A 60,763-nucleotide genomic window follows, 5' to 3' on the forward strand; every position below is an offset into this window, starting at 1 on the left:
GTGAGCGGCTGCAGCCACCCTGGCTCCTCCTCTTTATTAGCAGATGATGAGTAGTCAACACCTTCCTCCTCCTGCAGCTCCATTCATCACTGCAGTGCCATGTTGCACAAGGCACAGTAGTCCACTACCTTCTCGACATACTGAAAGGCACCTCCAAATCTGTCCTTCGTTATGATCCCCAACTGAGGTTACCAATGGACAAGCCGGATCCCAGGGTGGAACCCAGCTTGATAGGTCCTAACTTTTATTTGTTTGTTTAGGTACATGGAGAGTAACTGCTGAACAGAGTCACAGGAGTCAGCTGATGAACATTTAACAAAAAAAACATTTATCAAACAAGAAAAGATGAACTATATTACGACATTCCTTCAACCACAACTATACCTTTACAGATATATACTGTAGGATAACACAAGTTACAAAAGCTATCTTATACTGTAATGTTCACAGTAAGTACACAGCCCCTGTAAACCAATAGGCACCCTGTGGTCAGATACACCACACTTTGAAACCAAGTGACAGATGCCACCTCAATCAGATGCTGTGGATCTCTCATCAACTCCCCCCAGATGCTTGTCCCGCCATGAGCCAAACAGTCTCACTGAACTCCGTTTTCACACAAGGGTTTCTAATCTCCACTCTCCAAGAACTCATTTTGGAATCTTCTCCCAAACCAACGCTTTCTCTGAGATGCCTTCCACAAGGGTTTTCCTTCAGCGTTTCGAACTCTCCTTCCAATGTTCCTCTTCCCTGAGTCACCACATGCATTCAAGTTGTCTTCCACGCACTCTTTCTTACTGACTCAGCTGTCAACAGTACACCACTGCTTCACATGCCCATAGCAAAGAGTTACAGACCTTCACTTGTCTCCTTGGACCTTCTCGCCTCTTGCAAACTGTTCTCACTTTAAATCTGCTTTCTGCAACTTTTGTCTCTTTAAATCTGAGGCTTGGAGCCTTTCTCTCTGCCCCTCACTCTTAACTTCACTTAACAGGACCTTTTACAGGTTCCTGTCCTTCCTTTGACTAGAAGGTCTGCTTGGAACTTTCCCCTGTTTCTGTCCCATTCCTTTGGCCTTAGGACCTTTTGGTTCTTTTGGGAAATCTGCTCTCACTCTGCAGTTCTCTCTCCCAGTATCCCACCTCTCTGGAGTCCTGGCTTCAAATTGAACTTAAAACTGTGGTTTCTTTAGTTTTTCTGTGCGTGTCTACGGGAGGGACCTGCCTCTCTGGACTCCTGTTGCTAGGCAACAGCCCATTTTCTCTACTTTTGTTTGTTTAATTTAATTGCCACAGTCATAAAACTCTCATTAGAAATGCGAGCATTTTTTAAAGTGAAACTAAAACTCAATGTGACCTTTCTTAACACACATATACAGAAATACAAAATCAAACTTAAACCTTAAAGCTAAAACTCATTCCTAACACTTACTTAAACTATCTCTATTTCCTAACACCAGGCACTTAATCACATCTTTGGTAACCCAGTGACTTACTCAAAGAGCGGTCTTGTGATCATAAACACAGTTTATGTTTACTTAAAGGGATTAGGGTTGGAAATGCAGATTCTTGATAGAGGCAAGATGTCTACAATTGTCTTCATAAGGGGTTTAAATTATTTATGTGGGTCCCACATCAAAGAAAGATTTGGGAGCAATGGGTAAATAAGGGAAGATCTTAAAGTATCCATATATTTTCAGATCAAAGGACTAGTTTGAAATTGAAGTTAACTAGTTGAACTCTATCTGAGACATTCCAGGTTAGCCATGTTGCACTGGGGAAAGATTGCAAGGAGGTTTGTGTTTTTCTGTGTGTTTTCTCACAGAAACTGTTGGTCAGCTTAGAAGACTTTGAGAAGGCAGTTGTGTGTCCAGCAACCAAAACGAGGAGGATAGAGGCCATTAGGTACCGGGGTATTCCTGAGTTTAAGTTACTACGCAGAATTTGCGATTGGGGCCGATGCTCAGAATGAAAAGTCCAAATTCATGAGAAATTAAAATTCTCAGATCTCCCTGGGAAAGCTAGTGGAAGAGATCGGCAGTGGAATGCTTACAGTGAAAAATAGAGCTCTGGAAGTCTAAGTGCCAGACTGGGAAACTGAGGAAAATCAAAATGAATTCCTGAGAGCTGTGGCACATCTTCGTTTGAAGTGAAGTGAAGCGAAGAAACCATCAATATCCTGGAAAGTATAGGGTAACTCTTGGGTAGAATTAAAAACAGAATGGGAAGTGGTCTGGTGAGATTTTCAGGTTTAAATCTAAGTGTTTACAAAATATATAGTGTTAAGTTAGTGATTGCTTTGTTTAACTCTTGTACAATAATGATTCTTGTTTAAAACATGAAATATTGTAGCATGATTCTTTCAGTTAATAACTGGGAGTTCAAATTTATTTTTGAAAGTTAATGGTCTCTCTTGGATCATAACACGAGGGTGCCTTGATTGTCATGTGTGCAGCCAATGACTGTGGGGACCCAACTGCTGCAGCAAATGCAAGAGCTTTCTATGTCTGACTGGCCTCATTAGTGTCAAAGTGGACAAAAGCGGCAGCCTTGGCTAACATGGCACCAATCACCTGAGAGACACTCCTGGTTGCAGCAGATTGTGAAATTCTGCAGATGTCATCAGAAGACCCGGGAAGATATGCAGGCAAAAACATGTTCTCCATCATGTTGAGGAAGCTGCTCCTCTGCTTGTATACCTTGTGCTGAGGGTATCATCTTCTTTGAGTTGAAGTTCTGTATCTATTCCTTCTGTCCTGTGAAGCGGCATATGATTGTGGAGAAGGCGGCTGCTGTTGCTGTTAGGTCAATGGTATAGTTGTATAAACTGCTCCAAAGCTGCAGTAAAGTCTGAAAGCAGAGAAGTATAGATTAAAGTAGAAAAAGTTGAAGGCAGGTGAAACATCTTCCAAAAAAGTTAGAAATCACCTGCAAAGCAGTGAAAGCATACTCTCTGAATAAGTCCTGTGTGCAAAAATAGAAAATGCTGGAAAAAATCAGCAGGTCTGACAGCATCTGTGGAGAGAGAAACAGAGTTAAGTTGTTGAACTCAATGTTAAGTCCAGAACATTAAGACTGGAACATTAAGTCCGGATTTAGCATTAAGTTCAACAACTTAACTCTGTTTCTCTCTCTCCACAGATGCTGTCAAACCTGCTAAGTTTTTCCATCATTTTCTGTTTTAGTTTCAGATTTCCAGCATCTGTAGTATTTTGCTTTTATCTAAGTCCTGTGAGCACAAGCCTTTCACATAGGCAGATCAGTAGCTATGTTGTTCTATTACTAAAGTATTTCCAACCTGTCAATTTCATTGAACAATGGTTCCCCACTGTGCCCTCACCTTGTTGGCCCTGGCAAGTTTGGCAACGTTCAGGTGGCCAATGCACTGGCTGTTAAAATGGGAATTCTGGATTAAAGACACAATTAATTTTGTATTTAAATATTTAAATGACTGGCCTGACAACTCCACAGGGGTTTCCTGCATGCCTCCGAATGTGCCCTGATAAAAGCCGGAAGTGAGTGAGATCATGTCAGGTTTCCAAGATGCTGGTATTATTCAGGGATTTAACATCCCCCAGCACTGCCACCTCTGCATCCAAACCTTCCCTTGGAAGTTAAAATTCTGCTCTTTGAATTTGAACAATTTTATGATTCTGTCTTATGCTGTTTATCTTCGAGAATTTACAATAAAAATTATTTATTTGTTCCTGTTATATTTTTGAGTTATTTATGGCTTTTATTCAATATATTTTTGGCTTGTGTTTCATTGTACTTTCATATTTAATCCCTAGCTCACACATTATCAAGACTGATTCCACTTAATCTGATCTCTAGTAAAATTCCTAGTATGCCTGAGATAAGAAAAGAGGACTATTTTTTGCTGATTCTTCAGATACTGATTCTACCTTGCGCCTCCCTGTGATCTACCTTGTGGCACGGGGGATAACATGATACTAGATATTACTTTGTCAAATAACTTCATTAAGCAGTATTAGAACAAACAACTACAATCTCAATGAGATCATGGTTAATCTAATAATCCACAACTCCACTTTCCTGCCTTTTCCCCATAATCCTTGATTCCCTTACTGATTAAAATTCTATCTATCTCCGTCTTGGATATACTTAATGACCCAGCCTCTACAGCCCCCTGCGATAAAGAATTCCACAATTTCACTACCCTCTGAGAGAAGAAATTCCTTCTCATACCTGTAAATGGGTGTCCTCTTACTCTGAGATTATGCCCTCTGGTTCTAGGCTCTCCCACAAAGGGAAACAATTGCTCAGCATCTACCCTGTCAAGCCCCCTAAGAATCTTATATGTTTGAATAAGGTCGCCTCTCATTCTCTACGCATTTCAGTACGTCTTGGCCAGCCAGCGTGAAATTGCGGTCCAAATGCTTTTTTTACCATACCCCTAAGAATAGATGTTCAGTCAACTTCATATCCATGGGGCATCCAGCAATACATGCAGCCCCTGGTTCTCTTGGCCTGACTGACGTCATTAGTGGCAAAAGAGATAAAGTCAATCGTTCATGTGAACATTGCGTCCCTGACTACCTTTATGCAATGGTGAGCTGCAGCTCGAGAAATGCCATAAAGATCTCTGGCTGATGCCTAGAATCACCCTGATGCATAAAGTTTCAAGGCCACAGCCATCTTGAGAATGAACGACATTAGGTGGCCACCAAGCAATTCGAACTCATCTCCCCAACCAGTATTTCACAAAGGGAGGTCACTGTCTTCCTGGAGAGACACAGACTGTGAAAACACTAGCGCTCTAAGACCAGAAGACAATTCAGCCTTCGCCTGTAGACTCTTTGCACAGGATAGCACTTACTCCTACAACATCATAAGACCATAAGACATAGGAGCAGAAGTAGGCCAGTCAGCCCATCGAGTCTGCTCCGCCATTCAATGAGATCACGACTGATCTGATAATCCTCAAATCCACTTTCTTGCCTTTTCCCCATAATCCTTGATTCCTTTACTGATTAAAAATCTGTCTTTCTCAGTCTTGAATATAGTTAACGACCCAGCCTCCACAGCCCTCTGTGGTAAAGAATTCGACAGATTGACTAATCTCTGAGACAAGAAATTCCTCCTCATCTCTATTTTAAATGGAAAACCCCTTACTCTGAGATTATACCCTCTGGTCTTAGACTGTCCCACAAGGAGGAACAACCTCTCAGAATCTACCCTTGTCAAGCCCACTGAAAATCTTATATTTTTCAATAAAGTCGCCTCTCATTCTTCTAAACTCCAATGAGTTCAGGCCCAACTGACTCAACCTCTCCTCATAAGAAAATCCCTCTATACCCAGAATCAACCTAGTGAACCTTCTCTGGACTGCTTCCAATGCCAGCATATCTTTCCTTTGATAAGAAAATAAACTGTTCACAGTATTCTGGGTGTTGTCTAACTAGTGCCTTGTATAGATTTAACAAGACCTCCCTACTTTTATACTCCATTCCCTTTGATATAAAGGCCAACATTCCATTTGCCTTCCATATTACCCATTGAACTAGTATGCTAGCTTTTTGGGATTCATGCACAAGGACCTCCAAATCCCTCTGTGCTGCAGCTTTCTTCAGTCTTTCTCCATTTAAATAATATTCAGCTCCTCTATTCTTCCTGCAAAAATGCATAACCACACATTTTCCCACATTATATTCCATCCTGCCACTTTTATGCCCACTCACTTAGCCTGCCTATATTCTTCTGTAGACTCTTTGTGTCATCCTCACCACTTACCTTCCTGTTACTTTTGTGTCATCCACAAACTTGTTGATAGTACATTCACTTCCTTCATCAAAGTCATTAAGATATATTGTAAATAATTGTGGCCCCAGCACTGATCGCTGTGGCACTCCACTAGTTACAGGTTGCCATCCTGAAAATGCCTCCCTTATCCCAACTCTCTGGCTTCTATTAGTCAGCCAATCCACTATCCATGCTAATATACTACCCCCAACACCATGGGCTCTTATCTTATTAAGTAGCCTTATGTGCGGTACCTTATTGAACACTTTTTGGAAACTCAAATATATTCCGTCTACTGGTTCCCTTTATCTATCCTGCTTTTACCTCCTCAAAGAATTCTAATAAATTTGTCAGGCATGATTTCCCCTTCATGAAGCCATGCTGACTCTGCTTGATTATATTATGTATTTCTAAATGCTCTGCTATTATGTCCTTTATAATAGACTCTAAGATTTTCCCAAATGACAGAAGATAAGCTAACTGGCCTATAGTTACCTGTTTTTTGTCTCCCTCCCTTTTTGAATAAGGATGTTACATTGGCAGTTTTCCAATCCTCTGGGACTTTTCCAGAGTCTAAGAATTCTTAGAAGGTTACTACCAGTGCTTCCACTATCTGTGTAGCTACTTCCTTTAATATCCTAGAATGCAACCCATCATGTCCAGGGGACTTATCGGCCTTTAGCTCCATTAGTTTCCCTAGTACTTTTTTTCCAGTGATAGATATTGTATTTATTTCCTCCCCCTCTTTTTCCTCTTGATTATTTAGTATTTTTGGAATGCTATTAGTGTCTTCTACCATGAAGACTGATGCAAAGTATTTATTCAACTCCTCTACCATTTCCTGGTTCCCCATTATTATTTCCCCAGCCTCATTCTCTAAGGTGCCTCTATTCACTATGGTCTCTCCCATCCTTTTTATATATTTAAAGAAGCTCTTACTGTCTGTTTTTATATTACTTGCTAGTTTACCCTCAAAGTTTATTTTCTTCCTCTTTATTTTTTTGGTCATCTTTTGTTGGTTTTTAAAACTTTTCCAATCCTCTGGCTTACCACTAATCTTTGCTACATTGAATGTATTTTTTTCAATTTGATATTATCCTTAACTTCCTTGGTTAACCATGGTTGGTTTATCTCCTTCCTACAAACCTTCTTCCTCACTGGGATATATCTTTGTTGTGAATCATGAACCATTTTCTTAAACGTCTGCTATTGTTCATCAACTGTCTTTTCTGCTAAACTGCTTTCCCAGTCCACTCCAGCCAACTCTGCCCCCATTGCTTTGTAATTACCCCTATTTAAGTTTAGCACAGTTGTTTCCAATCCACATTTCTCACTCTCAAACTGAATGTTAAATTCTACCATATTATGGTCTCTGTATCCTAGGCGATCTTTTACTCTGAGATTGTTTATTAAACCTGCCTCATTACACATTACCAGATCCAAAATAGCCTAATCCTTGGTTGGATCCACAACATACTGTTCTAGGAAACTGTCCCGAATACACTCTATGAATTCTTGCTCATGACTATCTCTGCCAATTTGATTTTCCCAATCTACATGAAGATTAAAGTCATCTATGATTAATGTGCTGCCTTTTTTACATGGCCTCATTATCTCCTGATTTATTCTCTCTCCTACAGCATAGCTACTGATAGGGGGCCTATAGACTACTCCCACCAGTGTCTTTTTCTCCTTGTTATTTCTTACCTCCACCCATATGGATGCTACATCTTCTAATACAAGGTCCTTTCTTGCTATCGCACTTATTCCATCTCATACTAACAAAGCAACCTCACCACTCTTTCCTTCCTGCCTGTCCTTTTGAAAAATCACACACCTCTGAATATTTAGTTCCCAGCTTTGATCTCCTTGCAACCATATCTCTGTAATGGCTATAAGATCATACCCATTAACCTTTATTTGTGTAGTTAATTCATTTATTTTGTTCTGAATACTGTGTGCATTTAAGTAAAAAGCCATTAATTTTGCCTTTTTACCATTTTTTCCCCCTTCGATCCTATTTACTGTTGTGTTTTTAATGTTTGTACACTCTGTCCCTTCCTGTCACACTCTGGGTATCATTAACTAAGTAGTTGCCCTGCAATGCTACCATATCCTTTTCCTTTGTAAGCCTACGCACCCCTCTCCAGAACCCTCCTCCCCTCTATTTAGTTTAAAGCCCTCCCTACAGCCCTAGTTATTCGATTCGCCAGGGACACTAGTCCCAGCACGGTTCAAGTGAAGCCCGTCCCACCAGAACAGCTCCCTGCTACCCCAGTACTGGTGCCAGTGCCCCATGAACTGAAACCCGTTCCTCCCACACCAATCTTTTTGCCACGCATTTAAATCCTTGACTTTATTTACGCTATGCCATTTTTCCCGTGACTCAGGTAGTAATCTCAAGATTACCACCTTGGAGGTTCTGCTTTTTAATTTAGCTCCTAACTGTTCAAATTCTTTCAGCAGACCCTCCTTTCTAGTCCTATCAATGTTGTTGGTACCAACATGGACGGCGACAACTGGATCCCTCCCCTCCCGCTCCAAGTTCCAAGCTCCTCTCCAGCCCTGAGGAGATGTCCTTAACCCTGGGCAGGCAACACAGCCTTTGGGACTCAGGCTCACAGCGGCAGAGAACAGTATCTATCCCCCTAATTATACTGTCCCCTACCACTACTACGTTCCTATTTCCTCTTGTACCATGGTGCCATGGTCAGTTCGCTCATCTTCCCTGCAGCCCCAGCTCTCATCCACACAGCTTGCAAGAACCTCATACTATTTAGCATTCTTCATTCCTCTATCTTTATTTAGCAGACATGCACTCTTTTTGTCTTTAGTTAGTACTCCTCATTCCTAAATATTTAGTTCACTTCATTCCTTCATCTCCATGCTCTCCGTTGTCTATTTAGCATTCTTCCTTCCTTTGCATTTGCATTTTTATCTCCCTTGACTTTATAGGTTGTTGAGGTTGTGTGTTGAGAGGTGCTGTCGAAGAAAGATTAGCGAGATGCAGCAGTACTTCTTGCAGTTGGCAAACACTACAGGCATATTGAATTGGTGGTGGAGAGAGTGAATGTTTAAAGTGATGAAGAGGGTGCTAATCAAGCCGACTACTTTTTCCTATGTGATGTCAAGCTGGTGTTGGAGCTGCACTCAGCCACATGATTGGACTATACTCTTGACGTGTGCCTTGTAGATTGTGGATAGGCTTTGGGCAGTCAGGAGATGAGTCACTCACTGCAGAATACCTAGCCTCTGACCTATTATTATAACCACTGTATTTATGTGGTTTGTCCAATTAAGTTTCTGGTTAATGGTGACCACCAGGGTGTTGAATGGTGGGGGAATTTGATGGTGCTAATGTCATTGAATGTCAACATTAGGTGGTTAAGCTCTCTCTTGTTGGAGATGATTGCCTGCCACTCATGCAGTTTGTGTCTTACTTGTCACTTCTCTGTCCAAGCGTGAATGTTGTCTAAGTCTTGCTGCATGCAGGCACGGACTGCTTCATTATCTGAGAAATTGCAAATGGAACTGAACCCAGTATAATAATTGGTGAACGTGTACACTTCTGGAACAGCTTGGCTAGCAGTGCTATTAGTTCTGGAGCACATATCTTCAATACTACAATAAAAAAGCAAAATCTGTGGATTTCTGGAAATCTGAAATAAAAACAGAAAATGCTGGAAAAACTCAGCAGGTCTGGCAGCATCTGTGGAGAGAGAAACAGAGTTAACGTTTCGAGTCCATATGACTCTTCTTCAGAAGAAAAGTTAGATGGACTTGAAACGTTAACTCTGTTTCTCTCCCCACAAATGCTGCCAGACCTGCTGAGTTTTTCCAGCATTTTCTGTTTTTATTTACCTTCAATACTACAGCCAGGATGTTATCAGGGCCAATAGCTTTTGCTGTATTCACTGTCCTCAGCTGTGTCTTAATAATATGTGGAGTGAATTCAGTTGATGACTGGCTTCTGTGATGGAGTGGACTCAGGAAGAAGCCAAGATGGATCATCCATTCCTCATTTCTAGCTTATTGTAAACACTTTACCCTGTCTTTTGCACTCACTTGCTTGGCTCTGCTATCAATGAGGATGGGGCTATTCATTGAACCTTCTCCTGTTAGTTGCTTAATTGTCCACTACCAGTCACAACTGAATATGGCAGGACTGCAGAGCTTTGGTATAATTTTTTTATTCATTTACAGGATGCGGGCATCACTGGCTGGGCCAGCATTTATTGCCCATCCCTTGCTGCCTTTGAGAAGGTGGAGGTGAGCTGCCTTCTTGACCCACTGCAGTCCATGTGGTGTAGGTACACCCACAGTGCTGTTGTTGTGAATTGCTTAGTTCTGTCTATAGCATGCTGCTTCAGCTGTTTAGTACGTATCATGTGTCGTAGCTTCACCAGGCTGGTGCCTCATTGTTAGGCATGCGTGGTGCTGTTCCTGGCATGCACTCCTAAACTCTTCTTTCAACTAGGATTGGTCCCCTCGCTTGATGGTAATAGTAATGTGAGGGATATGCTGGGCCAAGAGCTTAGAGATTGTGGTGTTCAATTCAGCTGCTTATGGAAGCTCCTTTGACAGCACCTTCCAAACCCATGACCACCTAGAAAATCAAAGCAAGCAGATGCATAGGCACACCATCTCCCACAAGTTCTGTTCCAGGTCACACACCATCCTACTTGGAAATGGATCGCTGTTTCTTCATCAAAATTGTGGCTATAGGTTCAAAATAGTGCCTGGGAGATTCATTCTTCGTTCTGTGAAACATAAGGGCAATCTTGGATAGTTTGCAACCCTAGTTTATTTACATAATGGTAGATTGCTTCAAATAGGGTTGGATGACTTAGAGTGTAGTTCAGAATAATGCCAACAGCATGGGTTCAATCCCTATAATGGCTGAGGTAGCTCTGAGGGCAGCCTGGTCTAGTTCCAGATTAAGTAACTCCAGGAAACTAATCGATTGCGAAGCAGTTGGAGAGCGGCTTAAAAGCACTGTATAAATGCAAGTCAAAAACAGAAATACCTGGAAAAACTCAGCAGGTCTGGCAGCATCGGTGGAGAAGAGCAAAGTTGACGTTTCGAGTCCTCATGACCCTTCAACAGAACTAAGTAGAAATAGGAAAGGGGTGAACTATAAGCTGGCTTAAGGGGGAGGGGGCGAAGAAGGGGGTGGGGGTTGTTGGGACAAGCAAGCAGTGATAGGAGGAGATAAACAAAAGATGTCACAGACAAAAGGACAAAGAGGTGTTGAAGGTGGTGATATTATCTAAAAGAATGTGCTAATTAAGAGTGGAGAGCAGGACAAGCAAGGTAGCTCTAGTGGGGGTGGGGTGAAATAAGCGATGCGTGGAATACATTTAAAAATAATGGAAGTAGGTGGGAAAAGAAAAATCTATATAAATTATTGGAAAAAACAAAAGGGAGGGGGAAGAAATGGAAAGGGGGTGGGGATGGAGGAGGGAGTTCAAGATCTAAAGTTATTGAACTCAATATTCAGTCCAGAAAGCTGTAAAGTGCCTAGTCGGAAGATGAGGTGCTGTTCCTCCAGTTTGCGTTGAGCTTCACTGGAACAATGCAGAAAACCAAGGACAGACATGTGGGCAAGAGAGCAGGGTGGAGTGTTAAAATGACAAGTGACAGGGAGGTTTGGGTCTTTCTTGCGGACAGACCGAAGGTGTTCTGCAAAGTGGTCGCCCAGTTTGCGTTTGGTCTCTCCAATGTAGAGGAGACCGCATTGGGAGCAACGAATGCAGTAGACTAAGTTGGGGGAAATGCAAGTGAAATGCTGCTTCACTTGAAAGGAGTGTTTGGGCCCTTGGACGGTGAGGAGAGAGGAAGTGAAGGACCAGGTGTTGCATATTTTGTGTTTGCATGGGGAGGTGCCATAGGTGGGGGTTGAGGAGTAGGGGGTGATGGAGGTGTGGACCAGGGTGTCACGGAGGGAACGATCCCTACGGAATACCGCCAGGGGAGGTGAAGGGAAGATGTGTTTGGTGGTGGCATCATGCTGGAGTTGGCGGAAATGGCGGAGGATGATCCTTTGAATGCGGAGGCTGGTGGGGTGATAAGTGAGGACAAGGGGGACCATATCATGTTTTTGGGAGGGAAGAGAAGGTGTGAGGGCGGATGCACGGGAGATGGGCCGGACACGGTTGAGGGCCCTGTCAACTACCATGGGTGGAAAACCTCGGTTAAGGAAGAAGGAGGACATGTCAGAGGAACTGTTTTTGAAGGTAGCATCATCAGAACAGATGCAACGGAGGAAAAGGAACTGAGAGAATGGGATGGAGTCCTTACAGGAAGCGGGGTGTGAGGAGCTGTAGTCGAGGTAGCTGTGGGAGTCAGTAGGCTTGTAATGGATATTGGTGGACAGTCTATCACCAGAAATTGAGACAGAGAGGTCAAGGAAGAGAAGGGAAGTGTCAGAGATGGAACATGTGAAAATGATGTAGGGAAGCAAAATTAATAAATTTTTCCAGGTCCCGACGAGAGCATGAAGCAGCACCGAAGTAATCATCGATGTACCGGACAAAGAGTTGTGGGAGGGGGCCGGAGTAGGACTGGAACAAGGAATGTTCCACATACCCCATAAAGAGACAGGCATAGCTGGGGCCCATGCGGATACCCATAGCCACACCTTTTATTTGGAGGAAGTGAGAGGAGAAATTGTTCAGTGTGAGAACAAGTTCAGCCAGACGGAGGAGAGTAGTGGTGGATGGGGTTGGTGAGAGCCCTCAGACCATCCTGATGGGGGATGGAGGTGTAGAGGGATTGGACGTTCATGGTGAAGAGGAGGCGGTTGGGGCCAGGGAACTGGAAATTGTGGATGTGACGTAAGGTGTCAGAGGAATCACGGATGTAGGTGGGAAGGGACTGGACAAGGGGAGAGAGAATGGAGTCAAGATAGCAAGAAATGAGTTCCGTGGGGCAGGAACAGGCTGACACGATCAGTCTGCCGGGACAGTCCTGTTTGTGGATTTTGGGTAGTAGGTAGAAGCGGGCCGTCCGAGGTTGGGCGACTATCAGGTTGGAAGCTGTGGAAGGAAGATCTCCAGACGAGATGAGGTCAGTGACAGTCCTGGAAACAATGGCTTGATGTTCTGTGGTGGGGTCATGGTCCAGGGAGAGGTAGGAGGAAGTGTCTGTGAGTTGACGCTCAGCCTCCATGAGGCAGAGGTCAGTGCGCCAGACAACAACAGCACCACCCTTGTCAGCGGGTTTGATGACAATGTTGGGGTTGGACCTGAGAGAACGGAGTGCAGTAAGTTCAGAGAGAGACAGGTTAGAATGGGTGAGAGGAGCAGAGAAATTGAGATGACTAATGTACGCCGACAGTTCTCAATGAAAAGATCAAGAGATGGTAAGAATCCAGAGGGAGGGGTCCAGGTGGAGGGAGAATATTGGAGGTGGGTAAAAGGATCCGTTGAATGGGGAGAGGACTCCTGCCCAAAGAAGTGAGCACGGAGACGAAGGAGGCGGAAGAAGAGTTCAGCATCGTGCCGAGCCCGAAATTAATTGCGATGAGGGCGTAAGGGTATGAAACTAAGCCCTTTGCTGAGCACTGAACGTTCAGCGTCGGAGAGGGGAAGGTCAGGGGGTATAGTGAATACACGGCCGGGGCTGGGATTGGAAGATGGGGTGGGGACGGAGGGACAGGCAGAGGTGGAGGATCCTGGATGGGTGTTGGTGTCGATGAGTTGTTGGAGCATCTTTTGGTTATCTCCTCCTATCATTGCTTGCTTGTCCCAACAAGCACCCCCCCCCCACCCCCTTCTTCCCCCCCCCCCTTAAACCAGCTTATATTTCACCCCTTTCCTATTTCTACTTAGTTCTGTTGACGGGTCATGAGGACTCGAAACGTCGACTCTTTTCTTCTCCGCCGATGCTGCCAGACCTGCTGAGTTTTTCCAGGTATTTCTGTTTTCGTTTTGGATTTCCAGCATCCGCAGTTTTTTGTTTTTATCTCTATATAAATGCAAGTTCTGTGTTCCGTTCAATGATTCACCTTTCGCTATATTTAGTGTAATCTTTTTAGCCCTCTTCAGACCCCTATCTCTCACTTCCCTTAATGTTTTTCATGCTGCACAATTTGTCACTCGTCATTTAATGCTGTTTATATGTCTGTCATGCTCTCTTGTTTGGTTAGTCTCTTTTAAGTGTTATTTTATTATGTCCTCTTTATATTACTTTGACACAGCGTTTCCAAAGTGCTGAGCGCTGCTGGCGCCTGGAGAAATGCCCGACAAATTAATGAGCCGTAATGGCTGGTCGGAACCGAGGGGTCGGAGATGACATGTCTGAACAACCTGCTATAAAAAGCTCGGCTGCCGGGTACCGGAGCTCCAAGTGAAGGTTTGGCCACAGGCAACAGAGGCTGATAACAAGTGTCGCAGTGACTAACCGGGGAAACATGCGGGCTTTGGCACTGGCAGCGTTACTCGCTCTGATTGTGGTCCTTGCGGTACCTCGGGTCAGAGCACAGGCGGTGGTCAGGCTGTGTGGCCACGAATTTTACCGGGCGGTCATGCACCAGTGTGGTGCCTCTCGCTGGAAGAGAGCGCCCAGGTCAGAGGCAGCTCTCAAAGCTCTGCTGGGTAAGCGTCAAAACCCCCCAGCCTAAGTGACACAATGGGCTTTTTAAAAAAAAAAAGTTTCGCATAATAGATGCTTTAATAATATCTACAATATATAGTATCTGGTCGTGATCAGGGGTTGGCATTCACTGGCTACAGTTTGAAACGAACCTTTGTTGATAGATTCAGTTACTGTTTCCTGGCTTGTTATAAATCAGAATGTTGCCCCCTCCCCGGCCCCCACGCCTAGAATATAGCGACAATTAGATGGACAAATTATTCACGGCGTTACATTGTTACATGGAACAAATATTCACGACTTTGTACCAGAAGAAATGTTTGGCAGGGAGCTAGAGCCACAGAAAAATCGATATGCGTCGTTCGGAAAGTTTTCGTTTAGATTATATATTCGTTACTAAGATAAATTGTAGTTTATGACTTAAATGTAGTAGCAAAGTCACTAGAGACCTTTTGAATTTGATGCTCGGATTAACCCGCTGTACTTCTACAAGGAAAACCGTCTCTGTCACCAAATCTCTCTAACCTTCTTTTCTGCCTTGAATCAGCAGCAGGGGATCAGAAGACTCCGTTTATGGAAAATTCGGATCTCAACAGCCTTCAATATTTGCCCGCAGACTTCAGCCAGAGATCGGCATCGTCCAGCGAGGAGGATTTGAGTTACAACCCAGATCTGCTGAAAGAAGCACTAGAGGCTTTCCTAAACCCATCCCGCGAAAAGCGTGCAGATAATCCGAGCAAAATCGCAAACCTTTGCTGTAAGAGGGGCTGCAGCAAAAAACACCTGAATTCCATTTGCTGAAGCACCAGAGAAGAGCAGCATGAAATCAGTGTCACACACATACAAAAAAAAAACCCTCCCGGGATGTTTCTGTGTATGATGTGCTTAAATGTGTTCCAAAAATGCAAAAGTGATACTTTTCAATAAGTGCAATTAATATAGATGTAGATCTTGTTATTTAATCTGTATCCGACAAAAAAACCCTGCTCATTTTAAGACGTGAAAATGTGCTGTACACATGTTAAACATCGACTTCCACTTAATAAAGTTATTGATCAACTTGATGGAAATGTCAGTGACATTATTCGAATGTTTTCAACGTTTAATTCTTAATTTGAAAATTTTGACTACATATCCATTTTATCAAAATATATCAATCGCTTTTTTGAACAATAAAATAGCTTTAATTTTTCCACCATCAGGAAATTGGGGCCAATAACTCATGGCACAAATGAGTTGTAAACAGCTTCACAGGTCAGCAAGGACAGGAGTGATGTGTGAATAGCACATGCTGCAGTATACCAGCAGCAGAGTTCTGGATAAAGTTGATGAAGGATGGTGGTTAGTTGGAAGAGCCCTGGAATAGATTACTCTGGTTTTTCTGGGTGCTAATTAAGGTGCAAGAGTGGACAAGGTTCTGAATGCACTATCCTGCTTACACTCCTTTCTGAATCATTGTTAAACCAATGTTAAAACAAGCATTGTAACATCTCCTTCAAATCATTCTTTTCATATGCTTCCAAGCTGAAAATCTCCATACCACTCTCCTTTCCTATTACAATCTACAGGTTTTCAGAACCTGAGATTGGCACCTTCTCCACATTACCAGTGTCTTACACTAAGGAGCATTTGGCTTCACTTAAGTTTCTTAATAATAAAAACATGTGAAGGCATTAGAGAGAGTGCAGAAAAGATTCATAAGAATGGTTCCAGGGATGGGGAACTTCAGTTATGTAGATAGATTGGAGAAGTTGGGACTGTTTTCCTTAGAGAAGACAAGGTTGAGAGACGATTTGAAAGAGGTTCAAAATCATGAGGGTCTGGACAGAGTAGATAGGGAGAAACCATTCCCACTCCTGGAATGATCAAGAATGAAAGGGTACTGATTTAAGAAGCAATGGAGACACGAGGAGAAACCTCCACACAGCAAGTGGTTAGGATCTGGAATGCACAGCCTGAGAGTGTGGTGGAGGCAGGTTCAATTGGGGCATTCAAGAGGGAATTGAATAATTATCTGAAAAGGAAAGAAGTGCAGGGTTACAGGGAAAAGGCAGGAGAATGACACTAGGCGAATTGCTCATTCAGAGAGCCATTGCAGACATGACGGGCTGAATGGCTTCCTTCTGTGCTGTAATAATTCTGTGATAAAACAAATTAAAGTACCACAGCATATTCTAATTAATACTCACGTGAACCATTTCACAGGTTTCCAGGACTGTATGACATATCTTTTACAGTTACCACAAATCTTTGTTGAAATTGCTTCCCATTCAGAATCATTGGGAACATTCAATTACACTATAAAACAAATGGTTTATGGTGAAAACAGACATAGTATACTGCTTCCAACAAAACAACACACTACTCAATCCTGGATCAGAATACATGTTTATAATTTAATACAAGAAAAATCAATTTAAATGGCATTGTTCATTAGATGGGTTCTTAATGACCTACAGATTTTATGTGCATCAAAAAGGATGATAATGATCCAAAACATTTTTAGTAAGGTGATAGAACCATGATACAATACATTTGTGACTGTCTGAAAGAGGCACTTTATGACTTGCTTCATTATCAAAATGCTAAGCATTTAATAATTTTGTGCATCCAGTTGGTCTCCCACCTTCTTCCCTCTGTAAACTTGAGATCATCCAAAGATATTCTGCCCATGTCTAAACTCACCCATCATCCCTGCGCATGCATATCTACACTGCCTCCTGGTAAAGTAACATGTCAATTTTAAAATTATCACTCTTGTTTTTAAATCCCTCCATGGCCTTGCCCATCCCTATCTCTGTAATCTCCTTCAGCCTCACAACACTCCGAGCTCTCTGCACTCCTAATTCCCTCTTGAGCATCCTCGATTTTAATTGCATCACCATCGGTGGCTGTGCCATCAGCTGCCTGGATACTAAGCTCTGGAATTCCTTCCCTCCACTTCTCTATCTCACTTGCCTTCTATAAGGTATTCCTTAAAACCCCTTGACCAAGCATTTGGCCATCTTCCCTATTATCTCCTTGTGCGGCTTGGTGTCATTTATAAGGCTTCTGTGAAGCACATTGGGCATTTTAACATGGGAAAGGTGCTATATAAATAGTTGTTGTTGCTGTTGCTCCTTAATCAAATACTTAATGTTTCATTGTGCTAACTAATGCAGTTTTTAATGCCAGTTTCTAATTTCCCTCTGCCATTCTTCAAAATGCTCCCTAAGAATTTCCATCATTCCCTCACCCAGAAGTACAGGATGGTTTTCTTCACCTTTAGTGTCATAGATTGGTTACAGCACAGAACAAGACCATTCGGCTTATCAAAAGCAATCTAGCTGGCCCCATTCACCACCCTTATGCTTCACTGTACCCCTGCAAATGTTTTCCCTCCAACCAGAGAACAGGCCATCCTAGACTGGGTATTGTGTAATGAGAAAGAAATAATTGGCAATCTAGTTGTGCGAGACCCCTTGGGGATGAGCGACCATAATATGATAGAATTCATCATCAAGATGGAGAGTGACGTAGTTGATTCGGAGACTAGGGTCTTGAATCTTAATAAAGGAAACTACGATGGTATGAGACGCGGGTTGGCTACAATGGATTGGGAAACATTACTTAAAGGGATGACGGTGGCTAGGCAATGGCAAACGTTCAAAGAGTGCATGGATGAACTGCAACAATTATTTATTCTGGCGCAAAAGTAAAATAGGAAAGGTGGCCAAACCATGGCTTACAAGGGAAATTAGAGGTAGTATTAGATCCAAGGAAGAGGCATACAGATTGGCCAGAAAAAACAACAGACGTGAGGATTGGGAGAATTTGGCAAAGGAGGGCCAAGGGATTGATTAAAAAGGGGAAAATAGAGTATGAGAGTAAGCTGATGGGGAACATAAAAGCTGACTGTAAAAGTTTCTATAGGTATGTGAAGAGAAAAAGATTGGTGAAGACAAATGTAGGACCCTTACAGTCAGAAACAGGGGAATTTATAATGGGGAACAAAGAAATGGCTGACCAGCTAAATACATACTTTGGTTCTGTCTTCACAAAGAAGGACACAAATAACATACCAGAAATGTTGGGGAACACAGGGTTTAGTGAGAGGGAGGAACTGAAATAAATAGTAGGGAAATGGTGTTGGAGAAATTGATGGGATCGAAAGCTGATAAATCCCCAGGACCTGATAATCTACATTCCAGAGTACTTAAGGAAGTGGCCCTAGAAACAGTGGATGCATTGGTGGTCATCTTCCGAGATTCTATAGACTCTGGAACAGTTCCTACAGATTGAAGGGTAGCTAATATAACCCCACTATTTAAAAAAGAGAGGTAGAGAGAAAACGGAATTATAGACCAGTCAGCCTGGCGTCGGTAGTGGGGAAAATTCTAGAGTCCATTTTAAAATATTTAATAGCTGAACACTTGGAAAACAGTGGCAGAATCGGACAGAGTCAGCATGGATTTCTGAAAGGGAAATCATGCTTGTCAAATCTACTGGAATTTTGAGGATGTAACCAGTAGAGTTGATGAGGGGGAGTCAGTGGATGTGGTTTATTTGGACTTTCAGAAGGCTTTCAACAAAGTCCCACATAAGAGATTAGCGTGTAAAATTAAAGCGCATGGGATTGGGGGTAGTGTATTGAGATGGCTAGAAAACTGGTTGGCAGACAGGAAACAAAGAGTAGGAATAAACAGGTCTTTTTCCGAATGGCAGGCAGTGACTAGTGGGATACTGCAGGGATCGGTGCTGGGACCCCAGCTATTCACAATATATATTAATGATTTAGATGAGGGAACTAAATGTAATATCTTCAAATTTGCCAATGACACAAAGCTGGTTGGGAGGGTGAGCTGTGAGGAGGATGCAGAGATGCTTCGGTGTGATTTGGACAAGCTGAGTGAGTGGGCAAATGCATGGCAGATGCAGTATAATGTGGATAAATGTGAGGTTATCCACTTTGGTAGCAAAAACAGGAAGGCAGATTATTATCTGAATGGCTATAAATTGAGAGAGGGGAATGTACAACGAGATCTGGGTGTCCTCGCACACCAGTCGCTGAAGGTAAGCATGCAGGTGCAGCAGGCGGTAAAGAAGGCAAGTTGTATGTTGGCCTTCATAGCGAGAAGATTCGAGTACAGGAGCAGGGATGTCTTGCTGCAATTATACAGGGCCTTGGTGAGACCACACCTGGAATATTGTGTGCAGTTTTCCCTCCTTATCTGAGGAAGAATATTCTTGCTATAGAGGGAGTGCAGTGAAGATTTACCAGGCTGATTCCTGGGATGGCGGGACTGACATATGAGGAGAGATTGAGTCGGTTAGGATTATATTCGCTGGAGTTCAGAAGAATGATGGGGGATCTCATAGAAACCTATAAAATTCTAACAGTACTAGACAGGGTAGATGCAGGAAGGATGTTCCCGATGGTGGGGGAGTCCAGAACTAGGGGTCACAGTCTGAGGAAATGGGGTAGACCATTTAGGACTGAGATGAGGAGAAATTTCTTCACCCAGAGAGTGGTGAGCCTGTGGAATTTGCTACCACAGAAAGTAGTTGAGGCCAAAACGTTGTATGTTTTCAAGAAGGAGTTAGATATAGCTCTTGGGGCGAAAGGGATCAAAGGATACAGGGAGAAAGTGGGAGCAGGTTATTGAGTTGGATGATCAGCCATGATCATGATGAATGGCGGAGCAGGCTCGAAGGGCCTACTCCTGCTCCTATTTTTTATGTTTCTATGTAAGTGGTTATCTAATTTGCTTTTGAAAGTGATGATTGAATCTGCCTCTTAGGCAGTGCATTTCAAATCATAATCACCCACAGCCTAAAAATGTTATGCCTCATGTCACCTTTGGTTCTTTTGCCAGTCACCTTAAATCTGTGCCCTCTGGTTTTAGACTCATTTGTAATGAGAACAGTTTATCTCTATCTACTGTGTCTAGACCCCTCATTATTTTGAACACCATTATCAAATCTCTCAATCTTTTCTGCTCTAAAGAGAACAACCCTAGCTTTCCAAATCATCCACATTACTGAAGTCCCTCATCCCTGGAAACATTCTAGTAAATCTTTCCCACACACATTATAAGGCGTTCACATCCTTCACAAAGTTCAGTGCCCAGAAGTGGACGTGATACACCAGTTGTGGCTGAACCAATGTTTTATAAAGATTTGGAAAGTCACGGCCTGAAACATTAGGCCAAATGTTCATCTGGGTTTGGGAAAACCTGGCCTGGGCATTTTCACAGCTCACAAAATGCACACCTGACTCATGTGTGATTTTACAAGGTATTTTTGCCTTCTCACATGGGGGTTGGGTTGGCAGTGCACTTTGTGAGCTTTAGTGGAGTGCATGAGGAATTTTGATGTGGAGGCAGGCCAGTTAAAAGGACCACCTCAGTTCTCCAATGCAGCAGCTCAGATCCCAACGTTGTTTAAAGGCCCCATAAACCTCACTCCTCACCCCCCAAGCCACATCATATTCCCCAAAGTCACCCCATGCTCCCTTAGATTCCCCCACACCACCCCACAGCACTTCATATTCCCTATACCACTCCTATGCCTCCATTCCACTCAGGAGCCCCTCACATTCCCTGATGCCACCTCACATTGGTTCAAACATGGACAAAAGAGTTGAACTCCAGAGGTGAGGTGAGAGTGACTGCCCTTGACATCAAGGCAGCATTTGACTGTGTGTGGCATCAGGTAGCCCTAGCAAAACTGGAATTAATGGGAATCAGGGGAAAAAAGCTCTCCGCTGGTTGGAGTCATACCTAGCACAAAGGAAGATGGTTGTGGTTGTTGGAAGTTAATCATCTCAGTTCCAGGACATCACTGCAGGAGTTCCTGAGGGGAGTGTCCTAGGTCCAATCATCTTCAGCTGCTTTATCAATGTCCTTCCTTCCAACATAAGGTCAAAAGTGGGGATGTTCGCTGATGATTGCACAATATGCAGCACCATTCACGACTCCTCAGATACTGAAACAGTCCACGTCCAAATGCAGCAAGACCTGAACAACATCCCAGATTTAGCATGACAAGTGGCAAGTAACATTCATAATACACAAGTTCCACTCAAAGACCATCTCCATCAAAAGAGAATCTAACCATCACCCCTTGACATTCAATGGCATTACCATCGCTGAATCCTCCACTATCAATATCCTGGTGGTTACCATTGACCAGAAACAGAATTGAACTAGCCATATAAATACTGTGGCTACAAGAGCAGGTCAGAGGCTAGGAATCCTGCAGCGAGTAACTCACCACCTGACTCCCCAAAGCCTGTCCACCATCTACAAGGCACAAGTCAGGAGTGTGATGGAATGCTTTCCAGTTGCCAGGATGAGTGCAGCTCCAATGACACTCAAGAAGCTCAACACCATCCAAGACAAAGCAGCCCACTGGTTGGCACTCCATCCACACCTTCCTCTACTGACACACAGTGGCAGCAGAGTACTTTCTACAAGATGCACTGCAGGAGCTCACCATTCCTCCTTAGACAGCACTTCTCAACCCATGACCGCTACCACCCAGAAGGAAAAGGGCAGCAGACACATGTTAATACCACCACCTGGAGCCACTCATCATCCTGACTTGGGAATATGTCGCCGTTCCTTCATTGTCGCTGGGTCAAAATCCTGGAAATCCCCCCAAACAGCACTGTGGGTGTATCTAAACCACATGGACTGCAGCAGCCCAAGAAGGCAGCTCACCACCACCTTCTCAAGGGCAATGGGTGATGGACAAGAAATGCTTGCATGGTCAGCGATGCCCACATCCCATGAATGAATAAAAAAGTTCACCCATGCCACCTCTATGCCTCCCTGTATGTCCTCCATGGCCACTCACCCAGTATGGACTATGCACAGCTCTCAGGAACCATGTAATAGCAATGGGGGCTATTTTAAAATCATTGGAAAACCATTAAACCTCAAACAATCTAAACAAAACCTGAATTCCCACTCTGTCTAATACTGGACCAAAAAAAAAACCCAAGGGGGAAAAATGTAATCCCTTAAATACCAATGGTTTATTAAAAAAAACAAGAAACGACAAAGACAATCTGTTATGATAGGCTCATAAAAGTTTCAATGGTTCTTGGATCAATAAGACCACTTGCTGAGCTGAGGCTTTTGAAACCCAGCTGACCATTCACAGTGTAACAGCTGTCATAGCTAAAGCTTCCAGCTCCACAGACAGAACATATATCCTTTTCCATTTCAAAGCAGAGTGCTTGCCAATCAATGGAGGGGGTGCAGGTGCAGACCACTTTTCTAACTTCAGGAGCAAAGCTTTTTTAAAAAAAAGTCAGATCTGCCAGTCCAGTTAAACCAGGACAAAACATGACAGCAGAGGGCATTTTATAATACATTATGGTACACTCTTCATTGGAAAAGTATGGTAATGCATGTGAACAATTACACAATGCCGGCCAATGTAAGGGGCAATTTACCTTTGCAGGGCAGATTCCTATGATGAGTCACGGCATTAAAAACACATCTATATAACAGTACAGCACAGCAACAGTGACATGTGAAGGCATTAAAACATTTTACACTTGCCTTTAAAAATGTTCCCAACTCCTCAGCAGGCATTCCATTTTCTCCAGAACTCTTAAACCCAGTATGCTTTTCTTAATGGGTTTCCAAAACCTAACACCATTAGACTAAAATGGTGTGCAGGAAGAAATTCGATTTCTCCCCCCATTCAAAATGAGGAACCACACTCAATGGAGTTGGGTGTGCGCTTCGCATATTAGGCATTCCCAAACTGAAAAAGCGCTATAGGAAAATGGCAGAGGGTCAGGAAAACAGCGGAAAATGGATTTTCTCCAAAAAAAAATCAAAGTGTAGCTATTTGCTCACTGAAACACACCCCCATAGCCAAACAAAAATTTGGCCCATTAACTCTATGTTTCTCTCTCCAGAGGTATTGCCAGACATACTGAGTATTTCCAGCATTTTCTGCTTTTATAAAGATTCCTGATTTTGTACTTTATGCCCCTATTTATAAAGCCAAGGATCTTATCTATCTTTTTAACCAATTTCTCAGCTGCCCTACCACCTGCAGCAATTTGTGCACCCAAACTCCCAGTCTCTTGGTTTCTGTGCTCCCTTTAAAATTATACACTTTATTTTATATTGCCTCTCCTCTTTCTTTCTACCAAAACGTATCACTTCGTACTTGCATTCAGTTTTATCTGCCATGTGTCTGCCAATTCCACCAGCCTACCTGTATCCTCTTGAAGCCTACCACTGTCTCCCTCACAGTTCACAATGCTTCCACATTTGGTGTCATCTGCAAATTTTGAAATGGTATCCTGCAAATCCAAGTCCAAGTCATTGATATAGATTGTGAAAGCAGTGGTCTTAGTACTGACCTCTGGGGAATCCCACTGTATACTTTCCTCCAGTCTAAAACCAAACATTCACCATTACTCCCTGTTTTCTAACCAATTTTGTATCCATGCTGTTACTGCCCCTTTTTATTCTATTGGCACCAACTTTGTTGGCAAGCCTATTATGTGGAACTTTATCAAACATCTTTTGGAAGTCCATATACAGCACATCAATTGCATTGACCTCATCCACCTGTTACCTTATCAAGAAACTCGATCAAGTTAGTTATACACGAGTTCCCATAAAAAAAATCTTTGCTGACTTTCCTTAATTAATTCATATTTGTCCAAGTGACTGTTAATTTTGTCTTGGATTATTATTTCTAAAAGTTTTCCCACTACCAATGTAAACTGACTGGCCTGTGGTTGCTGGGTTTATCCTTACACCCTTTTTTGAATAACAGTGTAACATTTGCAATACTCCAGCCTCTTGTACCTCCCCTGTATCTAAGGAGGATTGGATGATTATGGCCACTGCCGCCTTAATTTCCGCCTTTAAGTCCTTCAGCAGCCATGGGTGTATCTCATCTGGACCTGGTGACTTGTCCACTTTTAAGCATACTAGCTTTTCTAATAACTCCTCTGTTAATTTTTAGCCCATTCTGCACCTCAACTACTTACTATTCTCTTTTACTGTGACTTTGGCAGTATCTTCTTCCTTGGCAGAGAGGTCACTCATAATCACTTCTTAGTTATCTACCTAAAAACAGAAGTGTTCACTGCAAACTATAACTAAACACACCCCAATTGGATGCAGCAAAGTTTTATGTTAAGCTTTTTTTCTAGACACAATTGCATCTACATTGTATTAGAGAATTAGTTGAGTTTTTCAGCTGCGCAGTTTCCCTATAACTTTTACAATTTTCACATTTATCTTTGTTACATTGATTATTTCCCTATCTTTTAAATATCACAACTTTTCTTTAAATCTATTTATTCACAAAATCCTAGCTTTTGAAAGATCCTGTTTACTCCTCGCCTGAAGGTAGCAACATGTACCTTATCCATCTCATATTTAAATTTCTTCTGTTTAATCTGTCATCCCCCATTGCCTCACTTCCTCATTTGAAAGCAGTATCTTAGTTCAACAAGTGCCATAGAGAGATCAGGAGGAAGAACTATGGCTTAGTTTCCTTCCATTCCACAGGTTTTTGGTTAATTTTAGCATCCCTGCTGCTTCCCATCAGTGATCAATGAACTCAGCAAGAACCACAAATCAAACCTGGGTCTATAAAGCTAAGTGTCATACCACATAGTGTATTAATCCATTGAGCCTTTAAATGATATTGACATACTTTTTGAAAAAAGTACTTTGCCCCTTCCCTGTCTCCCCAGAGTACCAATGTCTAGTTCAAGCAAATAGACAGTTTACTCCTAGGCTGCCTGTAATTTCCCTTTAAAGCTCCCTGATAATGGCAAGGACAGGAGAACAGGGAGGGGTTATTCACCTACCAGCCACAACAACAGGTCTTAATTCAGATCATTACCAGTTGTGGGAACTGTCATACAGCATATAGTGAATAGCTTCATCATACTCACCAACTTTCATCTCCCTTTGCAAAACATTTGGAATTAACACTTAATCTTCAAAATATACACTTAGAAATCAACAGAGGAAAATAGTATTTTATTGCCCGAGGTGCTGACAATAATTCATGATGTACTTTAACAACATGAAAATAAAACCATATTTTCAGCTAAAAATCCAGACTTCGACATTTAGACTTTTTTTTTTCATATAGTACAAACCGGGCAATTAAGGTTTGCCGGTCTTGTATATCCCACAAACAAGCAAAAACAAACATTTTTTTCTGCATTTTGTATCCATGGTTAACAAATGAAGCATATTAGGGTCGGTGTGATATAGAAATAAGAGCATGGTAGGAAGACATTTAGATGCTGTTTAAAGAGTTTTCTTGATGGTTCAGTATGTAAACACATTATGGAACTGAATCCAGGAAGGTCCTCAGTTCCAATCCTATCAGTGTTGGAGTTAGCTGGCCTCAGCCAGAGCGACAGAGAATAATGAAATTTCCTCAGCTAAGGGATAAAACAAAGTCAGGTCTTACAATCCTAAACGATGCCTATTGCAAAAAGTGCACCTGTGAATCTCAAGCAAGTAACTGGGCTCAGCTAACGTCCCACCAAACTTGGTTACTTCAGCAAGGGACTGACAGTCAATGTTTATGAAACTGCAATTTAGTCTGTGGCAGGAAGACCAGTGGCTGGCCTTCCTGCCCTGCCACCAATTGATGCCCATAAGTGGGAAATTAATGGCCACTTAAGAGCCTCATCCTGCCACTTAGTATTAAGGGGGGCTTGCCATGTGGGGAACATGACAAACAAACCATGTGTTTGCTTGCAGCCTCCCAGAGCAGGATCAAAAGCACTGATTGGCTGATCGAGGGACCCAGCCTCAGGAAGGGGTGGCCTTCTAATAGACACCCCTACCCACCATTGCTGCCGCAACTCCCTTCCCTCTATCACTCACCTGTGCCTGGATTCCACCTTGATCTGAAGCCTCAGGTGGGTGTAGTACTGGCAGCAGCCACTGCCTCCACAGTGGTGCTGCTGAGTGACGATCTTCCAGCCTCTGACTGGCCAGCAGTTCTTGGCAGGAGGGATTTGACCCCAATGAAAGCCCACTGCTGGCCTATCAAGTGCCTGAATGGCACCAGATGCAATATGGGGTCTTGATAGATCTCTGGTCAGCAGTCAAAACCCCAGCTGCTACCTCCACAAGATTCTGTCCTACCTTTCTCCTGCTCCCCTACCCTCCCACTTGATGGCCCTCTCGCTTGCTTCCTCTCTTTCTCTCTCAATCGTCACCCATCTTCCAAACCCTTGTTCATAGTGAGCAGGAGAGGGGGAAGTGGCGAGAGGGAGCCAGCTAGAAAGAGTTAGTAAGTTATTGAGAGTTAGTAAGTTATGAAACATTAATAACTGTACATCTGATGCACTGTACAGTGTTACTAATGTGTTTATATTTTATAATCAGTTTTTGTGTTTTATGTACCAAGTTATTTGTTTGAAGAAATAAAATGCAATAAATCTGAAAATAGTTTTTAAATTTCACCTGCGGCCAAATTAAAATTTTTCAATATCCCAATTAGTCCTCACTATTTTTCTCATGAAGAGCACTGCTGTAAAGGGTTGAAGAGGCAAGCCTGGTACTCAATTTCTTTGGCAGCTTTCAATTATTATCTTGATCAACTTAATTAGGTAATTACATGCTATGACAGCTTAGAAATACATTTGACGCCTGTTTAAACACAGTTGAAATGTTTCTAAGTGCCAATTTTGAATTCCTAATGAAGTTGTTCAAGGGTTTAGTGCCCCTTGGAATCATGAGACCACGTTACATTTAGCATGGAAATAAAGGTTCTTCTGGACATGAATAGATTATTTGCTATATATTATCATATGACCAATATTACTCTCGTGACCCATAATCTCGACTGATACCTTCCTTGAAATGCTCTCAGAAAAAGCACTTTGCCAATGTGTTAGCAACCAGATTAGCAACACAATGAACTATTCATTTTAAATCATATTTTTATTCAGTCACAGGATGTGACTGGGCCAGCATTTATTGCCAATCCCTAGTTGTCCTTGAGAAGGTGGTGGTGAGCTGCCTTCTTGAACCGCTGTAGTCCATGTGTTGTAGGTACACCCACAGTGCTGTTAGGGAGGTCCACGATTTTGACCCAGTGACAGTGAAGGAACAGCGATATATTTACAATTCAGTATGGTGAGTGACGTGGAGGGGAACTTCCAGGTGGTGGTGTTCTCATTTATCTGCTGCCCTTGTCCTTCTAGATGGTAGCAGTCGTGGGTTTAGAAGGTACTGTCGAAGGGGCCTTGGTGAATTCCTACAGTGCATCTTGTAGATGGTACACACTGCTGCTACTGTGCATCGGTGGTGGAGGGAGTGAATGTTTGTGGATGTGATGCCAATCAAGTAGACTGCTTTATCCTGGACAGTGTCCAGCTTCTTCAGTGTTGTAGGAGCTACACTCATCCAGGCAAACAGGGAATATTCCATCACATTCCTGACTTGTGCTTGTAGATGGTGGACAGGGTCTGAGGAGTCAGGTGGTGAGTAACTCGTCACACGATTCCTGGCCTCTGACCTGCTCTTGTAGCTACAGTATTTATATGGCTAGTCCAGTTCAGTTTCTGGTCAATGGTAACCCCCAGGATGTTGATAGCGGAGGACTCAGTCATGGAAATGCCATTGACCATCAAGGGGCAATGGTTGGATACTCTCTTGTGGAGATGGTCATTGCCTGACACTTGTGTGGCACGAATGTTACTTGTCAGCCCAAGCCTGGATATTGTCCAGGTCTTGCTGCATTTGGACATGGACTGCTTCAGTATCTGAGGAGTCGTGAATGGTGCTGAACATTGTGCAATCATCAGCGAACATCCCTACTCCTGACCTTATGATGGAAGATCATTGATGAAGCAGCTGAAGATGGCTGGGCCTAGGATACTACCCTGAGGAACTTCTGCAGTGATGTCCTGGTGCGGAGTTAAATTTAGATTAGGCACATCCACAGGGGAAAGAAAAAAAAAAATCAAGAATTGGGTCAATAGCTGTACAAGAAGGTTCAAGGCCCACTCTCAGGTTTGAATGAAGACTGACACTCCACTGCAGCACTGAGAGCGTGCTGCACTGTTCAAAGTGCTGTCTTTTGGATGAGACGTTAAACTGAGGCCTTATCCGTCACCTTAGGTGGGCATAAAAGAACCCACAGCATATTTAGGGGGAGGACAGGGAAGTTATCCTGATATCCTAGCCACTATTTATCCTTCTTAATCAGCATCAGAAAATAGATTTTCTTGGTCATTATCACATTACTGTTATGGGAGTTTGCTGTGTGTAAATTGGTTGCAGAGTTTCCTACATGACAACATTTCAAAAGTACTTAATTGGCTGTAAAGCACTTTGGGATGTCCAGTTGTCATGAAAAGCATTATATAAATTGCTTGTTCAGTTGCTTATAATGGAAACTTGGATAACCCTTTCTCCCAATATTGTTCTCTCGTTCACTTTTGCTGGCAAAGGAAGGCAAGACTAATTCCCAGCTCACTCGGTTAACAACTCACAGATAGGACAAGGATGTAGCAAGTCTGCTGAAGCCCTTAAATGAGGGACAGTCAGACTGCAAATGTCCCAAGACCATATTGAACACCACTGATATTAAGTAGCAGATAAATGATTACCCACCCACCCACCCAGAAGAGCTTGGAGAATGAGCTTTATATTCAGCACTATTCTTACAATTTTTCATTACATTGTACAGGCACATTTCACTCAAAGTACACTGCAAAAACATTAGCAACAGCAAAGAGAGATCGGTTACAGAAAGAGAAGGAGGAAAATGTGTCCGTGCTGGAATTCCAGAGACAGCGGCTGCCAATGCGGATGCTCTGTTCATTCAGCTGTCCAATATGGATTAAAACAATAATCTTGTATCGTGGAATCATGAGATCCTTTACTCGAGCTTTTATAACCTAAAAATGACAAGTATTATTTTACAGTAATTCATTAAATATACATTCGTCCAGCTTCTCTCCTCAAGCAACAATCCCCTTCGAAAAACTGATGACCAGCTTGTCCTGTGGTGTTTTTGGTGTTGCAATTCCCAACTCCAATTCCATTCATATAGTTTTCTTGAGGTATGTGAGCACTATGCTCTATCCTCTCTCCCATAGTGGATCACGGGATATCTTTTTTCAAGATTTTTTCCAGTGCTGTCATTAACTGGAGTACTAGAAGTTTTTAATTACCTCTGCCACTGAAAGTGGGCCAAGATAAAGTTTTTGCCCTTGTTTATTAGTCTGTCTACCTGTAAACAATATATCATGAAAACTAATGGACGGATTTCAACAAAACTTATTATGCAGATAGGGTATATCCTAAGGCAGAACTGATTAGTTTTTGGCAGAGGTATGGATCCAGATCCTGGAATTGTTTTTAAATGATCCATCTGGTAACAGGGGTAGATGGGGTGAATTGACGTAAAAAAAAATGTTGAGGGTTTTGTTTTTTTAAGAATGTTGTAGATTGTCTCAGCTGCTGTAGTGGAATTTGTTACAGCTGTCAAAATTTAAGCAGAGTTTTCAGAGCAGATTGTTGGATGTGGATTGGCCTGAAACCTCCTTTGTGAGATGGAAGCTCTTAATAAAAAGATATTGTTTTTTCAGTTTTGTATTTTCAGTGCATCAAACAGGCAGGGAAAAGCCTCAAGAGCTGTGTAATTGTAATAACATTCAGTTAACACAACGTGATGGAGTATGCACTCTACTGTGTGCCCTCTTCATCTGGTTTTCAACGAATTAATCTCACTGTGATTGATTTTATCTTATCTTGATTTTCACTATGATCCTATGAAGCAACACATAGGTTCTGTCTGGCCCTTCATCTAGTGGCACAGATGGAGAGATCCAGAAATCAGACAAATGAGTGGTGAAACCCATTCTACAATTCTTCAACGTGCTGAACCATCCTATCAATAAATTTTCTTCTTCCAATAAATTCCAAATATGCTGTCTATACACACTTCCCTCTCTCTTCATTGCTTGAAATCAAGAATCATCACTATGCTTCCTACTTCAATTTATTCTTTTCTGGAACTTCAACATTTTGCAACTCCTGCATTTTCTATTCCTGTACAATAAAAAGGCTTTCAAAACCCGAGTTTTCTAATACTTAATCACTGATACAAAGTTCAAAATTTTCAACCATGTTAATGCTATTTGCACTGGGCCTATGCCCTAGTCTAGTCAACTTTATAAAAACAGAACAGTTTTGAACCAGTAAATAGTAAAGGTGCTCTATGAGAAATATATTCTGTAGCTTGGCATTTAGTGGCTTTGAGAAAGAAGGACAGAGAGAAAGGAAGTGGATTTGAGGATTATTTCAATAAATTACAATTTAAAACAATACTTCACTGACAAAAAACATTGGAGTTTCTGAATCCCATGCTAGATGTTAATGCAGAAAAATGGAAACCTTGGATCAATATTTGTCATTGGTAGTCAATAACAGCATCTAAATTTACCCTGGAGTTATGTCTTTTCTCTTCAGCAAAACTTACCAAATATCTATTGCATTACCTAGAAGTGCATGTACCTTAGCTTTCTCTTAGACATGTAAAGATCCCACAGGCAACAAGTGAAGCTCACTTTGGATCATCAGAAAGAAGAAATCCTGAACATAATTTTCTGAAGATACTCATCTGCAGCCCCACCTGCCTCCTGCCTCACTTCTCCGTAGCAAGAGATGTCAAATGCCAGTGTACAAGACTGCCAATTTATGTTGAATTTTGGGCAGCGTTGTATTGTGCATTGAAACTTCTCCTGTAAGGGTCCCAGGTGAAATGAGATTAGAGTACAGTAGAGGCCTTTATCTCATCTGTGTGGGCTGGACTGAAACCTAGTTCTCAGGTGTGAACATATGATGTAACAACTGAGCCATTTAGCTCCTCCAACATAAGTTTTGTTTCTATCAAATTGTGTCTTGTTTTCAGAAAATTGTCGATGTACAGTTATAAATGCATGGGCTTTCAGTGACTGAATGACTTGGAGCTGCAGTAACCCATCCATAGAATATTGGAAATATTGACAAAAAAGTGAAAAGCTCTTTCAGCCAGAGAAGATAACAAACAGCATTAAGGCAGAGCATTTACAGGCCCAGTTATTAATGTATAGTTTTAATATGAACTTTTAGGGTTTATTACTAAAGCTTAAAATAATTAATTTTGATTACTGACAAGGGAAAATAGATGTTCACAAGAATAATTAGCAATACAGAGATTTTTCAGCTCAACGAATCTGTTCATTATTCACAAATTAATTGTCAACTTTTACATATATTTTCATCTAGCTATGTCCTGGTTTCATCTATAAAATTTATTTCGGTACCCTTCCCAAGACCTTATTCTATAAATTATCATTTTACTTCTGGCTTTCTAATTTCATACTTTGTCCACATCATGTCTAAACATTCTTAACTTTTGTATAATTTAACAATTCTCATATCCAGAAACATCTTTGTCATTTGCCACAATACCATTTCAAGGTCAATAATATCCAGCATGTCATACGGTAACTAGTTCTGCAAACAGTTACCCAGACGGTGTCTAACTGATAGAGCACACACATTTTCATTATTTTCATAAGCAAGCAAATACAACCTTTCTGAAACAATATCATACTTCAGGGTAATGTCTGCTTTCTCAACATTTAACAAAGATAGGGTGTGGAGATGAGGGGGGACAAGTTAGGGAGAGAAGCAAAATTTTAAATTTAACTTACTTCAGAGATGGTCTTAGTCATCTGCCTGCAGAGTTCAGGCTCATATTTCTCCTCCTGTAAGTAGCTTGCCAGGACATCTTTGAGAATATTGTTCACAGTGGCCCCTGGAAAATACTTTGTCGGATCTGGAAACAGGTATAACCTCTTTAAAATATTGGACAAACTAGATTGGTAACCAACATTATTTACATTATTGATTTAAAATTATAAATGTGAAGAAAAGTCTCGGGAACAAAAGGCTTGTTCAAAGTATCCCTAAAACGTCTATATAAAATGAAGTTATGACTATTAAAACTATTAAAAGTATCGTTGAAACTTTCTTGCAGAATTTGAGGTACAGCTCAAACCTATATTTCCCTCAGTCACATCCTTAGTAATATTGAATGCCAAGGGTATCTGCAAATTCCAGGTTTTCAGCACTGCTAGAACTAAGCTGAGAAGGGATGTGGTGAGAGAGAAGAGTTAATAACTTAAATGCCAATACCCATAAAGATATTAGAGTCATTAAAAAAAATTTAAATAATTTAAGACTAAAAAGCTGTTTAAATTTGATTTAAAGTTCGTGTCTTTCAGCTAGCTCAACAGATCTTAATATATGGAATCACATGAAAATATTGCAGGCTGTGTTTTTTTCCAATTTAGTAAAGGCTCATACCAAAATGTCACATTGTCGATTATCTTCCTCAAACAAGGAGGAGGAATTATTACATTTTCCTCATGCTGTGGTAAGGTTTGTGGCAAAATTCCTCCCTCTCCCTGTAGAGGCAGGTGCCTTAGATGCATTGGGAAATGAGCGACAACCACAATTTTGAAAGTTGTCAGTAGGTGGATAGAAGTTCCACTTTGTACCCATGGCCTCTCCAGGAATCTCAGAGCCAAGATCATTGCAAAGACTGGACAATTCCCTTCGCTAAGCTAATGTGGAAAATGAAAATGTCAAGGGTAATGACTGTACAGTGTTTGGAGTTGTATGAGGTGGATTTATGCTTACACTTACAAGTATAGAATTTTAATAAATTTTAATACTTTGCATATAAAAACCAGGTACAGTTGAATGTATCTGGAACAAAGACAAATGACTCAGACAATTAAACACATTTGTTGGGAGAAAGACGACTACAGTATTAATACATTTCCCTTAGTTCATACATTCCCCAAGAACCCTGGCTCAAAAAGTATCGCCATACAAACTTCAGGAAGAATGTTCCTGATGGCAACTGTGCCTTGGACAGAACGTTCTGACCAAAGAAACATGATCACTAGACCTTGCAGTCGATATTCTATTTAGACATGCAGGCCTGACTTAAATGTGAAGAACTTTTGTGGTTATATTTGTTTTATGAACTTACACCAGACTTAAAGGACAACTACTTTAAACTTGTAACAATTCTGAATTCGAATGACTGAAATGTTGAAAAAATGCCACAAAGTTCAGTGGGCTGGTCACCACTCAATTTTCTCCACAATGCATAACTAATGGTTTGTAGGCTTCACAATCTAGTGGGAACGGAGTTGCAATTATGAAACTTTGTTTAACAGAAATGCATTAAAAAAGTGAGGTTTTCATTAAATCTCTCCAGATTAGGATCATTTACTGCTTTTTGCATCATTAACTTGTGAAAAGCTCAAGAGGTTGACAAGCCTCAACTCACATAACTGATACGTGTTTTCCATTTGTAGTGTGGGACGTGGAATGTCGTCATGATGCCCTGGATCATCCATATAGGACACAGTACTCATGGAGCTGTTTAAAGAAAGACAATATGAGTGGGGAAGAACAAATACTTTATAAGAAAAACATAGATGAAGTTAACTTTTCTATTTTAAATTATGTTGCTCAAAAACAAACTGCGCACATATTTTGAATTCTTTGACTAATACAACAAAAAATAATATGAGGCCAAAAATTCACTTCAAGCACTGGGGCCCTGGTATAGAAGGAATGAATGCTCAGCACTGAAGGTAGAAATGCTAGAGTGCTAGAATCTTGCACACAAACTGTGCAAAAGGCATATTGAGACACTGGTCACTCAGTGCCAACTGCAAATGCACACTGCACTTAATGGTTGTGCATTTTTTTCTCTGGCCTGAACCTTCCATTAGGGCTATCTAGGTCACCTCTCCTTTAGGCTATGGTTTCAGAAGGCACATAGGTCACTGATGCATTCTTTACCATTGTCCTCCCCCTAAGAAAACATCCAGTCAAAGTGCCTGTACAATTCATCTTATTCCTGCAAACTTGGCATTAACTCAACATCATGAGAGATGCAAGGAGAATATTAAATATTCAAGTGAACAGATCACATTATTTTGGAAGGAGAGCCCATTTATAGATTAGGAGCAATGGTTCCAGCACAGTTGTTTCAGAACTAATTAGCCCCATATATCTGGAAAAAAGATGTACCCCAGATCAAAAGTTGAAACATTCAAAGTAATTGTAGTGTAGGCTCCCTACTGCATTGCAACAATAAATATTTCTGTATTCGGTCATGGCCATGTGAAACTGTAGGTAGGTCAAGGTACCTAAAGTTCAAAATGGCCTTTTTTGCTTTGACCCAAGGGCCTGTGCGTGCAACAATATACACGAGCAATGTTTCCTCTAAGCTCCGCATGTGTGCAAATAATCAGCATCACTAAGAGAAAAAGTATTAGGTAAACTAATGGGAATAAGGGCTGACCAGTTCCCTGGGTCATGGTCTGCATCCTAGGGTCTTAAAAGGAGTGGGTGCAGAGATAGTGGATGCATTGGTTGTAACCTTCCAAAATTTCCTACATTCTGGAAAGGTCCCAGTAGATTAGAAGATTGCAAATGCCACACCTCCCTTCAAGAGAAGAAGGGGACAGAAAGAAGGAAACTATAGGTCAGTTAGCCTAACATGGGGTCATTAGGAAGATGCTAGAATCCTTATTAAGGAAGTAGTAGCAGAATATTTGAGAAATCATTATACAGTCAAGCAGAGTCAATGTAGTTTTATGAAAGGAAATTTGTATCAAAGAGGAACAATAGATGTAGTCTATTTGGATTTCCAAAAGGTGTTCAATAAGGTGCCACAGAAAAGGTAACTACAGAAGATACGAGCTCATAGTGTTGGGGGTAATATATTAGCATGGATACAGGTTTGGCTAACTAGCAAGAAGCAGATTTCAGATAAATGCAGTAACAGTAAAGGTATCACTCAAACTACTTACAAACTCTCTCCTTTAAGATACGGTGCCTGTGAGTCTGCAGAAAAAAAATTAAAGGTGCTGCACATTGAAATAAAAGTGTGCAAAAAAGAAAATTTAGAGGGATTGTTGCACAAAAGATGGAATTAACGGAGCCTCAAAATAAGCACCTCCCCTTTCTTTACGCCACTGCCTATAAAGCTGCTTTCTGTAATTACAACCATTAAAACAGGCATCATGCAGCTGGAAATCTAAAAAGCTTAGTTTCCAGCCTCATCTAGTAACCTCACCAACAAAGTTACATCTAGTTTTTCTTCATTATGCATGGCCTGTTTTTTGAACTGCGTGGACCCTTTAAGATATGGTATGGTATGCACGTGTGCAGCTGCACGAAAATGGAACGTTTGTTGTGTGCAGCCCATTTGTTGCATTTTGCACCCATGCAATTTAGGGGAACACTGCTCTCCAGACAAAGTTAAAACAGCCATCTGCTTGGAAGGTTGAAATAATTGGGCTGAAGTTCCATAGCCTTGGGAACATCATCAATGGCAAGAATGGGACCCAGTTATGCTGAAATGCTGTGTGATCGAGAGTTTTAAAAATTCCATTTGAAGCGGAGTTGGACACATCTTGCACCTGCCATTTTCTTTGCAGAGGGGCTGTTAGAGGTGGAACTAGTGGGGTGACTTCATCCATTAGGCCAAAATTGGCCAGCTCTCTTACTCAGTGAGGTCACGGTGAAATTTTTGAAGTGAAGTGAATGGCCTCAGAAAAATGGTGTTTCTTGCTCCCCAAAATATGCCAGTTACCTTAGACTTCAGAACCCCGTTCCAAACACTGGGGTCATCTGTGGATATGGAGAAGGTTCCTCTTTACTTAGACCTGCACTGCCCTCCTGCACCCTGCTTCTTCCTGCTTTCTAAATCTATTTCTTATAATTAGTCCAACCTGAACCAAATAGTCTCACGGGCTGTATTTTTCCACCTATCAAAGACAATGAGAGACGTACAGTGGGTGGCTCCAACCAAAAAAATATTGTGAATCTGGCAGCACACTTAACCCAGGACTCTGCGCATAAGGCTGAAAATTTCAGGCCATGCGAGATGCAAGTTGCCTGCCCATGCTGTCTTTTGCAGTGAACGCAAGTGTTAAGGTAGAGCCTAAATCTGTATATTATAGAATAGTAATGACAAGATTTCAAAGGCTTAGATAAGATTGAGAGCATTGGGAAGGTAAGATGGTGTTATCTTGTGTTACCTGACCTGGCCATGTGCAGGGGTAAGGCGACTGGACAGATGGAAGTCCTTATTTCAATTGTGCTGCTCTGGAAAAGGTCAAGTATGCAAAAATACGAGATTTACCAGTAAATGATTTCTGAGCAATTCTGGCAAATGGCTGAGAGCAAACTGCTGCTCGCTTCCAGATAACACGCACGGAAATCACAGGAAGGGCATATTTTTAAGTCAAGTAGGTCTGGGTCTGATTTTTAACCAAAATTAATTAGAGGGATTATAAGCTAGCAAAGTTTAGAACTTAAAATTAAAATATTGGATCAAATATCCTTTACATTTCAAAGTTAATTATCTTACATTACAGACTGGGAGGCTAATCAAAAAATAGATGACAGTTATGTGCTCAAGATAACCCGAAAAAGCATTATGTCCAAATAATCATCTGGCATTAGGAAGACTTTAGAATAAAAATGTAGTTTTGACATGTTATTTACACAAATCAAATTTCCAGCTCAAATTTATGGCTATATTACCCTGGCCAATGCCAGGCATATCATTTAAGAAGTATCTGTTAAAGGTCATCTAAAGAAAATGGTGTAATCGGATAGAAACTAACTTTACAATACATTACATATTAAATTAATTTTTGTTACTGTTTGGGAAGACAAACCACAGAAAAATGTTGTCCTTTACAATGTCTATGACCAAGAGCATTGCCTAGCACCCAACCTATTTGAAGGCAACTGTCAATCCCACTCTGAAATTGACAACAAACAACTTCTCTCTCCAACTGTACGAATTAGCAGTGCGCATTCAATTGAGCACTTACACAACATGGGAGCTCAGATTGACAGTGCAGGAATAGGGAGACAAGATAAATATTAACCCCAGTTTAATCACTCCGTGACATTTTGCATTGGTATTTCAATGTGCTGGATCATGCTGACCCTACGTTTCACTGAAAAAAAGTGGCTATTTTTGCTTAAGTTGTTATGTATGTCCATTTCTCTGCAAAGGAGGGGAAAGAAACAAGCAGCATGAACTTAGGCTCTCCCATGCTTCCCAATAACTGCTTACTGAACATCTTTCACAGGGTTCGTGGAATGCCCTCAATAGTCAAGAAATTTTGTAGGCAGGAAGAGAAAGACGACAAAATCTAACTTCACAATCTACTCGGGGATAAAACATTATTAATATTTCACATTTGTTTGGAATGAAATCGAAAACGTAGTCATGCTTGGGAAATGTGAATTGAGAGTCCATTGGAGCAGGGTTCCACTTATTCTAATCTTCAATCCTTTGTGAACTTCTTCCAAAATATACTGACTCACTACCTTGAATATTCCTCTGTTTAAGACTGCTGAGCTGATTTTGCCATCAGCAACTCTCCCACAATGTTTCTGCATTGCTAGGTAATGGTGTGAAAGGTAGGCCATTGAAACAGCCATGATAAAAACAAAAATACCTGGAAAAACTCAGCAGGTCTGGCAGCATCTGTGGAGAGGAACACAGTTAATGTTTCGAGTCCGAATGACCCTTCAACAGAACTAAGTAAAAATAGAAGAGAGGTGAAATATAAGCTGGTTTAAGGAGGGGTGGGACAAGTAGAGCTGGATAGAGGGCCAGTGATAGGTGGAGATAACCAAAAGATGTCACAGACAAAAGGACAAAGACAATAAGTTATATAGATTTTTCTTTTCCCACCTACTTCCATTATTTTTAAATGTATTTCCATCCATTGTTTTATCTCTACCTTTTAGCCTATTTTGATCCCTTCACCCCCACCCCACCCCCACTAGGGCCATCTGTAACTTGCTCGTCCTGCTTTCTACCCTTAATTAGCACATTCCTTAGATAATATCGCCACCTTCAACACCTCTTTGTCCTTTTGTCTGTGACATCTTTTGGTTATCTCCACCTATCACTGGCCCTCTATCCAGCTCTACCTGTCCCACCCCCCCTTAAACCAGCTTATATTTCATCTCTCTTCTATTTTTACTTAGAAAAACATCTGTCGAAGGGTCATTCGGACTCGAAACGTCAACTGTGCTCCTCTCCACAGATGCTGCCAGACCTGCTGAGTTTTTCCAGGTATTTTTGTTTTTGTTTTGGATTTCCAGCATCCGCAGTTTTTTGCTTTTATTGAAACAGCCATGATGATGGGCTCAGTGAAATAATCTCCCAGATCAAAACTGCAGGAGTCTACCAATTGTGCTGGTTCAGGATGCTTCTTCAAATTGTGTTCATTTTCTAAGGCACACAGACACACAGGCATGTTTGTAAAGGTTTTGCCTTATCCAAAGAAACTGACCAGCATACACCAATGAAACTATTAAATAATTTAAGTATAGTCATTTTCAGTGATTTTAAATCACATTACTCATAACTGGAAATGTGTTAAAGCAATTTTCAGTTTAATTAAAACTGAACCAGGTTACCACTCAAGTACATTAAAGGAATATTTTTTAAATGGAAAGAAAAAGAGAAACAATATATTCTATTACACTGCTTGATTATGCTGGTTGTTGCAAGATTTTAAGCACTTTTTGGGCGGTTTCCCAATCACCTACAAAGCAGAAACCATAATCCCAGACATTCGCTTTTTGTGTAAGCTTTTTTTGTACTTATGTTACCTTGTTAGCCTTTAGGGAGAGGGGACTTTAATCTCCTACAGTAATACTTGACATTATCATTGTTTGTTTACATACCATAAAGTCAAATTACTTTACTTTTTCATTCGTTGCAGCTTCTGAAATGACAGTTACCATGCATTTCACCAGCACTTATTGCCAAGATAATGGACTACAGCGAATCAGCGGTCCTCTCTACCAAATTAGTGGCAGGAAAACAGCAATGGTGTTACTCAGAGCCTGAATATGTCCTATGAAGATGAAAAGGCAAAGATCTCCCAAGATTTATGCTAATTGGCTTCTCAATGTACACAGAGGGAGGTGGTGGCGCAGTGGCATTGTCACTGGACTAATATTTCAGAGTCCCAGTGTAATGCTCTGGGGATGCGGGTTAGAATCCCACCACAGAAAATGGTGAACTTTGAATTCAATAAAAATCTGGAATTAAAAAACTTATGATGACCATGAAACCATTGCCGATTGTCGTAAAAACCCACCTGATTCACTAATGCCCTTTAGGGAAGGAAATCTGTTGTCTTTACCTGGCCTACCTAGTCTGGTCATGACTCCAGGCTCACGGCAATGGGGTTGACTCTTAACTGCCCTCTGGCCAAGGGATGGACAATAAATCCTGGCCTAGCCAACAATGCCCACATCCCACAAACAAATAGATTTAAAAAAATCACATGATCCTGGGTCACGTCTGAGGCCAGAAAGATCAGTGCAAGTGTTTGAACCCTCTCCTGGAAAGATGTTTTAGGTGTCTCTTGTAGCCAGTTGGTGAGAGGTATAGACATTTGAGCAAATCATTCCAGAGAATGGGACTTAGGTGTCTGAATGCATGGCTGCAAGTGTTACAGCAGGAGGATGCAGATGATGTCAGACTCAGATAAACAAGAGCATTGGGAAGGGTTGTAGCTGGTAGAGTTAGAGTTAATCATGGAAGGCTAGAAATTTTAAATTTGAGGCACTGGTGGGTAGAAGCCATATGTATGTCATTGGGGTCATTATGAAGGATGGGAGGCCAGCACGGACACTATGTGGAAGAATCTAGTTTGGGCATGACAAAAACATGCATCAGGCTTTCAGTAGTACATGGGCTGAGGCAGGGTTGGAAGTTGACAATGTTACAGCTGGAAGTAGGTGGTTTTTGTTATTGAAAAGAAACAAGGCCCAAGCTCAGCTCAGAGTCAAACAGGTGACTGAAGGTGCAAACAGTTTAATTCAACCAGAGACAGCAGAGTCAGGGAGGGTGATGGAGTTGGTGATAAAGGGCACAATATTTGTGGTGGGGCCAAAGATAACAGCTATAGTCTTTTCAACATTTTACAAGATAATTTAAAGCCACATGACAGACAAACAGGATGACAGCAGAGAGACTAACAAAGTTTTAGTTTTAGATTTAAAAATAATGGAAATAGGTGGGAAAAGAAGAATCTATATAAATTATTGAAAAAAAGGGGAGGGGGAAGAAACAGGGTGCGGATGGGGGGAGGGGGAGTTTAAGATCTAAAGTTGTTGAATTCAATATTCAGCCCGGAAGGCTGTAAAGTGCCTAGTCGGAAGATGAGGTGCTGTTCCTCCAGTTTGCGTTGGGCTTCACTGGAACAATGCAGCAAGCCAAGGACAGACATGTGGGCAAGAGAACAGGGTGGAGTGTTAAAATGGCAAGCGACAGGGAGGTTTGGGTCTTTCTTGCGGACAGACCGCAGGTGTTCTGCAAAGCAGTCGCCCAGTTTGTGTTTGGTCTCTCCAATGTAGAGGAGACTGCATTGGGAGCAACGAATGCAGTAGACTAAGTTAGGGGAAATGCAAGTGAAATGCTGCTTCACTTAAAAGGAGTGTTTGGGCCCTTGGACGGCGAGGAGAGAGGAAGTGAAGGGGCAGGTGTTGCATCTTCTGCGTGGGCATGGGGAGGTGCCATAGGTGGGGGTTGAGGAGTAGGGGGTGATGGAGGAGTGGACCAGGGTGTCCCAGAGGGAACGATCCCTATGGAATGCCGCCAGGGGGGGTGAAGAGAAGATGTGTTTGGTGGTGGCATCATGCTGGAGTTGGCGGAAATGGCGGAGGATGATCCTTTGAATGCGGATGCTGAGGGGGTGATAAGTGAGGACAAGGGGGACCATATCATGTTTCTGGGAGGGAGGAGAAGGCATGAGGGCGGATGCGTGGGATATGGGCCGGACACGGTTGAGGGCCCTGTCAACGACCGTGGGTGGAAAGCCTCGGTTAAGGAAGAAGGAGGACATGTCAGAGGAGCTGTTTTTGAAGGTAGCGTCATCAGAACAGATGCGACGGAGGTGAAGGAACTGAGAGAATGGGATGGAGTCCTTACAGGACGCGGGGTGTGAGGAGCTGTAGTCGAGGTAGCTGTGGGAGTCGGTAGGCTTGTAAGGGATATTGGTGGACAGTCTATCATCAGAAATTGAGACAGAGAGGTCAAGGAAAGGAAGAGAAGTGTCAGAGATGGACCATGTGAAAATGATGGAGGGGTGGAGATTGGAAGCAAAATTAATAAATTTTTCCAGGTCCCGACGAGAGCATGAAGCAGCACCGAAGTAATCATCGATGTACCGGAGAAAGAGTTGTGGGAGGGGGCCGGAGCAGGACTGGAACAAGGAATGTTCCACATACCCCATAAAGAGACAGGCATAGCTGGGGCCCATGCGGGTACCCATAGCCACACCTTTTATTTGGAGGAAGTGAGAGGAGTTAAAGGAGAAATTGTTCAGTGTGAGAACAAGTTCAGCCAGATGGAGGAGTAGTGGTGGATGGGGATTGTTCGGGCCTCTGTTCAAGGAAGAAGCTAAGGGCCCTCAGACTATCCTGGTGGGGGATGGAGGTGTAGAAGGATTGGACATCCATGGTGAAGAGGAAGCGGTTGGGGCCAGGGAACTGGAAATTGTTGATGTGACGTAAGCTGTCAGAGGAATCACGGATGTAGGTGGGAAGGGACTGGACAAGTGGAGAGAGAAGGGAGTCAAGATAATGAGAAATGAGTTCCGTGGGGCAGGAACAGGCTGACACGATTGGTCTGCCAGGACAGTTCTGTTTGTGGATTTTGGGTAGGAGGTAGAAGCGGGCCGTCCGAGGTTGGGTGACTATCAGGTTGGAAGTTTTGGGAGGAAGATCTCCAGAGGAGATGAGGTCAGTGACAGTCCTGGAAACAATGGTTTGATGTTCTGTGGTGGGGTCATGGTCCAGGGAGAGGTAGGAGGAAGTGTCTGTGAGTTGACGCTCAGCCTACGCGAGGTAGAGGTCAGTGCGCCAGACAACAACAGCACCACCCTTGTCAGCGGGTTTGATGACAATGTTGGGGTTGGACCTGAGAGAATGGAGTGCAGTAAGTTCAGAGAGAGACAGATTAGAATGGGTGAGAGGAGCAGAGAAATTGAGACGGCTAATGTCACGCCGACAGTTCTGTACCTTGAGTTTCCTGCCATCCATTCTTAATTAGCACTTTTCTTAGATAATATCACCACCTTCAACACCTCTTTGATCCTTTTGTCTGTGACATCTTTTGATTATCTGCTCCTATCACTGCTTGCTTGTCCCTACAACCACCCCACCCTCAACTTCTCTCTCCCCCCGCCCCCCACCTTAGACCAGCTTATATTTCACCTTTCTCCTAACTATACTTCAGTTCTGCCGAAGGGTCATGAGGACTCGAAACGTCAACTGTTTTCTTCTCCACCGATGCTGCCAGACCTGCTGAGTTTTTCCAGGTAATTCTGTTTTTGTTTTTGACAGCAGAGAGGTTTGAAAGATAAAGATCGGCAACGTCAGTGTACATTGTGGAAGTTGACCCAATGGCTGTGGATGATTTCACTAAAGGAGCAGCATGTACATGAGAAAGGTGAAGAGGCCAATAATAAATCCTGGGTGACTCAGGAAGAAGGAGAAACATTGCTAGAGATGCTCAGACTACAATTGCAAGCAATTTCCCCCAATTCAACTTTAATGTTTGATGTTCTATTGTATTTTAGATAACTGTTACAGTATGCTATGTTTGCATCCCAATGTAGAAAAGTCACGACATGGGATACAGAATATGGTTTTAAGTTTACGCTTGCTGAAGATAATTGAGAAATGAATTGATGAAACGAGGACAATATTGTGATACAGATGGCCTTTATGATCTTCTTAATTGTGAACATAACAAGGGAAAAAAGAAATCAGGGGTGAGTAAAGGCAATTCAGCACTTCCTATCTCATCTCTCCACTACATTAACTCCCTCATCACAACAGCTAATTGTAATTTGTTTCTATTATCTTTCTCAGTCAATATTTACAAACATTTATTATGCTTGAGGATATTTTTTCAGACATCCATTCTAAATTTACTACCATTTATGTCTTCTGTCCATACACTTAACATGGTAATGTTCCAAACAAGTTCACAATAAAACAAAACAAATGCAGGCTACCAGAGTAATCAGAGGCTGCTGCCTTCTGCAAAGGGCATTTCAATATACAAAAGGCTTACATTTTCTATTTAAAACAGCTCAGAGGGGGAAATACTGTGAAGTGGTAACAGGATAGTGGTTCATAATGTCCAGCATGTGCCTTGGCAGAAATCAGCTGACTTTGAAAGATAATGCAAAGTTACACATTAGTGGCAATGCTGACATGTAATACATAGCGCATTGGAACTCTCACAGTAGTCAAGGGCCAGAATGTCAGGCAGTAACAACAATGAACAAACTGTTTGGCCGCCCATCTGGTGCCGAGATGTTCTTCTGTTCAACTACCAGCCAAACAAGCAAAGTCACAGAGAGGGGGTTGACTCGACTGAATGGTGCCTGCGGGCTAACGTGAACTTTCTGGAGCAGCACTTTTCTCGAAATGCTGTTTTAAATGGATACCTTTTATCTGGAGCACTGCTCAGGTACCCCAGAAACACTGAGGATCCATCATTTACTAGAACCCATAATAAATTTAGTGCACAAGAGAAGCTTTGGGGTTGTAATCTATCCTACACTCCACCTGATATTTGTTCTTACTGAAGTCAATCCAAGCAAACCTCTGGCAACGTGTACAACAGGCTTTCAATTTGCTTTTGTCTGTTTTGTACGTCTGCCAAAGGCCAATGTTACCTCCCCACCCTTGTTTCTGAGCATCACAGGTGTTTCAGCAGTGCAATATAACATGGGGCTGAATTTTGCTGTCGGTGAGCAGGGGCGGGGCCCGCTCGTCGACGCATAAAGTGAAGTGGGATGACGTCAGGTGGAACCCCCGAGGTCATCCCGCCCTATTTAAATTTTCAGGAAGGCGGGGGCACAGCAAAATCAGCTGCGGGCCCGCCGACCTGTCAATGGCCAATTGAGGCCATTGACAGGATCATTGAGACAATTAAAGGACCTGCCCATCCAACCTTAAGGTTTGTGGGCAGGCCAGGAGCCCCGGCGGGCAATAGAAAAAACATGAAACCTCATCCACCAGCGGGATGAGGTTTCATGTAGGGGTTTAAAAAGTTTAATACAGTTTTAGTGTAAATTATGAATATGTCCCATCTCATGACATTTTTTTTTTCTATTTTTAACGTTTTTAAAAGTGTCAGTGATCTCCCTGAGGCAGCACTTAGCATGCGCACGAAAGAGCACACTCTCGGTTTTGGGGAATCCCCCCCCCACCCGCACAGGAAGCGCATAGCGCTTCCCGTCGGACGTCACGCTGGGCGGGACTTAATTGGCCCGCCCATGTAAAATGGCGGTGGGGCCCGCTTCTCCGGTGGGGATCGTCTCCCCACCCGCCGGAGATTGGGTCGGGCCCGCCTGCCCAGCAGGCAGAAAATTCTGCCCATGGTGTGTGAAGTAGACGCTGAACAGAGCTCACGCTTTAGTGACTCAAGATGGGAAATTGGTGGTCATGAGATCCCAAACTGAACATGTTGCACTTTCTTTCTCATCCATCTTTTTCTAAGTCATATTTACTACTGTCCTTCTTTGTAACTCAAAACATATGTCTAGTCAACTTCAAAACCCTATCTTTGGGCAATAAAATCATCAACCGATGGCAGATGCCATGGCGAAACCCAAATACAAAGCTTAGCAATAGTTAAAGGCTATGTGTAAAAATATACAATAAACCTTGAGATCAGTCATGAACAAGAGAAAACTGCCTGGGAATCCCTGGATTAGCAGCTCAATATATTATTCTTACAAAGCCAGTGCATGAAGAAATCTTCAGCAATGCCAATGAAGTTTCACTCCTTTTGGAGAAAACTTAGGTAGGGTTTAAAAATAGATTATTGATGTAATTTTACATTCATGCAAAATGCTTGCGCACACATGCATGCTTTGGGCATGTCAGCGCTTCATGGGTCATCAACAACCTGAAACATTAACTCTGTTTTTCTCCACAGATGCAGCCTGGCCTCCTGAGTATTTTCAGCATTTTCTATTTTAATGATAGCCTTTCTGAACAAGCAGACATAGATGGATCATAAGACGTAGGAGCAGAAGTAGGCCATTCGGCCCAATGAGTCTGCTCTGCCATTCAATGAGATCATGGCTGATCTGAATAATCCTCAACTCCACTTTCCTGCCTTCCCCCCACAACCCTGGATTCCCTTACTGATTAAAAATCTGTCCCTCTCTACCTTGAATATATTTAACGACCCAGCCTCTACAGCCCTCTGAGGTAAAGAATTTCACAGATTCACTACCCTCAGAGAGAAGAAATTCCTCCTCATCTCTGCCTTAAATGGGTGGCCCGTTACACTGAGATTATGCCCTTTGGTCCTAGACTCTCCCACAAGGGGAAACAATCTCGCAGAATCTACCCTATCTTACATGTTTCAATAAGGTCCCTCCTCATTCTTCTAAACTCCGAGTACAGGCCCAACCTACTCAACCTCTCTTCATAAGAAAATCCCTCCATACCCAGGGTCAACCTAGCGAACCATCACTGGACTGCCTCCAATGCCAGTACATCTTTTCCTTAGATAAGGGGTCCAAAGCTGTTCACAGTATTCTAGAGGTGGTCTAACTAGTGCTTTGCATAGTTTTAGCAAGACTTCCCTATTTTTATACTCCATTCCCTTTGAAATAAAGGCCAACATTCCAGTTGCCTCCCCTATTACCTGAACCTGTATGCTAGCTTTTTGTGATTCATGCATGAGGACCCCCAAATCCCACTGTGCTGAGATTTTCTGCAGTCTTTCTCCATTTAAGTAATATTCAGCTCCTCTATTCTTCCTGCCTAAGTGGATAACCTCACATTTTCCCACATTATATTTCATCTGCTAAGTTTTTGCCTACTCAATTAACCTGTCTATATCCCTCTATAGACTCTTTGTGTCATCCTCACCACTTGCCTTCCCACCTATTTTTGTGTCATCCGCAAACGTGGCGACAATACATTCATTTACCTTATCTAAGTCATTAAGATATATTGTAAATAATTGTGGCCACAGCACTGATCCCTGTGGCACTCCACTAGTTACAGATTGCCATCCAGAAAATGCCCCCCTTATCCCAACTCTGTCTTCTATTAGTTAGCCAATCCGCTATCCATGCTTATATACTACCCCCAACACCAAGGGCTCTTATCTTAAGTTGCCTTATGTGCGGTACATTATTGAAAGCCTTTTGGAAACCCAAATATATTACATCTACTGGTTCCCCTTTATCTATCCTGCTAATTACTTCCTCAAAGAATTCTAATAAATTTGTCAGGCATAACTTCCCCTTCATGAAGCCATGCTGACTCTGCTTGATTAGATTATGCATTTCTAAATGCTTTGCTATTACATCCTTTGTAATAAACTCTTAACGTTTTCCCAATGACGGATATTAAGCTAACTGGCCTATAGTTACCTGATTTTTGTCTCCCTCCCTTTTTGAATAAGGGTGTTACATTGGCAGTTTTCCAATCCTCTGGGACTTTTCCAGAATCTAAGGACTCTTGGAAGATTACTACCAGTGTATCCAATATCTCTGTAGCTATTTCCTTTAATATCCTAGGATGCAACTCATCAGGTCCAGGGGACTTATTGGCCTTTAGCCCCATTAGTTTCCCTAGTACTTTTTGTCTACTGATAATTATTGTATTTATTTCCTCCCCATCTCTTGCCCCTTGATTACTTAGTATTTTTGGAATGCTATTAGTGTCTTCTACCGTGAAGACTGAAGCAAAGTATTTATTCAACTCCTCTGCCATTTCCTGGTTCCCCATTATTATTTCTCCAGCCTCATTCTCTAAGGGGCCTATATTCACTTCTGTCTCTCTCTTCCTTTTTATATATTTAAAGAAGCTCTTACTGTCGGTTTTTATATTACTTGCTTTTCTTAATGTTTGCACACCGTCTCTTCCTGTCAAACTCTGGGCATCGTTGCCCAAATAGCTGTTCTGCAATGCTGCCACATCCTTTTGCTTTGTCAGCATATGTATCCTCTCTCCAGAACCCTCCCCCCTCTATTTAGTTTAAAGCCCTATCTACAGCCCTAGTTATTTGATTTGCCAGGACACTGGTCCCAGCATGGTTTAAATGAAGCCCGTTTCTTCTGCTCCAGTACTGACGCCAGTGCCCCATGAACTGAAACCCATTCCTCCCACACCAACCTTTGAGTCATGAATTTAACTCCTTGACTTTATTTATCCTATGCCAGTTTTCCCGTGGCTCAGGTAGTAATCCTGAGAATATTACCTTGGAGGTTCTACTTTTTAATTTAACTCGTAACTGTTCAAATTCTTTCAACAGAACCTCCGTTCTAGTCCTATCAATGTTGTTGGTACCAACGTGGACAACAACAACTGAATCCCTCCCCTCTCACTCCAAGTTCCTCTCCAGCACTGAGGAGATGTCCTTGACCCTGGCACTGTGTTGGAGGCAGCTGAGGAAGTCTGCAGCAGCAGTGGTGTTGTCCCTTGAACCTGTGCCCTGAGGGGTTCCAGGAACTCAGTGGCATAACACTTTTAGGTGCAAAGGCCGACACCCAGCACTCTCTTGCACAACACTGCTTAGCCAACAGACTTTGCTGCTCCACTCATTGCAGGTACCTCATCACATCCTCATCTGAACAACCAACAGTCATACTTGCCCTCATTTTGAGCCACCTCACACCCATGCCTCACAGTGGCCCTCCACAAATCTAGCCTTTCCCCCACAATACATTTCTCACATTCACCACTCTGCTTTGATTCATTGCAGAAGAGAGTGCAGAACTTTGGGGAGAGGCAAAGAACTGGAGGTGAACCTACACCAAAGCCACCTTGATCGCATTGGAGGTCTCCCTGGAGATTGGCAGGGTGGCACACACACCAAACATTGGTGATGGGAAGTGAGGATGGCCCAGAGACCTGATGACAGCATTAGATAATATACTGCCACTCTGGTACTTCAGAGTCACTCATGTTGAATCAATGCCACCACGAACAGAAATGTTATGACATGCACTATCCTGTGCTTGAGCCAATTCTCAACGTCAGCAATAGCTAATGTTCTTCATGGATGACAGCAGAGCTGATGAGGGACTAGGCCAAGATGTCTTCAGAGAAGAATGAGAGGATGCATCATCACATGGCACTTACAAAGCCTCCATCAGTGCAGATAGATACAAACACCTTAGTGGCTACTAGAGTAGCGTTTAAGTTGTCACGTGGTGAGGCACACATCACAATGTGAGCAGCTGCAGGTGCTTGAGACAGGGACTGCAGTGGCCAGGCCATCTTGGAGAGAGCAGGATACTCCAAGCTCTGCTCAGGGGAACGTAGATGCTAAGCCTCAGGGTCATCCACGAAAAGGGAACTTGTGGAGCAGGCACAACAAATGGGTGTCTTTCTGTCTGCATCAAGAGGCAGTGTGCACCTGGAGAGAGATTGGTGGAGTTGGAGTTGAGCTCTGGCATGAGTGCTATGATGTCTCAGACATTTACACCGATGTCCATCTCCATGGAAAGAATGCCACCTGCATGGAGAATCAGGTCACCGAATGCGTGCTGGTCTACACCAATTTCTTGCACATTGTGACTGCTATTTTACACAAGATGGAGCAAAGCCCTTGCCTTGGAAGTTCAACATCTAAATGACATGCAGCCAAGTGTTTTCCAGATTTTAGCTAGCAGGGAAGTGTAGGCGGGCCATGAGAGGGACGATGGAGAAAGGGCACTTGGCAGTGAGGACGCTTCTCATGGAATTCCCTGCACCTCACCCCCCACCACCTTCCCCCCAACCCAAGACAAAACTGCACATGTTGCCTCCTATCTAAATGACCAAATCTGCCCAGTGCAGGTGCAGGTCCCCTCACAGACTCCAAAATCAAGAGGACGCCCAGCACAGGAATCTCACCTGTCCAAGCAGGGCAATAAGCAGCCTGCCTTCAGGGGTCACAGCATCTAGGAGCAAGAGGAAGCGACTAAGAAAGACTTATAGTTGTACAAGGGAAATCAGTTGAGTGTGTATACTAATGTTATGCTGATATTTATTTTAAAGAATGAAATATTTTACTTGAAGTTCACATTCTCCTGGCCTTTCTTTGGTTGCACCTACCAATCACCCTCAACCGTAACTTCAGTTGAAAAGCTTTTTAAGAGGAGGAAAGAGTGGGAATGTGAAGGTTGGCTTGTTGACTGTTGAAATCAATTGTGTCTGGGTTGGGGAGGTGCACACAGGGTTTCTGTCAGGTGGCCTCACACACACAGTAAGCAAAGTCTGCCTAGATAAATCTGCTGTGGGCCTCTCTGGCAGTCAGGTATACTGCAGGCACCAGGGGCACATCTGGCTCCTCCACCTCGCAGGATGCCAGTTGTTCTGCACCTTCCATTCTTTTCTACAGCACAATGTTATTAAGGCATAACACATCATTCTAGAGACCCTTGATGGGACACACTGAAGGGGGCCTCCAGATCTGTCGAGACACCTGAAGTGCATTTTGAGCAACTCAATGGTTTGTTCTATTATTGCCCTTGTGGTCATGTCGCTCCTATTGTATCTCTTCTCTGGTTTTTTGGCGGGGTTCCTTATAAGAATCATCAGCCAGGTCTTTAGAGGGCAGAAGCTAGCTGCTGAGGCTGTGGGGAGGGGCAAAAACCCACAGATGATGTGACTGCCCCTTGGAATCACAGCAGCTTTCTGGATATCTAGCACATACATGCATGATCACCTTCCAGTGATCACAAACCAACTGGGGAAGTGGAATTGATGAAGACTCCTGTCTGATCTGAGATTGTGATCAACTACTTCCTGCACCTGTGAGAACCCAGCCACTGGCTTCACCTGTAGCAAAGTGCACATCATTGAGGGCCTTGGAAAACACAGCATCGGTAACCTGGGAGATGCACTTATGGTTAGCAGCTTGAGATCATAGAGATGTCACCAGCAGAAAGAGCCAGAGGTGAAGACATTCAGGCTGTGGTGACGTTGATGGCCACTGGCAATGCATTGCCATCTGCCCCTCTTGGAAGGAGGTCTTATTCCAGTAGGCTGCAGATGTCTGCATGACCTGCCACAATAGCCTAAGTCTCTTGAGGTGCTGTTGCTCTGACATGTTGAAGGAGCTCACCCTCTATCTGTAGATCCTGTGCTAGGGACTACTGCCTTCTTTGAAATGCAGTTCTCTGTCCACCCCTTCTGTCCTGAGTGGCACATGGCTACAGAAAAGGCAACTGCTGTTGGTATTGCTGCTGCTCCTGTTGCTGTTGCTGGTGGCGTGACTGCTCTTCAAGAGGTCCAGGCTACTGCTGTATACGTTGCTCCCACGCTGCAGTGAAGGTTGACAGTGAGGAAGTTGAGATGAAGGTGAGTATACTGCAAAGCACTTGAAAATAACTCCAAAAAGTTAAAATTGACACTCAAGGTAGTGATTTCAGGCTCTATGAACAAATCCTGCAAGCACAAGTCTTTCACAGTAAATGGCCACAAGCTTAGTGATTTCACTCTTTACAGTCTTTCCCAGTACTCCGATTTCAATGCGGCACTTGCCTGGTTGATCTCAGTGAGATGCAGAGAGCTCAGGGAAGCAGTGGCCTGGCTATTAAAGTCAGAATGGAGGGCTGAATTCTCAATCTGCTTTAATATTTTAAAGACTTACCTGACAGCTGTGTGCAGATTTTCTGCTCACCTGCAAATCAAACCTGGAAATGGGCAGGATCTTGTCAGCTTCCCAATCCAATGTCACTCCAGGGATCTAACCCTACGCCTGAGCCTGTCTCTCTTATACAGTTAAAATTCTGCCCACACTTACACATTAAATTTCAAGTAGTAAATAGAGTAAATACAGCACAGAAACAGGCCCTTCAGCCCATCGTGTCTGTGCCGGTCATCAAGCACCTATCTATTGTAATCCCATTTTCCAGCATTTGGCCTGTAGCCTGTATGCTATGACATTTCAAGTGCTCATCTAAATACTTCTTAAATGTTGTGAGGGCTTCTGCCTCTACCACCCCCTCAGGCAGTGTGTTCCAGATTCCAACCGCCCTCTGGCTGAAAATTTTTTCTCAAATCCCCTCTAAACCTTCAGCCCCTTACCTTAAATATATGCCCCTGGTTATTGACACATCCACTAAGGGGAAAAGTTTTTTCTTATCTATCCTATCTCTGCCCCTCATAATTTTGTATACCACTATCAGATCTCCCGTCAGCCTTCTCTGCTCTAAGGAAAACAACCCTAGCCTATCCAGTCTCTCTTCATAGCTGAAATGCTCCAGCCCAGGCAACATCATGGTGAATCTCCTCTGCACCCTCTCCAGTGCGATCACATCCTTCCTATAGTGCGGCAACCAGAACTGCACACAGTACTCCAGATCTGGCCTTTATACAGCTCCAACATAACTTCTCTGCTCTTATGTTCTATGCTTCGGCTAATAAAGGCAAGTATCCCATATGCCTTCTTAACCATCTTATCTACCTGTGCTGCTGCCTTCAAGGGTCTATGGACATGTACACCAACGTCCCTCTGATCCTCTGTACTTCCTCGGGTCCTACCATTCACTGTGTATTCCCTTGCCACTTTTGGACTAAACAAGGAAAAGATACAAGTATGTTTAAATGTTGAAGACCTAGGAACATTGGAGGTCCAAAGAGAAATAGGAGTCCATTACATTTTAGTGATCTATTTTAGTAACCTACATGATCAGTCACACAAAAAAAAATCAAGACTAATTGAATGTTGATCGTTATAACTAGAGGGCTTGAACATAAAAGGAGAGGGAGGTTCGCTACAACTATACAAAGTCCTGCTTAGACCATGTTTAGAGTACTATGTAGAGTTCTGAGCACTGCACCTCAGTAAGTATATATTTGCCTTGGGAGGAGTTCAGTGCAGATTCACCAGAAGGTTACCAGGTTCCAAGAATTAAATTATGAGGGATGACATAAACGAGGCTTGTACTCCCTGGAATATAGAAGATTAAGGAGTGATTTCATTGAGGTTTGAGGATTTGGTAAGAAATTGTTAAGGGACAGGGGTACATATATTTATAATCAGAGCCAGGCCATTCAGGAGAGAAACTAGGAACACTGCTTCATGCAAAGGAGTGTAGAAGCGTGGAAATCTCACAAAAACAGTACATGCTAGTTCAATTGATAATTTAAAATCTGAGATTAATAGATTGTTGCCAGATAAGGGTATAAAAGGATACGGAGCCAAGTTAGGTGAATAAAGATCTCACTGAATAGCAGAACAGGCTTGAGGGGCTGAATGGCTTATTCCGATTCCTGTGCTCCTCTACTGTTGAGGTAAAAAAAGGCAATACTGGCCTGGGAATACAATCACCTACAAGTTCCCCTCCAAGTCACAAATCATCCTGTCTCAGGCATATTTCATCTTTGCTGGGTCATTAGCCTGGAATTCCCTGCCAAACGCCATTGTGAGAACACCATCACCAGAATGACATCTGAGACCAGCTAAGGCTAGGCTGGCAGCCTTGTTAGTGTCATCTACATTTCATAAACTGAAAGGCAAATATAAGGAACTAAAACATTTACATTTGGCTGCACTTCCTGCGTACAAAGTAATGTTACCTTTTGTTGTGTTTCTGTCACAGTCTTGTATCAACTTTTTCACTACAAATATCTAGGTCTAGATTTACATTGGAAACTGCCAATGTAAACATGTCATACTGTAATGATACCCTCCTGTTAGTGATGGTACACAGAGCTCCATTAGTTTCAACCTTCAAATAATTTAATTTCATTATATGCCTCAAATCAAATTGTACAAAAATAATTCATATATAAACTGGGTAGTGCTAACCTGGCTTAAAAAATGTATTTTTCTGTACTGGCATTTGTATTTTCAAAAAGTGTTATTGTAACAAACTATTTATTCTAACATTTATAGGTTCACTGGGATTACTTTAGGAGTTATTTAACCTTGACAAATTTTCTTGATGGGGAGGAAGCTGTCATGAAGATTCACTAATTCACAAAGATGGGTATTTGCATTTGAAATTTTCACATGGCCACACTGTAGCAATTTTTAAAAACTTCAATCTCAGTAAAGTGCGAAGTTGGATAAGCAATTGCATTTATATAGTGCCTTTCATTACCTTAAGAAGGACCGAAGAACTAATAAGCTACTTATGAAGTGTGGTGACTGTTGTAATTTAGGGAAATGCAGCTGCTAGTGTGTGCACAGCATGGACCCACAAACAGCAATGAGGTAAATGACCAGAAAATCTGGTTTAGTTGATTGAGGGATAAACGTTTACCAGAACATTGCAAGAACTCACCTGCTTTACTTCAAATAATGCCATGGGATCTTTTATGTCTACCTGACTGGCAAGATAGCACCTTGAATTAATTTCTTAACTGAAAGGCAGCCCCTTGGACAGCATATAACTCCTTTATTATTATGCGGTTGTATCATTCTCGATTGTATACTCAAGTCCCCGGTGTGGCTATGAGGCCAAAATGTAGGATACTTGAAGTCTAATGAATTCTGTCATTAATCCTGCAACTCTCTGAACTGCTGTCAAATCTCATCCTCAACACCTTTCCAATTACTTGGTGATCTATGGTGTACTCCAAATATGAAAACTGATTGCTTCTTACTTCATAACTTAACCCAGATAAACTCTATCTTAGGGTCACTATCATTGAAACTTTTCCTTTCAGTGCTTTCACCTGTTTGTTCCCTGTTCTGTCTCTTGAAAATTTTACAGCTAGAAGTACTTAGATCCCAGCCACACCCACAGCTGATACTGAGTTACTGTCATGGCTATGTCATCAGGTGACCTAGGGATAGTCAGTCAGCTGAAGAATAAAAATAGTTTACAAAAATGTTTTGTAAGTTTTTTAGTGATTTAATTTCCTCATTTTTTAAGTTCCAAATTGCACTCAATCCTGAGGTTATCAAGCTCCAATCAAATGCAGCTGAAAGCATTTTGAACATTTTCTTTGGGAATACTTGATTTGATCAAGTTCTGTTTTACTGATAGACTTTGATTGCACATCTTAGCTATTGAGCTGTAATTTGATGAATATAAAATAAGAGAATTAAAAAGTATATGCTAAATTTGGTCCAAATAAAGAATTGAGTGGCTGGAGCCAGACACAGAAATACATGTGTTTGCATTATTTTTATATTACACATAAGTAGAAGTGAAGTCATTGATCCTTAAGTTTCATTCCTTCACATAGTAAACATTCCCCAAAACATCTGAAAAGTCTCAAAACTTCTACTATTTGCCACCCCATCCCAATGCTCCCATAACCAAAAGACCATTGCCTCATGTGAATCCCTCTCAACTTCTAAGCTCCAACTCATTATAACCTGTAGTCTCAATACCTAGTTTCCCCTACATAGTGCTTCCTGGCCCAAGGATCTGCTAGTCTGATGTCCCACATTTTCTATCTTACTGCTTGTATCCTTTCCACTATCCAGTATCATCCTTCCAACATTCCAAACCACCCAACCCCCAATATTCAGTATTACTATATGGCTCCTGCCCACCTGTTGCTTGTAATATTCTCCCATCATCTTCCTGTGTATCATGGGCTTTACGTATAGGTCTGTCCAGCATCTTCAAGGTACAAGTTAGGGACGTGATGGAATACTTTCTACTGGATGAGTGCGGCTCCAACAACACTCTAGAAGCTCTGCACCATCCAGGACATAGCAACATGTTGATCAACACCCCATCCACCACCTTAACCACTCCCTTCACCACCGACACACAGTGGCAGCAATGCGTACCATCTACAAGATGCACTGCAGCGACTCACTAAGGGTCCTTAGACAGCACCTTCCATCTAGTGGCAACCACTACCATCTAGAAGGACAAGGGCAGCTGATGCATGAGAACACCACCACTTGCAAGTTGCCCTCCAAGCCACATACCACCCTGACTTGGTAATATATTGCCGTTCCTTCACTGTTGCTGGGTCAAAATCCTGGAACTCGCTTCTTAACAGCACTGTGGTGTACCTACACCACATGGACTGCAGCAATTTAAAAGGGCAGCTCACCACCACCTTTTCAAGGGCAATTAGGAACAAGCAACAAATGCCAGCAATGTCCTCATCCCATGAAAGAATAAAAATGTAAGAATTAAAAATGAGAACAGAACTAAACAAATCTAATAATTGAAAACTGACAATAAAAAAATGTGGGTGTGTTAAGAAATTTGACTTATTCAATCATTAACATTATCTAAGTCACTGACTTATCTTGTATGAAACAGTTCATCCTCCAATTCACCACAGGCAGCACCATGGGAGATTGGCTTCCATTAGTACAAAGGTCAATCTACTTTCCTTTGGCTTCCCTGTCTGTCACAAGTATTACATTGAAATTTGTGTGTCACACTTCAAAGAAAAGTAACTAAGGACTTCTCTAGGAATGGTATGAAGATGTCTAGTGTTTATTTAATAGCATTTAGATAACCTGAGTGGAACACTGATATCCTTTTGCACAGTAACAATCTGAACAGTTTGACGCTTTCCCCAGTGACAGGTTTCAAATTACTTTACTGTCAAAGGTTGAAGGTGTGCTATTCCACAAAGTGAGAGAGTAAAGGGAGACCTAAATAAGGATGCAGCAAAAGGGAAAAACTACCTTAAAAAGAGACTACTCAGCATCAAAAATTTTTAAAACAGATGACTCACTCCTTTTGCTTTTTCATGTTTTCCTTTGCTTTAACGTCATAGCTGCTCAGCGATGAAAAGCTGCCTGTCTTTTTCAGTAAGCGAGCTGCCTTGTCTTTTGCAATGTCAGACATGATGATGTTTCCCTACAAGTATAAGACACGTCAAGTATTACACATCAAATAAATGAATTGTTTTGAGACAGGCAACAGTTCAGAAGCCCAAAACCATGCTGGAGCTGGATTTCTAAATTTAGTCCACTTAAAAGGGGTCAAAATAAATTGGGTAACAAAATATACAGAAAGAGCTACAAAAAGGGAATATGAAAACTATTTGCACACAATAACTTCCACAATTATGAATCCCTTGAAAATTGATAATGGTGATATTGTCAATGAAAATGAGGAAATGGTGGACATATTGAGTAACTACTTTGCGTCAGTATTTACAGCAGAGCAAGAGCTTAACATACCAGGAATCAAGCAAATTAAAGTTGAATCAAGGATGGGAACTCACCAAAACTAATACAATCAAAATAACAGTAACGAGAAAAATAACAGCAGTATAAATACACAGGACAAATGCCTGTGCTTAGAGGATGAGAACATCGCAGGTTCCTTAACCAGAATCTTCCAAATTTCTCTCCGGAGTTCCGGAGCCATCCCTTTAGATTTAGACCAGCTAGCCTAAAATCTATTGTTGGGATATTACTAGGGTCTGTAATTAGAATAATTGAACACCTTGAAATTTTTCAGCTGATCAGAGAGCCAGGTAAGCCTGATGAATCCACTGGAATTTATTTTGAAGGGATGACTACAGTAGTAGACAGGGGAATATCTGTGGATGTTATATACATGGATTTCCAGAAGGTTTTTGATGAAGTCCCTCATGAGACACTTTAACTAAAGTTGAAGTTCATGGAGTTGAAGAAAAGTATTGACCTGGTTAAGAAGTTGGTTGAGACAGAATACAAAGTAGGGACAATGGACAGGTACTTTAATTTGCAGGGCACAGCTGGTGGTGTCTGGCAAAGATCTGTGTTGGGGCCTCAACTAGTCACTGTATTCCTTGATGACCTGGATGATGGAATAGAGAGTCTCGCATCCAAATTTGCTGTTGACACAAAGATGGGCAGCACTGTAAGCAGTGTAGATGGCTGCATAAAATTAAAAAGAGATAGTGTTAGATTTAGTGAATGGAAAAACCTGTACAAATGGATTTCAGTGTAGGCAAATATGAAGCCATCCACCTTGGACCTTAAAATGAATAGGTCAGGGTACTCTCTAAAAGGTGAAAAGCTAGAACCAGTGAAGGTCCAAAGAGACATGGGGTTCAGGAAGATGGATTGTTAAAATGTCATGAACATGTACCAAAAATAATGAAAAGGGATCCTGGAATGATGGCCTGGAATGATATCTAGAGACTAAAATACAACAGAGTATAAGTCATGTGAGATATAAAAAGCTATGGTTAGACTACACCTGGAACACTGAGCATTTGTGACCACCACACTTTAGGAAGGATATTGATCTTGGTAAGAGTGCATTGTAGATTTACCAGAACTATACTTGGAGTCCAAGAGTTAAATTATGAAGACAGATTACAGAAACTAAGATTGTATTCCCTGAAATTTAGAAGGTTAAGGGGTGATTTGATTGAAGTTTTCAAGGTATCAAGCAGAACAGATAGTGTAGATACAGAGAAACTCTATTTGCTAGCTGGGGAGTTTAGGGTTTGGTGATGTCATCTAAAAATTAGAACCAGACCTTTCAGGAGTGAAATAAGAAAACACTTCTATACATAAAGGGCGGTAAAATTTTGGAACTCTTCCGCAATTAGCAATTGACCCTGAATCAATTGCTAATTTTAAATCTATTGGATAGATTTTTGTTAACCAAAGGTATTAAGAAATATGGAACAAAGGCAGGTGTACTGAGTTGGAATGTAGGAAATAGGAAGATAGGAGCAGGAGTAGGCTATTCAGCCCATCAAGCCTGCTCTGTCATTCAATTAGATTATGGCTGATCATCTATCTCAGCATCATTTTCTTGGGCTATCCTCATATCCCTTGATGTCATTAGTATCCAGATATCTTTTGATTTCTGTTTTGTACATGCCCAGTGATTCAGATTCCACAGCCCTCTGGGGCTAGAGAATTCCAAAGATTCACCACCCTCTGAGTGAAGAAATTCTTTCTCATCTCAGTCTTAAATGGCCTGTCCCTTATTCTGAGACTGTGTCCTCAGGTCCTAGCCTCACCAGCCAGGGAAAACATCCTATCTACATCCACCCTGTCACACCATATAAGAATTTTGTAAGTTTCAATGAGATCGCTTCTCATTCTTCAAAATTCTAGAGAATACAGGCCCAGTTTCCTCAATCTCCCCTCATAAATCAATCCCACCATCCCAGGGATTAGTCTGGTGAACTTCAGTTGCACTTCCTCAATGGCAAGTATATCCTTTCTTAGATAAGGAGACCAAAACTGTACACAAAACTCTAGATGCAGTCTCACCAAGGCTTTATACAATTGCAGCAAGGCATCTTTACTCCTGCACTCAAATCCCCTTACAATGAAGGCCAACATACCATTTGCCTTCCTAATTGCTTACTGCATCTGCATGCTAACTTTTAGTGACTCTTAAGCAAGGATACTAAGTTCCCTTTAGACATCATTCCCAACCTCTCACCAATTAAGAAATGCTCTTGCCTTTTTGTTTTTTCTACCAAAGCAGATAACTTCACACTTATTTACATGATATTCTATCTGCCATGATTTTGCCTATTCACTTAGCCTGTCCAAGTCCCCTTGATGCCTCCTTGCATCTTCCTCACAACTTACATTCCAACCTAGTTTTATGTCATCAGCAAATTTGGATATATTACTTTTGGTCCCCACATCCAGATCATTTATATAGTCAGTGACCAACTGTGGCCTCAGCATTGATCCTTGTAAAAGCCTGCCATCCTGGGAATGACCCATTTATTCCTACTCTCTGTTTTCTGCCAGTCAACCAATTCTTAATCCATACCAGTATATTACCCCAATTCCATGTGCTGTAATTTTGCTTATTAACCTCCTGTGTGGGACCTTATCAAAAGCCTTCTGAAAATCCAAAATTACCACGTCCACTGGTTCTCCTTTATCCTACAAGTAACATCCTCAAAAAAACCCAACAGGTTTGATAAACATGATTTCCCATTCATATACCTTTCCCTAAGGTATGATCCCTTCAAATTGAATATCTTTGGCTACAAATGTTTTGGGGTCCTTCCTGGGACCTCAATGCCCCGATTTTAATTCCACATCTAACAAGAATGGGGCATTAGTGAGGGGAGCGAGGGGACAATTTTATATCCTTACAGCATCTTTTTCACCCATCTTCATATCATGTATCATTTTAACAGGTATGAATTGGGCAACCACCAAGGCACTGGCACCTGACAAGGGCCTCATTGAAATTCAAAAGTCGGGATCTGCTAATGTTTTTCTGACATTAACATTAGACAGCCACATTCAACACCCAGTTCCAGCCTTGTCAGGAGCCCCCTGCACGAAGGAGCAGTAGGTCCAGAAAAGGGAGGAACAAGGTAAGTTTTTTTTTAAAAATGGTTTCCTTCTGGGCCAAGGGAAGGCAGCTATTTTATTTTAAATCATCCAACTGTAATTTGGGAGCTTTCCAATTTTCTCTGCTTCCCACTTTCCTGAGGTGTTGATTCCTTCCTGACATACACGTCGCTGGACACCTTACCTAGGTGATCTTTATTCACATTGAAGTCTTGACAGTGACTATCAAGAAGCTATTTGACCATACAAAGTATCACAATCAAATCTGATCTTGCCCTTACGTGACTTCCAGACATGAACTTCCAGAAAGGCGATTCCTGTGAATTTTTTCACCTGACAAGTCGACCATGAATCTCATTGAGTGGACCCAGTTAGCTTTAATAAATTTGTCAAGTTTACCCTTGTGAATGGAGTTGGCCACACAAGATCTACGTGGCAGCTACAGTTCTCCTATACCTTGTCAAACTTCAGTAATTGTACACTTTCTAGAAGGGGCCACTGTATGTCAATGAGCAGCAGAAACCTTAGCTGATTTCTATCCTTCACCCACCCAGGAATGTTGAGGCAAATTTCAGAGTCCAGTGCAATCCTGGCAGAGATGAAATAACGACACAGATGTGAAAGCAAACCCAAAATTCTGCTGGTCGTTTACCATGCAGACATCAGTTGAGAGACATTTTCAACATGAATTCTCTCCAAATGTACCAAAGCTACAACCTTGCATATCTGATAAGGGGAAACCAACTTTGACCCCCAGTATCTTAAAAGTCCATCACTTTGCTTCTAAAAATTGGCAGAAGGTTACTTAAATTGACATCAAACCTAAAATAAACATGATACAAGCATCAGAGGCTGCACAGAGATTAGAAAAATATCTTGATAAGCAAACCATAATGTGATTTTTATGTAGAAGGAAAGTTTGTCAAATGCAAGCTTCTGTGTATAATCAGACAATTCTTATACATTTTTCATGCATTGACTCTGTCTCATGTCTCCATTTTGCTGTATAGAGTAGAACTCACAATCCATGGACAAGACATGGAATAAATCCATTACAAAAGACCCATTTT

General features: G+C 42.1%; 2 protein-coding genes across 2 annotated transcripts; one reads left to right on the plus strand and one right to left on the minus strand.

Annotated features, from left to right (window-relative positions):
* Window positions 1-14,055: 14,055 nt before the first annotated feature.
* Window positions 14,056-15,314, plus strand: LOC144692761 (insulin-like peptide INSL5). The gene is made up of 2 exons (XM_078561841.1): window positions 14,056-14,359; window positions 14,905-15,314. The coding sequence occupies exons 1-2, from the start codon at window positions 14,176-14,178 to the stop codon at window positions 15,156-15,158; spliced, it is 438 nt and encodes a 145-aa protein (XP_078417967.1). The 5' UTR covers window positions 14,056-14,175; the 3' UTR covers window positions 15,159-15,314.
* A 13,721-nt stretch (window positions 15,315-29,035) lies between these two features.
* Window positions 29,036-56,259, minus strand: dynlt5 (dynein light chain Tctex-type family member 5). Its single transcript, XM_078561842.1, has 4 exons — window positions 56,147-56,259; window positions 33,723-33,814; window positions 32,071-32,195; window positions 29,036-29,265 (listed from the first exon to the last, which is right to left on the minus strand). Exons 1-4 carry the CDS (start codon window positions 56,257-56,259, stop codon window positions 29,062-29,064), a joined length of 534 nt encoding a protein of 177 aa, XP_078417968.1. The 3' UTR covers window positions 29,036-29,061.
* Between the last annotated feature and the right edge of the window lie 4,504 nt (window positions 56,260-60,763).

This window comes from Cetorhinus maximus, chromosome 17 (genome assembly GCF_964194155.1).
Source record: "Cetorhinus maximus chromosome 17, sCetMax3.hap1.1, whole genome shotgun sequence".
NCBI classification, from domain to species: domain Eukaryota; kingdom Metazoa; phylum Chordata; class Chondrichthyes; order Lamniformes; family Cetorhinidae; genus Cetorhinus; species Cetorhinus maximus.

What these genes read in the sequence shown, in the direction of transcription:
- LOC144692761 (XM_078561841.1), top strand. Translation starts at nt 14,176, where the DNA reads ATGCGGGCTTTGGCACTGGCAGCGTTACTCGCTCTGATTGTGGTCCTT. An exon ending in AGCTCTCAAAGCTCTGCTGG is followed by an intron (nt 14,360 to 14,904) that starts GTAAGCGTCAAA and finishes GCCTTGAATCAG; the next exon opens with CAGCAGGGGATCAGAAGACT.
- dynlt5 (XM_078561842.1), bottom strand. Translation starts at nt 56,259, where the DNA reads ATGTCTGACATTGCAAAAGACAAGGCAGCTCGCTTACTGAAAAAGACA. An exon ending in AACATGAAAAAGCAAAAGGA is followed by an intron (nt 33,815 to 56,146) that starts GTGAGTCATCTG and finishes TTCTTTAAACAG; the next exon opens with CTCCATGAGTACTGTGTCCT. An exon ending in TGACTAAGACCATCTCTGAA is followed by an intron (nt 29,266 to 32,070) that starts GTAAGTTAAATT and finishes TGTCATTTTTAG; the next exon opens with GTTATAAAAGCTCGAGTAAA.